Below are 57,197 nucleotides of genomic sequence, written 5' to 3' on the forward strand. Positions count from 1 at the left end.
CTCAACATCAATACATGTGGTTACAAATAGGAATATTTACAGATATATGTAATACATGGGTTAGTATACATGCATATATTTTGTACAGAGAGGGTGAGAGGAAATATTTGTATGTATAGATGTAGGTGAGGGAGCCTAGAAGCAACACCACCACAGTAACAATGAACACACCTAGCATGCAGGTGTTTACGTCAAATACCATGCTCTAACAAAAGGAACCAAGAACTTCAGTTCTAGGACTAGGACAAGAAATAGACAAAATAAGCCTGCAGCATCATATATAGTGCCAGAAGGTAGGGAAACTGTACACACACAATGATGGGGGCAGGTGTTAGAGAGACACAGGAACCAACAGAAAGACTCACAATGGCCAAAGCCAAAAAAACTTGAGCAAGAAAATAATTAAAGTACTATTGGATTATACACCAAAGTATAAAATAGGTATCCATGAGTCCATACAGATTTAAACAAATAATTAAATAGATAAATAGGAGAGAAGAGACAAATCTCCTGTGCAGACGAATTCCAAATAATTTATGAAGATTCTCCATCCTCAACAAGGTGGAGCTTAACTCCCCACTCTCCACCTGTGGGCTGTATGCAGTAACCTCCTTCCAAAGAGGACAGTGTGGAAAGGAATGTGAGGAAATGGCTTCGTAGGGGACACACACAACCTCAGCCAGGCGATCATGCTCAGCGTCAACAGTAGTAAGTCATGTTGACAGTATGCACCTTTGACATGACGTAATAAGAATGGTGCTTTACCTCTGTGGTCTTCCTCCCCCAAATCCGTAACTCTAATCTAATCACTGGAAAAAATTCAGACAGATCCCAGTGAGAAAACATCCTCCAAAATATCTGACCAGTCTTCCTCAAAACCGTCAAGACCATCAAAAACAAGGAAAGCCTGAGAAATGGCCACACCTTGAGGAGTCTAACTAGCATGATGACTAAATCAGTGTGACATCCTGTGGGGCCCTGGAACAGATGGACATTACATTAAAACTAAGGAAATCTGCATAAAGTATAGACTTTAATTAATAATAATGTGCCAACAGTGGTTCATGAATTGTAACAGATATACCCTACTAATAAAAGATGTTAACAGAAACTGGGCATGGGATATATTTGAACTATTTACTATCTTTGCAATTTTTCTACAAATATAAGCTTTTCTTAAATAATAAATTTTATTTAAAAATAGGTAGCCCTGCCCTGGCTGATGTGGCTTAGTGGATGGAGTGCCAGCCTGTGAATGGAAAGGTTGCTGGTTCGATTCCCAGGCAGGGCACATCCTTGGGTTGCAAGCCAGGTCCCCCGTTGGGGGCATGAGAGAGGCAACTGGTAGATTCTCTCACACACTGATGTTTCTCTCCCTCTCTTTCTCACTCCCCTCTCTCTCTAAAAATAAATAAATAAAATATTTTTTAAAAAAGATATGTAGTCCTTATAGGCAGACAACTACAAAACTTTACCAAGAGATACAAAGGAAAAATTTAGATAAGTAGAAAGAGTTATCATGTTCTTCAATGTAAATAATAGTTTTTTGTAAAGATAACTCTCCCTAAATATTTATTCCAAAATTTAGCTTAATTTCAATCAAAATAGCAAAGAATTTGGGGGAAAATTGAAAAAATATTCTTAAAGTTCATCTTAAGAATTATTACTTAGGAAGAGCGGGATTTTTTAAATCTAAATCAAAATTGGTAGTCAGATAGTAAATCAAAAATTAAATTAGTACACATTAAAACAGTCTAATATTGTTGCAAGAAGAGATAGCTCATTAGACCAGAATAGAACATTGAGAAGTAAATATACTGGTACCAGTATATAAATTTTGAATATAAAGAGAAGATCTCAAAGCAGAGAAGAATTGAAAAATAATTTAATTAATGGTGTTGGAACTTGCTAAGACATATATAGATATGGAAAGTGCCCTATATGTACATGTACCAAATTAAATTTCAGATGGATTAAAAGTTCATTTTAAAAACTGAAACCCCAGAAAAACCTAAAGACAATACAGGTTATGATGAATCTGGTAACTAGCAGAAAGAGGCTTTTTAGGCACAAAAAGACAAAAACAATAAGCCAAAATCTTGGCAAATTTGCATAAATAATAAAACTTTTCTGTGTTAAAAAAAAATCCCTCCCCCCCAAAAACAAGGCAGTGATGAACTGGGAACAAAACTTCGCAACATCTGAGAGAACAGATTCATATAGTTAATATATAACACATTTCTAGATATCTGTAAGGGGAAGAAATACTTCAGTGGAAAAAGAGGTCCAAGAATATAGGAAGACAATTCACAAAGTAAGCATTGAATATTTACAGAGAGGGAGAGGGAGGGAGAAAGAGAGGGAAAGAAACATTTGATCAGTTACCTCAGTTGCCTCCCATATGCCGCCTGGCCAGGGACCAAATCCAGAACCCAGGCATGTGCCCTGCACACATGCACCCTGAGCAGAATCGAGCCTGTGACCCTTAGCTTTGGGGAACGAAGCCCAACCAACTGAGCCACACCAGTCAGGGCAGCAAAGTTTTGGTTTTTGGTTTTCTGGTTTTTGGTGTTTTACAAAGCTAATAGTTAGGAGTGGGAAAAAATAGACTCTCCCACATACTTTTAGGGGGAGTGTAAATGGGTACAGTATTTTTGGAAGGCAACCTAACAGTAAGTATTAATTGCCATAAGGAATGTATAGTTTCTGACTCAGCAATTTCACCTCTAGGGATATATGATCAGAAAATACTGTGCACCATGACATAAGTACTTCATGCTAGGAGAACTCATAAAAGCAAAAATTAGAAAGAATGCCAACTCAAAAAGAGGAGCTGATACACTGAATTTTATGTAGTACATCCACAGGACAGAATGTTTGATAAGCAAAACATGGAAATTCTGGAAAAGGCAAATGTGTAGGTAGGGAAGGAAAACCTTTCAGTGGTCCCCAGAGTCTGGGGAGCCTCAGGAAGGGGTTCGCTGCAAAGAAGCATAAGAGGAGAATTGGTTGCTGGGGGAATGGGTGATGAAAATGTTCTGTATCTGAGCTGATTGTTTCACAACTGTAAGTTTGTCCAAACTCATAGAAGTGCACACTGAAAGGCTGAGTTTTACTTCATGTAAATTACACCTCAATAAAATCAACTTTAAAAAGAAATCCTGTCAAAGAATATTAAACAACCTGGAGAAATCTAAATCACCAATGAAATAAAATCAGGACTTTGCAAAGGAGCATGACTGGAGTGATGGGAACTTGGGGAGGGCTGGGTTACACATTCAGAGGGTGACAGGGGTGGGGTGGCCTTGGCGAGGTGCGCTAAAAGGAAACACGCTCAAATGAAATCAAGGGAAATCAAGTACTGTTTTTCTCCTCAGGTTGTTGGGGGGGGGTTGTTTTTTGTTTTAAATGGGGGCAGGTCGGGGTGGGGAAGTGGATACAACCGCTTGGAACCGCAGCCGCACTGGCTTTGATGTTTCCGTAGAGACATGGAGCAGGAGAGAAAGCCACCAAAGGGAAACCAAGCGGCGGCGGGGCGGCGGGGGGGGGGGGGGGAGAGGGGGGCAGGAGGGCAAAGTGGGTAGACAGGAAGTGGGGTGTGGCTTAGGGCAGGCGAGCTAAGGCCCCAGGCAGGAGGAAGGCGCATTCCTTCCTGCCTTTTGCAGGGGTGAGAAGCTGCGGGGGGCCAGCAGTGTCCCCACTGGTTCGCTGGGAAAGTAACAGTCCAAAGAGCAGTCATTTCCTGAGTGGACACCGGATTCTGGACCAGGAAGGCCTCATCATGATATGTGAGTCTTGCTTTCCCCTGGCAGGGTCGGGGGTTGGGGGGTGGCTTGGGCAGGGGGCTGGCCTCCTCGGCTCCAATCCAACCCCCGACGGGCCAGAGGACTGGCTACCTTCCTTCACAGTCTCAATGACCCGTCGTCCCCCCCACCACCACCCCACTTTGTCTCCCTAGGGACAGTGGCAGCTGCTGCAGTCGGAGGAGGTGAGTTACTTGGGGCCCTCACCCTGGGAAGGGTGGGGGACTTTATAGACAGGGTGCTGCAGGGCTTAGCTGGTGGGGGCTGGCTCCACCCCCCCAACCCTTCCTCTCTGGAGCTGCCTGGGAGAGTTTTAGGGGAGAGAGCAGTACTCCTGCAGAAGTGGCACCTGGACCCCCAACATAGCTGCTCCTCTAGTGCTTACATATAATGAGTGCGCAGACGAGAGTTCATTTGAAAGGGCGGTTGCTGTTAAAAACTGCAATGGTTTAGTTCACCCTCCACATTCACATACTTGCACAAACTTGAGCCCAGGGAGGGGTAGTGACTTCCTCAGCGTCACACAGCACGTTAGAGACCCGTCCAGGGCTCTGCCTGGACCTCCTCTGCCGTCTCTGCCCTCCCCCCGCCCGCCCCTCTGCACCCCCCACCTTCTTTACCTTGGCACCCGGCTCCAAGCCGCCACTTCCGGTATGCTCAGGCCGACCCAGCCCCTCTTCCCCGCAGTGGTGGCCGTGGTCGCTGTGCCCGTGGCTCTGGGGGCCATGGGCTTCACCGGGTCAGGAATTGCAGCCTCCTCCGTAGGGGCCCAGATGATGTCATCGGCCGCCATCGCCAATGGGGGCGGGGTTGCCGCCGGTAGCCTGGTGGCCACTCTGCAGTCCGTGGGTAAGTGTCCTGAGCAGGAGGAGGAGGCAGAGGATTGGGATCGGGAAGGACCTGTCCTCTCCCTCCGGTTCCGAGGTCGTCGGTGCCCCTGGCCCTTTGTCTCTCCCTCCCTGTCCTCTTTCCAGCACCTTCTGAGTGAGGTTTGGGGCTGAGTGGAGCAGTGAGGGCGTCCTGGGAGGGAGCGGAAGGGAGGGGGAGCCCAGGGTGAGTGATATCTGGGCTGTGGGTCCAGATCTACCCAAACCTGACACCTGGAGGGCCTCAGTGGGTCCCCGCACTCTAGTGACCTGCTGAGTAAAGTGAGGGGACCTGAAGCAGAGCCTGTGGCCGAATCTCCTGTCTTACACTTCCCTTGAGTTCACTCCGTCTCTTCTCTCTCCGCCACCTTCTGCACCCTTTACCCAGAGCAGAGCCCTGTAGGTTTCAGGACCTAGAGGAGGGAACTGGCTGGGACCTCTGGGCCTCAGGCCTCCTGAGGGTCCCTGGCCACTGGCCACTGCATGTTCCCCATGCTCACCCTCTCTTCTCCGCAGGGGCAGCTGGGCTCTCCATGACATCCAACATCCTCCTGGCCTCCATTGGATCAGTTTCTGGGGCCTTGCTGGGACGTTCAAAATAGGCACCCCCTTCCTCTCCCCCAGTTGACCCAACTGAAGGGGACAAGCCAGGAGAAAACATATTCCAAGTCAAACCTCTGAAACTCCTGCTCAAGTCAGAGAAGCATGAGAAATAAAGAGCACCTGCAAGCTCACCTGCCCGTCTCTGCTCCTTGCAGCGCAGGCCGGGATGCTGCGAGCTAGAGGGCTCGGTTCTCCCCTTCCTCCCAGCCTGCGTTGTGACAGAGGGACAGCGGGGTGACAGGCTGACCGAGCACAGGATCGGTTCACAGCAGGCTTTGGCTGGTCCTAATCTTAGAAGGGATGGACTGTATAACCCAGGGCCATTCATGGGCCTTCTGTGGGCCTCGGTTTACCCCTCATTCAATGGTGGGGTTGATAAACCTTCCCGGTGGGAGGCTGGGCTGAGGAGTAGCCAGGATGCATACTGACCCACTGACCAGGGAGCCCTTGGCCCTTCCTCCTGAATGGCCACTAGACATCCAGAGATGAGGGACACCAACCTTCCCTGGGTGACCTCACAATTCCTAGGGGGAAGCTGGCAAGCAAACCCCCAGGACAGGGCAGTGTGCCAGAGGTTACGTGGGCTCCAGCACGTCACGGGGAAAAGACCGAATCACATGTCACTACACTGTGTCTGCAAAATCAAACAGGAACCGACATTCACCAGCTCCTACCCTGGTGATGGAGGCTTTTGAATGTCCCTAAGTCTCTATTCACCTCCAGAATGAGTTCTTTTTTCCTGCCAGAGAGGTGTCATTCTCTGGAAGGTATTTGTTTTGTTTTGTTTTGTTTTGTTTTAAGGATAGATGCAAAATAAATAAAAATTATTCTAAGACTTCTGCTTACACCCCCGTAGATGGTTTTGAGGAGGCCTCAGGTGCACAGCCTGCATTTTGCAGACCACTTCATGGCCATGTCAAGAAAAGGACCGCTTAGAGTGTAGAAAGCTGCAACAAGAAAAGGCCAGGCAACCCACACAATCCTAGCTTTTCTTGAACCCCTAAGAGAACGGAAGTCGCAGGGCCACCAGATGGCCTGAACTCTCAGGAAAGTGGAACACCTCCAAGGGGAGCACTGGGCCACTTGGGGCAGCACACGGCGGGGAGGGGCACCGCAGTGCAAGCAGGTGAGAATTCAGCTAAACCCTTAACTGATTGCTCAAGGCCAGGAAGGAGCTGGTGTGCCGCTGTGGGACTCCGAGCAGCTGCAGGCACAAGGCTGGTTCCCACCAACCTGCGGGCTCTCCTCAGAGGACTTGCTGGGTGCTCCCAAGAAAGATTAAGGGCAGGCAGAAACCCAGAGGAGACTTCCCTCACTGGGGCAAGATTGGGGACGAGGCACTGTGCCCCCCATCTCTCTTCTCCCTGGGGAACAAGAGCCTTTTGCTGCTGAGGGAAGTGAAGGAAACCTTGTAACCCATGCCACACCCCACGAAGCACAGAAGAAGATCACGGCAGACGGGAAAGAAAAGGAGGAAACATCACCCCTGAGACTGGGGTGCAGAACCTTCTTGGACAGGACAGTTAGAACGTGCCCACTGCGGGGAGAGCAGCTGTGGGGCTGTGGAGAAAGCCCAAGGCCCACTGTGCCTGCCCAGACTGATGGGCGCACAGAGAGCCCCAGCGCCCCACGGGTGTGCAGAGAGGCCCCGTCCAAGATGCATACACAGAACGGAAGCCTAAAGTTCAGGCTGGAGCTGACACAGAAGGAGCAGGCTCTGCAGGAAGCCCGAGGTGACTCTAATCTGAAGCAGGCGGTGCAGGACGGTAACCACAGCAACAATATCCGAACCCAGCTCAGTGGAGCTGCTGAGAGTGGCCCAGCCTCCCCCTGCAGACCTAGCCGGAGGGGCATGCCTATTTCCAGGCATAAATACCACTCACCTCTGTCTCTGACTTGTGCAGCAGACATGGGGGGAGGTTCCCCCCACGTACCCCCTGACATGTCCAGTGCCTGCCTGCTGCCCTCCCTGCCCCCACCTGTGACTCCCTCCCAGAGCGCTGCGTGTGAGGCCCACAGGGCTGGCGGGAAGGATCGGGTGTTGGTCCTCACAGGAGAGCCCTCAGCGAACCATGGGTTTTAGGGTGGAGGTAAATGTCCTCAGGCCAGTTCCACGCTGCCTCCCAGGGGTCAGGGAGGTGTTGCCTCAGTTGCCCACAGGGCACTCTCGCTCACTTACGGGCCCTTTCTTGGCTGCCCATCTGTCCCCCTCTCATCCCTCATTCCCTCATTTGGGCTCCCTGGTCCCCCCAGTAAACCATTGCACTCAGATCCTTGTTTCAGGGTCTCAGCCCAAGACGGCTTCTAGCCCCACTCAGCAGCCTACGGGGCTGAGCCGGAGACAGCCACAGGGCTCTATCAGGTCATCCCTGAAACCTGGCTGGGTTCAGGCCTTATCCATCTCCTTCTTTCAGGATGAGGCTCAGACAGGGACAGTCTGTCCTGTAGCGACCCACCTGGCCAGGACCCCAGGCAGGCCCAGGTCTGCCAGAATCCTGGCAGAGAACACAGCTCAGCTTGCGGTCTGGCCCCCAAGCCAGGCGACCCTGGACAACTGCCACATGCCAAAGGCCACGGTGTAAATCGCTCACACCAGTGGACCATCCCCAAGTCTTTGCAATTTGTCAGGGAAAACATTGCACAATTCCAGTTGGAAAAATGTCCCTTCTCGGCTACCATTTCCCCTATTACCCAAGATAGTCAAGAGAGTCTGTCTGGCCGGGGCTGGCACGCAGATGGTTGACCCCAGTGAACCACTTTACCACCCTACTCTGATTATCTTCCTCAATGTGAAATTGATTCATGATGAAAATAATTGTATCTCCCTGAACACGGGCCGGTTGCTCGAGGCAGCTGGGAGGGGCTGGTGGGAACATAGCCGGTTTCAGTCTCCGTGTTTGGAGAGAACCCTTGAAGCAGACCGTGTTCTCCACCTGCAGAAAGAGGGCCGTCTTCAGTAGCCATGGGGGTTGGGGACTTCGGGTCACTTCTTACAGGTTTGTTGGTTTGTTGGTTTGTTTAACAACACCTGTCAAACGGGCGGCATGCCCTCTCCCGGGATGGTGTGCAGATTTTCTGTGAGGAGCCAGGGGCCAAGCCTTAACTGCAGTAGATGGCTCTTTAATGTCGTTTTCATCCTCTTGTTTCAGGGCCTTTAGGGTTACTCTCAAAGTCACCATCTAGGGTGTCCCAGGAGATGCCCTGGGACCCAGGAGGACAGGGAGCGGGGCTCCTAGGGAACAGAAGCCCTTTCCTCCCTCCCCCTGTCCAGTGCCAGGAAGTCATGACAGGTCCGCTCACCTCGGGACCCCTTTCTGTACCCACTGTTTTCCACAATCACAGGGCAGCTCTGTGGCTCCCACCTTGGGTCCCTCTCAGAGGGTGAATGCCCAGGACTGGTTAATGGTGATGCTGGCGGCTCCTGCAGGCAGGCAGGGGCCCTGGAATCCCACAGGGGCAAGACTGAGTCCCAGGGGTCCACTGAAGCCAGGAATCTCCGGAATCCTGGGGCTGCCAGAGTATGTTTAGCCAGCTCCCAAGTGACCACCCCTCAGCCTGATAAAAAGAGAAGGGGGTATCAAGGCTGTTTTCTGTTTCTGCCTAAACAAATCATTACAAATATAGGAGCTTAAAATAATGCCCATTTCTTGCCTTATAGGTCAGCAGTGCAAGAGGGCTTGATTGACTGAGTCCTCTGTTTAGGGTCAAACGTCAAGGTGTCAACCAGACTGAGCTCTCATTTGGAGGCTGTGGTAAGAATCTTCAAATCCTCCTCTTGCTTCAAGCTCTGATACCCTCTTCTGTGATTGCAGGGGGCCAGGGGAAAGGTGTGTGGTGGGGGGGGGGGGTCTGACCAGACGGCTTGGGAGCAGGGGATCCCTGGTCCAGCACAGGAGGCTGCACTCCCCAGAGATGCTCAAGGTCAGAGGAAACACCAAGGTGGTAATTGCAATTGCACCTGAAACTGTGTGAGAGGCTTCCGGACCCCAGGGAAGGGTAAACAGCTAACACGAGCCAAGCCGGCTTGGCTTGCACAGAGGCTGCACGGGCTGGAGTTCACAACACCTGTGTGTGGTGACTGTGAGCGTGGCAGTGCTCCTCTCGGGGCAGAGACACTGTGTGTGGTGCACACCAGCCAAGACTGGCTGGGAATTTGGATACTTCCACCTCATGTGGGAGTTTGGGGCAAAAGATTTCAAACAGGGTGTGTGGACACTTGGCCCTTTTTGTGTGCCCCTTGCCCTGCCCGATTGGGGGAAGCCGGGGCATTTGCGGCCCTGGAGTGCTCCAGGATCCTCTTGGGGCTCTCGCCTTGCTCTGCTCGCAGGGTCCGGAGCAAGTCTCCCCAACAGCAGCCTGCAGCGCGGCGCACAGCTTGGACCGGTCCCATTCGCTGGCTCTGTGAACAGCGCACAGACGCGGGCCGGGCCCCACAGACAACCCGTCCCTGCCCCCGCACAGCCCGCGGCAGTGATCTGGCAGTGTGCTCCAGCCCTTGGAGAGGGAGGGAGCTGCAAGGGGGCCAGGTGCCACAGAGACAGCGCGGGAGCCTGGAGCTGGGGACCCGGAGACCCATTTGTGAAACAGCCTTGGACTCCGAAAAGGCAGGTGAGAATGGAGGCCTGGATTTGGATTTGGATTTCAGTCTTTTTGGGAACAAGGGGATCTGTGTGTTTTGAAGAAGAGAATGGTTTTGTCACAGGTGAGCACAGGTAACCAAGTTCTTGGTGATAGCGGACAAAAAATTGAACCGAACACACAGAGTTTATAGCAGAAAGCCAGAGAAAGCAGATTTATTAAGCCACACCGAACATGGGAGCAGGCCAACTCTGGGCAGAGCAGAGCAGAGCCTAACAGCCTAACAGCCTTGACCTCCAGGGCTAGAGGGCTTTTATTCCTTTAAGGTGGGTCTCTTCTGGCTAGTTTTTGGAGGGCTTTTATTGCGCATGTACAAGTAGTTATGTTATTTTAAAGTTACTGCACAGGTAGTCTCCCATGATTTCCTTGATTGGCTACCGGGAAGGGGGCCCCACAATGCTAATTTATTATAATGCTATTATAATGAAGCAGGGGTCAGGTAGTATCTTCTGCGCAGGTGCATTCCTGATTCTCTAGGATTCAATGCTTTTCCAGATGCAGGAACTACCAGTCTTAAAACAGGGTCTCGGCCCTTTATCCCTGTTCTTTATCCTAGCCTTGGGGCACCTCTGGAGTTTCCTCCTTCCTGACTATCTCCCGCCTTAGTTTGGAGTAGGGGATCCCCCACTTCCCCCAATAGGGCACCATGTAAATAAAAACATTTTTCTTTCCCCACCGATTTTTGTGTTATGTTTGTGTGTGGCAGCGGGCAGCCAAATGCCACTTTCTCTGATAACAGGACGAACAGAGAACCCTCTCTGCTTTTAAAGGGCTTGTGTGATTACATTAGACCTGTTGGCGGACAGGGGCCTGGCCCTGAGTGGGTCTGCCCAGGGCCAGCTGCAGCGTGTGGGGTTTTGACTTCATGTAGGAACGATTTCACAACACGAGTCCAGGTGACTAAGACGATACCGGTATTAAAGCTGGGGACAGTGAGACAAGGGCTTAGCATGGAAGAAGCAACAGGTGCTGAGGCTGGGCTGCCGTAGCTCACTGGAAAGTCAGAGAAAGGTGGGGCTTTGGGGACAGGTTCAGGGGATCAGCCTGGGACGAGCTGCCAGCTGCCCATTGCCTTAGGCATTTAGGAGACGTATGCCTGTGAAGAAAGAAGTGGGGCGGGGTGTGGGGGGGAGAAAGGAAAGGGAACGGCTCTGGCTGCTCCCCCGAGGGAGAGCTCACCTGCCCAGGGTCCTTTGCCTTGCGGCTTTTGTCTCTTTCTTGCAGGTGAGAATCTCAGGGGAGGTCCCAGGGGAGGGTTTCAGTAGAATATTCATCAGCTCTCCAGGTGTGTGCTTGCAGGGTCGTGGTCTCCTCTGCGTGGTCAGCGCCAGGCAGGGGGTCATTGCAGTCATTGCAGTCGGTTCTGGCGCCGCCCACCTGGTTTTGCTGCTTTTCTGGGTCGGGAGCTGAAATGCAGCTGAGGCCTAGAGGTTACCTCCAGGGGGTGAGGAGGTCAGCCTGCGGGGGATGTCCTTGTTTGCCCAGTTTTGCCCCCTGCCAGGCCTTCTTCTGGTGACCGTCTGCACCTGGCTGTGAAGTGCTTGGCCATTGTGTTCCGCTCTCTGTCTCAGTTCTCCTATTCCACTTGCCAAGGGGTTTTCTCAGCTTCTTCCTATCCTGCCTCAGACCCACCTGTGAAATCTCCCTTTCCTCATATAACTTAGCATAATGACAGGAGGGAAGTGCCATTCTATTCACAGGACCCACCCACACCCAAAGGGTGGGAAGTCACAAGGGAAAGAGCCACTAACAGCCATGCTTAGGACTCTGCCTAGCACAGAGGCCAAACCTGGGGCCCAGGGACGGGGAACCAGGTCACAGCCAGAGAACGCAGAGCAGGGCAGGGAAGGAAGTCAGGACGCAGCGTCCAGAACGACAGGTGCTCTTGGGAGAGGGGGGCTTGCAGAGCTGCCTGCTGGGCCTCGGCAGGGAGGGAGGCCCACCTGTCCATCCTCCTGGGTCCAGGTCAGACCCAAGGACCCTTCTTGTGGGGAACTTGGACTTCTAGTTGAGGCGGGGCGGCGGGGGGTGGGTCTTAACTTCAGCTCCAAGGAGGGCCTTCGGGAGCTCTCAAGAACACTTTGAAGTTGGAGGCATTATTTTGAGAATGTGTGCCTTTTGGGGGTGTGAAGGCGGGGAGGTTCAGATTCTTTTATCAGATTCTGCAAGGCATCAAAGAAAGGGGAGAAAGAAAAAGAATCAAGTAGTGAATTCATCAGTACCCCAAGGGGTTTATTCTTATGGCTGGGTAGCAACCAGGTTTCACTGACCCAGCGAGGAGCCACTTGAGGACGCAGACGAGTTGTTTAACTTTTTTACATTGTCCACTAGACTCACAGTTTTACTTCTTGTTGGAAACTGAGACCCCGTTAGGCTGCTGACAGCGCCTAGGACAGTGTGTATGGGGCATAAGGTCAGCAGTTGGGGGCCTGTCATGTTGAAAAGCCTCCAGTATCTCTCCAACACCCTCAGGATAAAGCCCAGGCTCCCCTTCCCCAACACACCTGCTCTGGTCTGAATGTTTGTGTTCAGCCCAAAATTCATGTTTACACCCGAACCCCCAAGGTGATGGTGGTGGGGGTTGCAAAAAGCAGGGATGCCACCTAGACTGAAATCACAACCCAAACTGCGCGACAGCCTCGCCACATCCAAGGGCTACCGTGAATAAAGGCAGCGCGGCTGTGCGAGCTGTGGGGGCTGCGCACCCCGCCCTGGGCCGAGACCCCTGCGCCCTGGGTGTGGCCAGGAGACTTCTGCCCCCATCTGCAAACCGGGAAAGGTCACCAGGGAGCTGACAAACGCAGTGGGCATTAGTGCACAAAGGTGCAGAAGTCCAATGCTTTGTCATGCATGGGTTTCTGGGCCAAGTCTTTACAACAGAACATGCTGGGAAGCCTGTGTTCTCTTCTGCTCTCTTTCTTGCCCCTCGCCCCCAGTTAGGGCGGGAGCAGGGGTGCTTGTGGGACCCGGGGCGCACACCCCGAGCCCCTTCTCACCACACGGATCGCGGACTGTTGGCCTCTCTCTTGCCTGGAGAGAGGCGCGGGCTGGGGAAGTTCCTCAGCCCCCTGGATAGAGCTTCCCCTGCACAGCCATATGGAGTGACCCGGTTGCGCACCACTGATCCGAAGAGACACAGAAGCCACTGCTAGGCAACGGCGACTCTGGAACTTACAAGGGCACCCCACCGAGAGAGGGAGAGACCGAGGATGGAGACCCCTTCGTGTAGTTGCCTCGAGCTCCAAAACGGCTTCTGGGCATGGGTGCGGATTTTAGTCTTTTTGAAAATAAGGGAATTTCTGTGCTTTGCAGAGAGGTTGGCTTGGAGCAAGGATGTTCCCAGCCCACTCAAATTGGGTATCCTGTTAGTAAAAACCTTCTACCTTCCCCACAAATCTTTATATTATGTTTGGACACAAGGGCGGGCAGCAGGACCCCGGGCTACCGGGTTACAAGCGCGCAAATGAGACTCAGGCTCCCTGGTGAGTGGCTGCAAACAGAATGCCCTCCGACCCCGCTTTCCTGACTCTGCACAGGAACTGAGTCAACACCTGCCCTGGCTGGGATCTTTGAGGTCCTTTAGATCAACTCCCCCTTTAGAGAAAAGCAAACGCGGCCCAGAGAAGCGCTGACCTGTCCAGGGTCGTATTCAGAGTCAGAAGCTGGCCAGGAGCAGCTTCCAGTCTTCTTGTTTACATTCCTTCCTGCTCACTGTACCCCAACACCATGGGGCTCTGTGACCACATGGTTGGGAGAGAGAAGTGAGCCTCCCCCGCCGCCACCCCCCCTCCCCGGCCCCGACTGCAAATGAGAGGAAGGGAATCCTGGAGGGGTTGCAACACCTCATTTTTATTCCTTAGTTTCCTCTGGGGGTGCAGCATGGGGCACATTGTCACCCTGTGTCTGGCCCCCACTGTGTCAGGCTGGTGGGCAGGGCCCCACCTGGTCCTTCTCTCAGCCTTGGGGGTTACAGGAAGCTATACCAGGAAGTAGGTCAGGGCAGACCCAGCGGAGCCCAGGATGATTTTGGACGATATAGACAGTCCAGCTGCTCCTGGAGAAGAAACTGAGGGTGAGTGGAGAGGGACCAGCACGCAGGGACAGCTCTGTGGGACAGGACCATGGGGTCGGAGAGTACAGCACCTCTGAGGAGGGCCCAACACCCAGATACCCCACCCAGTACCCCCTTGGTGCCCCCAAAGCCCCAGATCTCTGCTTTGAGACAGCTGCTGCAGGCAGCCACCCAGCAACATGAATTCCAGGGGCTAATCCCAGGGCTGGAACCTGCCTTGCTCTCCAGGGAAGGAGACTGAGCCCCAGGGGGGTGAAGATGCTCCAGGGAACCCAGCGACCCATGTTGGGCAGAGTCTGCCTGAATCTACATGTACCCCAGGCTAGGGCTCCTTCCCACCCTCCCACATCCCCTTGAGAGAAACCCAGGGAGACAGCAAGGAGGGTGAGACACAGGCACAGAGAGACGAAAGATCGCTGCGGCGAGGAGCTGGGCTGGCCCCTCCGAGGCTCCTGCCCTCCTCATCCCCCCCGCCCCAAGGACACTTACCCACGGACTGCAGAGTGGCCACCAGGCTACCGGCAGCAACCCCGCCGCCATTGGCAATGGCAGCCGATGACATCATCTGGGCCGCTAAGGAGGAGGCTGCAATTCCTGCCCCGGTGAAGCCTATGGTGCCCAGTGCCACAGGCACAGCGCCCACAGCCACGGCTGCTCAGGGAAAGGAGCTAGGTCAAGGCGACGCTCAAGGGAACAGACACCCTTCCTGCCCCGCCCCCCCCGCCCACCATTGCTCATGCTTGGGTGACCTCAAGAGGGTGGACAAGGGGGTGAACTCTGAACTTGGGAGAGACTATCGGCCTGGCCAGCTGTCACAGGAAGAAGGGGGGAAAGCAGAGAAGGCTGCAGGATCACTGGGGACAGGGCCCTGGGCCCGGCTCTGGCGTGGAGCAGGACCATCCTTGGCAAAGTCATTTGCTCTCTGGGTCCCGGTTTCTGCCCTAGTAAGATGTAGGCACTTTGTCTTTGCTAAGGAAATCTTTAATGCAGTTGATCATACTCTCCCAGGGGCCTAGTATAAGCATGGGACATAGTCTGAGCTCTGCGTGCATTGCAGTGAATCCCAGCTCAGGGGCTCCATGGCGTCACCACAGGGCTATAGGAAGTCACTAGACACAAGGTCACCAAGCTGATCGCCTCTCTTTAATGCCCTGCCCACGTTCTGACTCTGTGCTAGCCTCACGATAATCCTGAGTGCCCGTATTGGCCCGTATGCCGGCGGAGAAAATGGGAGCTCAGAGGAGGTCAAAGACATGTCCAAGGTCACACAGCAGATGCACAGCAAAGAGGAAATTGAGCTCCTGCCAAGGCTGCCTCCACACCAGAGTTTCCATGAGACTCCTTGGTTCAAGATCTCTTTCTTGTTTCCAGTCCCTTGCTCCCTGCTCACCCCCACCCTTCCTTCTCCTTTCCTACCACCTACGTGAGGCCTGGCGCAGACGTGGGCAAGCACAAGGCTGACATCAGTCCCTTCCCTAAAGAGACTTACCTCCTCCAATCACCACTGCAACAGTCTTGGCTGGAAACCGAAAGAACACTGTGTGAGTAGAGCCACACTGGCCTCCCTTCCACTCCCTGAGCTCATGACCCTCTACGGGGAGGAGACTGTCCCCATGCTCCCCCCACCCACCTTCACCCGGAGACCTTGGATTTCCAAGAAAGGGGGCTTCCCAGCCCTGAGCTTGGTGAGGGTTGCTGGGGAGTCTGATTGCTGAGGTGGAAGACCTGTCCCCCGTGAATGCGCAGCCTTGGCCTAACGTTATCTGGAGACAGGGTTTCAGGTCCTGGTGTCCAAACACTCAGTCATTAGTTACAGTTTTGGTTTGGTTTGGTTTGATCTCTCTGCTGTTTGATTGGGCATTAAAACCACATTCCTTCCCCACGAAGGAGGTTAAAACCACAAAGAGGACGAAAGCAAACAAAACCCTAGCAAGCCACTGCCACATTCCTTCCCCATGAAGGAGGACTTGTTGGCCGAGGAATGCAGGGCACGGTCGCTGAAAGGGTCTGGGAGAGGCAAAGAGGCTGCGGGTCATGCTCTCTGAGCCAGGATGTCAGTTCATCTAAAGTTTGCTTAGTGGGGAATTATAAAAGCTCTTCAGGCAGCGATCCATCCGCACGCGGGGAGAACATGCTTCGTTTGCGCTGCGTGGCGGCAGCCAGGCAGGTCTGTGGCGCGCTCGAGTGCTACCTGAGAGCGAGGCTCAAATGAGTCAAATGAATGCTCCTGATTCTTCAGGGCCTCACTTGTTGCCCCGTCCTCCTGGAAGCCACCCAGCTCCTCCCAATCAGAATCCGTCCTTGCTCCCCTGTGGCTGGAGCCACTCACAGCACTGAGTCATGCTGAGGTGTACGTGGGCCTGGCTCTCCCACGCTGTGTGTCCCTGGGGAGCAGGGAGGGGTTGGGGTCTGCCGCAGCCACAGTCGCCAGGGCTGCAGTCTCCGGGGCTTGGGGGGCCAAGAGTTCTAGAGACAGCAAGACGTGCAGCCGTGAGCTCAGCCAGCTGCCCAGGGAGACGGCCTTGAGGTGACAGTGGAGGACGTAAAGAGAGGGGTGTGTACACCAAAACTGAATGGGCAGGGGGCCACCTGTGTGGGCTGTGGACCACAGACTCGAGCCATTTAGAATGTCCTTGCTCCTGGGCGTTATTGCTTGGCAAGCAAGAAATACCAGGCTGGCCCGCAGCTTGGCATATGGAGGTTCCCGCACTAGAAGGCCAAGGAGAAATGCGTGATGTCTGACAACCTGCCTGCTGGGTGGCTCCTGCGGTCACCCTTGGGGAGGATGGCCAGGCCCTTCTGGGCTGTCCCGGCCCTGCCCTGCCCCCTGCATCTCCTTCCCACTCCAGGGCCGGGCCGCCAGAGCCTCCCTCCGCGCCCAGGCTTCCCGCACAACGGCGCCTGCAAGTGTGAATAAGGGACAACATTCTCTTCGTCTGGGGCTGTTATGAGATGAAAACCAATGGATAAACATCAACTGCTAAGGCTAGTGACCAGGACCTCATAGCATTCTGAGAAAATCTAGCTGTTCTTACTGTTTTCTTACCATCTGCTGAGAGGGGTTCTGTATTTCCCACCAACAGGAAGGACTGTTGGCTGTGACCTAGGCCCTAACTCCCTGGTCACACTTCCACACATTCAGTGGGGGCCCAAGGAGGGCCTCTGTTACCCAAGGCCGGTTACCTCCAAGTGGGCAGTCAGTCAGGGCCACATCTGGGGATCCCAGTGTCTCTAGCAAGGATCCCACAGATGATGCGGCCGAGCTTAGGGCATCAATGGATGGCAGGGTGAGCCCTGAGGAGGAACACAGGCCGGGAGTCACGCAGTGGTCAGAGGAAGGGGGTGTTCCCTTCCCCCAATCCATGCTACGCTAGTTGTGCTGGAGGGGCTAGAGGACCCCTGGGTGTCCACCCCGGGGAAAGAAAGAGGTAAATGGTGGATATGCACGCGATCACTTTGCAGCGGTGGAAGGAAGGATTGGAGGCTCACCCGGTGACACAGACAGATGTCAAAAACATAGTTTTGCATGCAAAGAAAAGCAATAGAATGAGATAGGCAACCCACTATTCTGTAAGTAAATAAAAACATCCAAACAGAAAATAACCATTTTGCAAGAATATATATGAAAAACAGGTACACACTAAACATATTAGGCTGATTTTGGGGGGTGGGGGCAAAAGAGAAGATAAACAGCAAAATAAAGAAATAAAACCCAGGAGGGTGCCCCCATGAACTAACAAAGAAAATAGGAGCAAACTGAAGAATTTTGTTAAAATCCACGTGCTGGACCTGAGACCCAACATTATAAACTGCTGCAAAATGGCTGGCTGGGCGCACAGGTGAAAACGAAAGGCAGTGAACTCTGGTGGTGAATCAGGGGAAAGGAGGGCCAGGGAACAGGAGCCAGCAAGGTCCCTGCCGTCTGGGCTGGGAGGACGGGGTCCAGGCCACCTGAGCATCCTCTCCTGCCACCACGCCCCACCCTGTCCCTGCCAGGTCCTGCCTCTCTGCGGCCCTCCTCTGAGAGAGAACCAGGACAGACACCCAGGGCAGGATAGACGCCCAGGGCAGGACAGGGCAGGGGAGAGAGGTTGCAGGTGAGGAAGCCACCCTCTCTTTCCCCACAGGTCCCTGAGCAGGACTCTCCCTGTGCCCTCTCTCTCCGGCCGCCTCCTCAACCCCCCACCGGTGCCCCCAGGAGCACTCACCCGCTGGGATCAGTCCGGACAGGACACCGCTCGAGGCTGCCGCCGCGCCAGCTTTGGCCAGGCTCACTGAGGACATTACCTTGGTGAGGGTAGAGGCTAGGACCGCTTCCATGGCGCACAGAACAACAGACACCCAGTGGAACTAAACCTGCAGGGAGGGTGGAGCTCTGATGGAGGATGGGGATGCTGTCCCTGGGTTCCCCCTGTTCCTCCCCCCGCCCCTCCCCCATCTCACAAGGCGTCCCAGTTGGGGAGAGAGAAGCTTCCTGGAGCTTGCAGGGCAGCTGGCCTGGAAAGGGTCCAGGTGTGGGTGTTGGAGTTATGAAAGGACCTGAATGTGGGAGGTGGGGTGGAGGTGGGTTTATTTCCCCAGGGAGGCTGTTCCTTCCTCCTGAAAAAATGCCAGCATCAGCTCCTTAGGCGTTTTTGGAAGTCCCTCAGATCTCTGCACAGCAACTTAAAAAGTACCAGAATGAGAAACACTTCCCTTTCCCAGATTCCTTGGGGCTCCTGCTCTGATGCAACCTCCTCACTAACACAATGATGAAGAAGAGATCATCATCTCCCTTGTAGAAATGAGAAAACACTGTCTGGCACAGAGAGGGTGAGCCGTTCACCCAAGGTCACAAGACTTTGTCAATAAGCCACCTGCCCCAGGTCCAGCTGCTTCCAAAGCCCTGGCCTGAAACGGCTGTGCTCTGGTCGCCCTAACCCTAATTGGTCTCTTCCCCGAGCCTACCTCACCCCCACCAGGAATGGACCAGGCTCTTTGTCCCGAGTCCCAGAGCCCAGGGGCTGGTAGGGGCTCCAGTCCCTTCCCTCCGGAGACCACTTTCTCTGACAGCAGATGCCCTGACAGGAAACAGAACATTCTGTGAGCAGGTCCACATGGGTCTGCCCTCTACTCCCAGAGCGCACTGCCGCCCCCGGCTGGGGCCCCGGGAGAGGAGAAGCCCCTGCCGCCCGCCTGCCCCTTGGGTGTTACCTGGAGAGGAGGGTTTTCTGAACCGTGAAACTGAGCCTGGGGACTGTTTTATGGGCAACACTTGGGAGGTGTGGCTTTGGGTGCTTTGGAGCAGTCCCACCCCTCAGAGTTGCAAGCAGCAATCACAGTAGGTTTCATTTTACAGGAAACTGAAACTACAGCCATATTGTCCTCCTTTTCCAGTCAACGGAAAATTCTAATTATAGAGACAGAACCTGGCCACTGTATCTACCACTGTCAGTTAATGGAAGACACTTTGTCATTTAAATTGGGGATGGAGTGTCCTCTCTCTGCATGATAAGGATCATAAGAAATCTGATCAAAGTTATATTATAAAAGGATAAATATTAATTTCTAATAGAGACAAAAAGGAGGTTTTCAGAATAGCCTTAGTCCAGGGGTGTCCAACATTTTGGCATCTCTGGGCCACATTGGAAGAAGAGTTGTCTTGGGCCACACATTAAATACACAAACACTAATGAAAACTGATGAGCAAAACAAAGGTTTCGAGTAAATTTATGATTTTGTGTTGGGCCGTATTCATAGCCATCCTGGGCCACATGCGGCCCGTGGGCTGTGGGTTGGACACCTCGGCTTGTAATGGACACATTGCTCAGTTATTCCAAAAATCTATACTGAAGGCCCACCATCCTAGACATGGATCTAGGCACTGAGGTTGAGCAAGGACGAAACTAGTCCAAAATATGTGTCCTCGTGGAGTTTACACACGGTAAGGGGACATAAGATAAATAACTGAATATACAGTGTATGGTTTGGAGACGTATTAAATCAAAAGGAGGCAGAGGAGGAAAGTCGTTCCAGGTAGAAGGAACAAGATGGCAAGGAGTGCGGGTGTGAGAGGAGGCGGGGACAGGAAGTAGGGTCAGAGGTTAAAAGGGAGCCAGGCTATGTGAGGCCTCACCAGCCACTGCAAGGACTCGATCCTGCTCTCTGAGTGAGATGGGAAACTAGCGCAGGGCCTGACACAGAGAGATGACGGCATCGGGTTCGCTGTGGCTACTACGTTGAGAATAGACTGAAAAGAAATGTCTGTGATTTAAATTCAAGTATTGAGTGTGAGTAGGTGATACAAACCTGTCACTTTCATTAGTTTAGCTGCACTCAGATGGTGCTCTGTAGCCCTGCTCAGGAATCCACACACCTCCCACCTGCTACTTTCAACACCAGAGAATTTGCTAATTCACGTAGTGAGTGAGTGAGTGAGTGTGTGTGTGTGGCGTCATCAGTCTTAACGTCCTAACAACATGATTCTGTGGGGGTGTTCACAAGGGAAGCCGAGGCTTTAAACACTTCTGGATGGAAGGGCAAATGACCAGCATGTGGGTGTGGTTTTTTCACCCACAAATTCTACGGAGTGTCAAGAGTAAATTCAGCTTCTAAATCTTCTACCACCATCTCCTCCCAGCTCACCCTCAGAGGATCACTTCTTATTTTATCAAGAAGTTACATGCAGTGAGAGAAGAATTCTGTTTGCAATGTCAGCTCCACCAACCCCCAGCATCTGTATCCATCGACCCTGCCTTCCGTCCATTGCTCTTTGTACACTAGCCCAGCTCCTTCAGTGTGATGCCCTGTTCCTACTCAAAGACTTAGCCCTTGCAACTATCCAGGATCGGTCCTGCATTCCTGAGAACCAGAGCTGAGCTTGGGCGTGGTCCTGGAGAGTCTGGTGCTGGTGTTCAAAGCAGCTCCACCCGGAAGGAAGCACAGCCCAGGGCAGGCAGCAGCAAATGAGGTAGAATCTGTTTTTCCAAGGAACCGAAACCACAAACATTTTTCTCCTCTTTGTCCATCAAGGGAAAAACTCTAGTTATGACAGAGATTATAGAGGTCAACTCTTTAATCACTTTCTGACCCCCAAGCTCTACCAACTGCCATGTCACTTCTCTGCTGCCATCCCAGCAAACTGTTCAAAGAGACGTGCTCTCCTCTCTCTTACCTTGCAGGTGCTCTTAAAATATGCCCTGTTTATAATAGCAAATATTTTCAGGCATCCTGTCGTGAGCAGATGTTCATGATACAGTCTTTCCTATATGTCAGCCGGGCAACGGCTCGGCTCGCTGCCTGCTGAGCAGCCCAGCACCAAGGAATAGACAAGAGTCACACAAGGTAACTATGCCAGTCACCCAGCTTTTGTTGAATGTAGGTTCACTCAAAGTAGAACATCAGCACATAAATATCCTACTCACACTCTAACAGTCTAGGAGAAATATAACACACACACAGCAATCAATGGGGGATTACAAACCTGAGTCCCTGAGTCTCAGTCTGCAGGCCCTGGAGACAGCACGGTGGGCAAGGGAGCCGTCAGCGTCTTGCAAGGAAGGCCCTCCGGAGCCAGGTGGGCAGCAGGGCAGGCAACGTCCTCAGTCCAGCAGGGCAGAGCCTCCAGCGGCTGACGCCAACATAGATGAGCGTGGTGTAGAGCGGCACTCTGGTGTCTCCGAGGTGGTCCAGAGCCTGCCTCAGTTATACCTTGAAAGTGGTGCACTCCACCCTTCTGGGTCCCTTGGCACGTCTGATGGCACATACAGACTTTCCCCTGGAGCCTATCTATGGGTGGTCCCGCTCTGCAGACATGGCTGTTCTGACCACATGTGCAGATATCTTAGGTGTGTCTCCTTGCCAGATGTGTCTGCTCTGTCAAGAGTTTCCCTCTTGAACCAAAGTGTCATGACTAACTGGCAGCCATCTTGGTTGACATGAGTGACTCCCCTTTGTTTTATATATTTTATCCTGTCTTGACTGGACCAATGCCGATTTATTGATCCTGCTCTCCATACATCCAAAAAGCTATAGATAGTAATACAACAAACACTTATTTGCCTGCCACTCAGCTCAAGAACTCAAAGGATACAGATACAATGAACATGACCTGAGAATCCCTTCCAATCTCCTCTCCCTGCCTCCCGCCCAACAGGTAACCCCTCTCCAGAATATATGCTTAATCATTCCCATGTATGGCCTTATACTTTTACCATGGATAAATGCTAAATGCAGAACTTCCCTGGCAACCATGAAATGTCCATCAGTGTTTCAGCTCAGGTTCAAAGGCAGGGAGCAGTATAATCATGTGCCAAGAACATTTACTTCCTAACCTTTGTTGAGAGGTTATGCTAAGAAACTGTACTAGTTTAAAAAAAAAAAGTAAAGAAATTATGCCCTGGCTGGTGTGGTTCAATGGATTGAGCACTGGCTTGTAAAACAAAAGGTCACCTGTTCGACTCCCGGTCAGCACACATACTTGGGTTGCAGGTTGGGGATGTGCGAGAGGCAACAAGCCCATCGATGTTTCTCTTGCACATCACTGTTTCTCTCCCTCTTTTTCTCCCTCCCTTCCCCTCTCTCTAAAAATAAATAAATAAAATCTCTAAAATGATTTTTAGAAAATAGAGGATTTAATTAGAGAATGTAGAGGAAGGGAAGAGAAAGGGAGACAGAACGAGACAGAAAACAGAGAGCGAAAGAGAATTGGTGGACTGTTCTTTCCCAAACCCCCCGAGGGAGAGGAGGGAAAGTGGTCTGCCCAGCTGGACCTCAGCAGGACCCCCTTGGGAGGCTTGACATGAATCCCTTGGAGTTTGAGGGAAGCAAGGCAGGTGTCTGAGCTGGGCCTGAAGTCTAAAGGCAGAAGACTGTGCCTTACAGAAGATCAAGGGAACCCAGGAGGGGTGGATTGTCAGAGAGCAGCAGCCAGGACAGAACTGGAGGTGTTCAGTCAGGGAAGGCTCCCCTTTGTCAAGGACCTTGCAGTGAGTGACCCCTGCTGCAAGGAGGACACAATAGCCTGCAAAGGAAGTGTGCAATACGAACCTTCCCCAACCGAGACGTCAGCAAACTCTCTGGTCCGAGCACTTGCTCTGGAGTTGCATACATTAAGTATTTTAATCCTCACAACCACCACATGAAGAGGTACTATTAGCCCCATTTTACAGATGCACTAATGAGTCACACAGAGGGTTCTCTGGACCCTTCCTCTTTCCCTGATACCCCCACCTTCCACCCCTGCATCCACCAGCTCCTTCTTCATGGGGTCTCCACACCTAGGCCAGCCCGATTGCCTTTCCCAGCTACCATGCCACCCTCGAAGTGTCGCTTCCTCAGGCCGCCCGGCTCCAGTAGTCCCTCCTCTGCCCACTCATTGCAGACCTGCAGCCCCAGACAGACTGCACCAGGCAACAACACCCCTCCCCGCTGGGGCGTCAAGAGAAGAACCAAGAAGCACCTAGAGTTCTCTGTACTTTTAACAGTAACAGAGGTCTCTGTACTATTAACCCGTGCGTCACAGCCCTCAGAGCTGGAATGGCCACTCAACAAATATTTGCTGAACGAATTCCATTTACGGCATGTCTCCCAGTGAACCCCAAGCCCTCCCTTACAAAGGCTGGATACGGGTACTAGGTGCTGGTAGTCACAGGGCGTAAGAGCTGCAGTCTTACAGCAATCCCCGAAGGGGCATGGCCAGCAGCTCTCTTTGGAAGTGGGGTCCTTGTCCCCCACTGTTCTCAGCTTTGACGTCTAAGCTGTGATTTCTCCAAAACACAGAACTTTTAAAAACATCTAGTTATGCCAGCATTAGTAAAATAGGGAAAAGGTTAAATAAAATGGGGTGTATTATGACCATGGAATATTAAGCAGTAATTAAAATAATGAAAAAGATTTAGACTAGAAAAAAGCCAGCTGCAGAACAGTATGTAGGAGGTACATCAATGAAATTCTATCAATAAAAAGGCATAAAACAGCACTATATAAAATGTTTTCTGTAGAGATCTACTGTATCTTTTGTCACCGACCTACAATTCTTTCTTTCTATCTATCTATCTATCAATCATCTATCCATAGAAATCACTTTAAAAGGGCATGGAAAGTACTCATCGAACTGTAGCAGTGTTTACATCTGGCAGTGAGGGACTGCTAATTGAGAAAGACAGTTATTAGATCCAAAGACTCTTTAACCTTATCTGTAGCAATTCAGATTTTTAAGAGCAGAATGTCTTTGAATATTTCTTAGATAATTTTTTTTAAATGAACTTGATCTTTCAGAGCAGTTTTAGGTTCACAAAATTCAGGTTCGTAACAGTTTTCCCCTCTACTCCCCACCCCACCCCCCATATGTAAAGCCTCCCTCATTATCAACCTCTCCCACTTCAGGGAATTTAAATGCATTTCGATGTTGGTTTTCATTATAAAATGTTACAATCCCATTTCGTAAAGTTAAAAAATAAAAGGACAAAAACCTACTGACGGCCTGCCTCCAGAGCCACCAATCTCTCCGAATCGCTGAGACGGCAGGAGCGGCTGAAGACAGAGAGATGCAGGCTGCCTGCCCAGGGCCGCGCCTGGTTCCCAAGGGCCCTTGGAGGCCTCGCCTCACCTCAGAGGACAGCCCTCCTGCTGTCTCTGGAGGCCAGTCACTGTCCTCGTCCACGCCTGGTGCTCCTTCGAGCAGGAGCCTACTTCTCAGGTATGGGGAGTCCCTGCCTCGACCTTGGGCTGGTCCAGGCCTTGGGCTCTCCCCGCAGCCTCCGAAGGTGAGCCCAGAACGACTGAAACCAATACTCACATCTCATCTTTGGGCCGAAGTAATCAGGGTTGAGTTGCTGAATCAAACCTTGACTGAAGCCTGCTTACTTTTGTCTTTCCCCTTCAGGAAGCCAATGAAGTCCCTTGAACTCAAGCCAGCTGTAGTCAAGTTTCTATTACTTATAACTACATGATCTTAACTAAAATGGCACCTCCTCCAGGAAGCCTTCCCAAATAGCTACAATTAGAATTAATCTCTACTTTCTCTGCCCTCTACACCATATAGCTTGACCCTCTTAATGTGTTGCACATATTGTGTTATCAATTTAGCTACTGATGAGGAACAATCAGCCACAAAATTTTGTGACTTAAAAATATTTTATTCATGATTCAGTGGGCCAGCAACTTAGGCAGGTGGTTCTTCCAGTCTCTGCTGGACTACCCCATCCATGCAGTGAGCTCTGGGCTGACTTTTAGGACCTCAGCGGGACTCCCGCCTGTGTACAGGGCCTCGCCTGCAACCCAGGGGTTGATTCCAGTAAAGGAAGGACAGGGGCGGGGGCCAGAGCGGGGACCTGCGCTGGGACCTGCGCTGAGGCCCTGGAGCCTGCAGGCTGAGATCTGAGACTCAAGCCTCAGGGGGAAAAGGCCTTCCAGAAGCGGGGCGTGGGTCACCTGCGTGGCAGGCAGGTGGCTGATGCCAGGTCACTGCACACAGAACACCCGACACACGAGCCAGGGCCAGGCACACCGTGGGCCTCGGGAAGTAGGCGGTCTCTGCTGGCCCACCTCTTGGGAGCCCTCCAGGGGAGGGGGTCGTGTCTGTCCTTGCAGGTGCCGGCCAGGCCCTTCTGGGGGCTGACAGCCCCGGCCTCCAGACCAAGGACAGAGCTCCCTGCAAAAGTGTAATGTCTCCACTTACCCAGAGAGGCCCAGGGGCCACCAGGCCAGGCAGACACAATGTCCCTGAACTTTAGAGCAGCAATTTTCAACCAGTGTGTTGCAAGAATTATTTTAAAGTGAATCTATTGGGGCGACATTTGTAATTATATAGGTTTCAGGTATACAATTACATAATACATAATCTGTATATTGTATTGTGTGTTCTCTACCCCAAGTCAAGTCTCCCTTAAGAATTTTTAAAACATGTGCCCTGGCTGGTGTGGCTCAGTGGATTGAGTGCCGGCCTGTGAACCACAGGTTGTTGGTTCGATTCCCAGTCAGGGCACATGTCTGGGTTGTGGGCCAGGTCCCTGGTAGGGGGCGTGCGAAAGGCAACCACACATTGATTTTTCTCCCTCCTTTCCCATCTGTCTAAAAATAAACAGATAAAATCTTAAAAAAAAAAATAATAATAATTTTTAAAACGTGCAATGCCTGACTCCTTACTCAGGGGCCCTGACCTCTTTTCCCTCAGACTGGTAAATAAAAAAATGACAAGCCAACAAAACAATAGCCATCTGGTGTGAGTGAATCAAAATTATACCTAATTATTTTTTTTTTATTAGATTGGCAAAAAATTCTTCTTTTGGTGTGCCGCAGAATTTTAGTAATTAGTTATGTGTGCCGTGAGATGAAAAGGTTGAAACTCGCTGCTCTGGAGCCATGACGCAGCCAGACCCTGAGTCTGGGGTGGGAAATGGAGGGGTCGCTGATGCCTGAGGATAAACAGCTTAGTACCTGAGGGTCAAGGGCTCAAACAGTGACCCCAGAGCCGAGCCATCCTATCATCCTATCAGATCAATGGCCCCAGCTGAGATCTTTGAAGACACTTGGTTCAAGCCCCCATTTGAAGAGCAGTAAACTGAGGTTTAAAGGGGAGACGTGACGTTCTCAGGGTCACAAGTGAGTGGCTGGACTGGGAACACCAGTGGCTCCTAGTCATGGGGGCTATCGGTGCTTGTTCCTGCCGAGTTCCCGCTGGCTTGCCCTGCCCTGTCCATGAGAACGCAGTGCAGACGCCAGGCGAACTCATGGCATCTCGTCTTCATTTCTCGTCCTTCTCGGAACAGTTTTGGGAGGCAGGGGGCTTGTCTTTGGGGGGTTTGCCATCCTGAGAGTCACCTCCACTGGGTCCACCTGGAGGAGAGGAAGGGTCTGCCTTTTTGGAATACCCCATCCAGGCTCCAAAAAATGACCCAGTCATGCCCAGAAGGACATTGGATGACGCGGAGAGTCCAGCTGCCCCTGGGGAAGAAGAGAGGTTGACAGCACATGGGGAGAGGCAGCTCCCGCAGCTCCTGGCAAGGGTGTGGGGTCAGAGATCCCAGGGGCCCTCAAGAGGCCACAGTCCCTGACGTCACAAGCCCGCTCCCTCCCCTGCTTCCTAAAACCCCAGGACGCCTGCTTTGGGGAGAGGCTGCTCAGGGAGGACACCTGAAGTCTGGTGGCGAGTCCACCAGTGACAGAGGGGAGACCCTCTGAGAAATGGCAGGCACTTCACCTCCCACAGGACTAGGCTGGGGCTGCAAGAGGGGAGGGGGCCTACCCAGCTTTTCTAGGGTTGACTGGGGATGCAGACCTGCCAGGCTGTACCCCGACCCATCCCCCAACCCCCAGCCAAAAGAGGGAACAGAGAGGGAAAGACAAAGGGCCAGGGGCACCGAGGACCTCCGAACTGGAGGGAGAGGACAGGTCCTCCCCGATCCCGACCCTCCGCCTCCTCCTCCCGCTCAGGACACTTACCCACGGACTGCAGAGTGGCCACCAGGGTACCGGCGGCAACCCCGCCCCCGTTGGCGATGGCGGCCGATGACATCATCTTAGCCGCTATGGAGGAGGCTGCGATTCCTGCCCCAGTGAAGCCCATGGCGCCCAGCACGACGGGCACAGCGCCCACGGCCACCACTGCAGGGAAGAGGAATTTGAGGTTGGCCCCAGGGGACAGACTCCCTCAGATCTCCCCAACTTCTTCCTGGGGGATAAACTGGGGATCTGCTTTGCCCTTGAGTCACAGAGCCAGGACAAGGACCCCACACAAAGGAAGGCTGTAGATGTGGGCACAAGCAAGTGGACAGACTCCCCGGAGAACTGGATCCCAGGCCTGTCTGGACACCTGAGACCCCGGGGTTCGCGGCCCTGGGCCTCAGCTGCCCCAGTGGACAATGAATTAGGCTGAAAGGAGCAGTGGTCTTCAAGCTTCTCGCTTTGGCAGGGAAAACAGTGTCCCTCCCCCAAGCAAAAGATAACACCAGAGCTGCTCTTTTGAAGGGGTGATGGGTGGGGGCTTCTGCCTGCTGCCCCTCAGAGCCCTGCAGCAGTGTGTATGTCGGGGGCTCTTCCCTCCTCCCTTACATCTCCTGAGCATAACAGTCGCAGAACGTTCTTCAACGACAAAAATGCTGTGCACCTGCTCTGCCCAATACTGTAGCCACATGTGGCTGCTGAGCATTGAGATGTGGCTCGTGTGACAGAAACGTTTTTGTTTTCTTTAATTCTGGCCACAGTACTGGAGGATGCTGCTCTAGAGCACAGCTGGAAACCTCTGGGCTCCCGAGTGTGCTACCAGGTTTGCAGAGCAGCTGCTGGGAACCAGACATAGCTCGGCTTACATACTGCCAAAAGCAGTATGTCAGAGGACCCAGCGGCCCGCTTTCTGGGGACAGATCTCACAGCTTGCCCAGGATCAGAGGTTTATACTTGGGGCTCAAGGGAATCCTGGGCTTGGTCAAGGGAGGTTTCTCCCAGAGGCCTAGGGCCAGGGGCAGATGGGGGCTTGAGCTCCTTCCTGGAGAGACTCACCTCCTCCGGTCGCAGCCAACACAGCCATTTCTGGAGACAGAAAGAATATGCGTGAGCGCACAGCACAGGCCCCCCTCCCCAGCCCCGCCCCATTTCCCGCTGCTGCCCGCCCCACCGTGGGAAGGTGCTCTGGAGCTGAGTCGGAGGAGAGAACAGCCCCTGCTGCTCTTCTAAGAAGTCTAATTTTACTGAGCAGGCAGAGGTGGACACAGGATGTCCAGAGCTCTGAGAAGCTCTGGAGGGGGGAGGGCACCGCCTTCACAAGGCTCTACCCTGCTCTTTGAAGGCAATATCTTTTGGCATCATTTTCTTAAAAAAAAAAAAAAAGGCAAGGAAAGCATGCTGTTTTTATTTGCAGCAGGATAAATTGAACTCTGTTTCCTCCCTCTTCCACAAAATCGATGCCCGTCCCAGGCCACAGGTTGAATGAAGGCCCTCCATCCTCCAGGGCTCAGCCCGCTTGTCACCTTCTGCAGGACGCATCCCCAATTCCCCCATCCGAAGTCACCCTGCTTCCTGTGCGTGTCCTGCCTGGTGGCAGGAGCCCCTTGTGGCGCTGGGCAGAGCACACCTGCACTGCAGCAAACCGCTCAGAGTGCCTGGGCCCGGCAGGGGCCTCTGCCAGGGACCGGGACTGCAGTGTCCGGGCAGCTGAGACCAGGAGTTCTGGGGGTTTGGGGGCGTGCAGGAGTGAGCTCAGCCAGCTCCCCTCAAGGAGGAGTCCTGGTCCCAGCCATGGGAGAGAAGGTGCAGAATCAGCCTCCGAACTCCTAGGCACGTCCAATCAGTTCTTAGATCGTAGCTCCTGGCTCGTCATCGCCCGTCTCTCTACTCCTGACCTGCCCCGGTGATTTCCATTTCAGCATAGGTGATATTTCCAACAAACTCACTTCCAAAATATCTTTGTCTCTATACCCCAGAGTCATACGCTAGGCCCATGCTGCCCACTAGGGCAACCTCTAGCCATATGTGGCTATTAAACTCTTAAGCACTTAAAATAAAATTAAATGAAAAACTCAGGTCCTCAGTTGCGCTAGCTACATCTCCTATGCTCAAACGTCACACGTGGCTGACGGATGGTGCAGAGAATGTGCTCATTATTACAGAAGGTTCTGTTGGATGGTGCTGCCCTAGAACTTGTTATTAACAAGAACTGCCCCCTGCCTATTGCCAGCATCCAGCAGCCCCCAGAGACCCTCACCTCTTCCCTTTGCAGAATCTGATTCTAACGCAGGCTTGAACAATCCTTCACACTGGCATTTCCAATGTCTGTGTTAGTTTTCTGTAGCTCCTGTAACCAGTTCCCACCAACTGGGTGTTTAGTCTCTCGTGTTCCAGTCCTGGAGGCTAGACGTCTGTGTTTAAGGTGTCAGCAGGGCTGTTCTCTCTCTGAAGGCTCTAAGGGAGGTTCCTCCTCTGCTTCTCCTTTGCTTGTAGTGGCTGCCAGCAGTCCTTGGCTTGTGGCTGCATCACTCCCATCTCTGTCTCTGTCTTCACATGGCTTTCTCCCTGTGTCTCCTCCCTTCCCAGGACACATGTCATACCCTACTCCAATATGACCTCATCTCCACTTACATCAATTTAAAAATATTTTAATGCGCCCTGGCTGGTGTGGCTCAGTGGATTGACTGCCAGCCTGCGAACCAAAGGGTCGCCGGTTCAATTCCCAGTCAGGGCACATGCCTGGGTTGCAGGCCAGCTTCCCAGTGGGGGGAACAAGAGAGGCAACCACACACTGATGTTTCTCTCCCTCTCTTTCTCCTTTCCATCTCCTCTCTCTAAAAATAAATAAAGTCTTTAACAAATATTTTAATGCGGTTTCAATGCTAATTACTACTTTTTATTTATTGATAAGATAGAAAGAAGAAGGGAGAGAAAGAGGGAGGAAGGGAGATAGACATCGATTCCACATTCCACTCACTTATGTGTTCATTGGTTGTTGCTTGCATGTGCCCCGACCAGGATTCAAGCCACAACCTTGGCCTATCAGGACCACACGCTAATCAACTGAGCTACCCGTCTTGGACCTCAGTTGACATCTTTATCACACCTACAGTCACATGCACAAGTACTGAGGATTAAGATTGTATGTATTGCTTTGAGAGGACTCAGTATAACCCACAACACTGTCCCTCATTCATCCCACATCCTCCATGCCCTCTTCGCCCACGTAGAGTCCATCCATACCCTCTCATCCTAAGTGCCCCCTGCAGACCTCAATGCTCTCCCCTCCTCTTCCTCTCCTGTGCTCAACCTCACCATGTCTCCCTGTTCTCTTCATTCCCCTACTCTGTGGGAACACCCAGCATACACAGCTCCTCCCTGATCTTCAAGCCTACCGCCCCTCCGCCCTCTTGCTTCCCCCAGCTTCCTATTTCACCAAGAAAACCAAGGCAACCAGAAGACAGCTTCTGCATGCTCCCTTCCATCACCAAGTCTACTGCCCCCACCTCCACCCCCTCACTCCTCTTGCCCTCCTGCTTCTGTGTGGAGCTGCGCCTGCTCCTGGCCACCTGTGCGTTGGGCTCGCCTGCTCTCTCCGACTCGCGGACATGCACCCACAGTGCTCCTCCCTTGCTTCTGCAACATCAGTCTCCCTCTGCGCCGGGCCATTCCCAAGAGCAGCCACTCGGCTCTACCACCCCCTAGATGAAAAACAAAGGCAGCCTCTCCCTCTGTAGCACATCTTCCTTCAGGTGCCGCCTCACTTGGGTCCACTCCTTATGGCAAAGCTCCGTGACATAGTTTTCTATGTGGAGGGAGAGGCTGTATGGCACAGTGATTAGGCACCTGGCTGTGTGCAGACGAAGACAGACTGGAGTGACGCAGCCACAAACCCAGGGACATCCAGGATTTCTGACAGCCACCAGAAGCTAGGAGAGGCATGGGACAGGTTCTCCCCTTGAGGCTTCAGAGGAAGCATGACCCTGTGGACATCTTGATTTGGGATTTCCAGCCTCTAGAGCCGTGGGAGAGTACATTTCTAGTGTTTTAAGCCATTATGTTTGTTTATGGCTGCCCTAGGAAACATTTTCCTCCCCTAGTCTTCAGGCATCATCTTTTCCCTCGTCTCTTCCTCCCTCCCTTCCCCCTCCTTCTCAGTTCCCTCTCCTCCCATCCCGCTGATCTCTGACGGCGGCACGTCCAGGGCTCAGTCCTCAGAACGCTGCTCTGCTTCAGCTCCACCGCTCGGCTGTCCTCGCCCCGCCCCGCGATCTCAGGGCCCCCTGCATTCTGATATGCCCAGCCCAGACCTACTCAGCAGCTCCACATGGGCGTCTGAGAAGCACCTCAGACGTGACTCGCTGCAAGCGGGACTCACCTCCCCTTCCACAGCTGTTCCTCCAGTGGTCGTTCAGCCTCAGTGAAAGGCAGCCCCAGGCTTGTGGCAGCCCAGCACATGCAGCCAGGGGTCGATTCTCCCATTTCCCTCTCTGCACACCAGCCTACCCGCAAGTCCTCTGATTAACCTTCAGAAACATCCAGGCTGACCGTTCTTACCTCGCACATCACGAGCCAGGTCACCATCAGGGTTTCTGCAGTGGCTTCCCCACTGTCCCCGACCCGTGCGCCGGCCCCCGAGCTTCCGTTCAGCCCGGCACTGTCTCTCAGCAGCCAAAGTCGTGGAGCCATCTAGACTCCCCTCTTTTTATCTCACTCCACATCTAGTCTGTCAGCAACTCCTGCTGATTTCACCTTTAACAGGGGTCCAGAACCAGACCACCCCATCACCTCCACCACTGCGGCCCTGGACAGCATCACCTGCCGCTGTCCACGATCGGTACGTGGACATTACACAGGCTGAGACACATCTGCTCGCTGCTGGGGTACAGAGAAGAGCCCTGCTGTTGGAATCCCTCCCCGCCTCATCCGCTGCTGCCTCCCCAGTGCCAGGCACAGGGCCGTGAGCAGGGAGGTGCAGAGTGAGCATTTCGGAGAAAGCAATACGGACCAAGAGTGCACCTTTGTGCATCAAAGGACATGCTGCAGTCTGACTGTTGTATTCCCAACTCACAGGATGAAACCCAATGCTCAGTGGGATGGTGTTATGAGGTGGGACCCTTGGGAAGTGACTGGCTCATGAGGACAGAGGCCTCATGATCGGGATTAGTTCCCTTATAAAAGAGGCCCCAGAGACCCCCTTTGTTCCTTCCACCATGTGAGGTCACAGCAAACAGAAGTCTGTCTAGGAAGTGGGCTTTCACCAGACACTAATCTGCTGGTGCCTTGACCTTGGACTTCCCTCTCCAGAACTGTGAGAACTCAATTTCTGCTGTTTATAATCCACCAGGCTACGGCATTTTGTTATAGCAGCGCTAACTGACTAAGACAGGATACAATCAACAGAGTGGAAAAGCAACCTACAAATCATCTATCCGATAAGGAGCTAATATTCAGAACATATAAAAAATTCCTACAACAAAATACCCAAATAACCTAATCAAAAAATGGGCAAAGAATCTGAATAGACACCTCTCCAAAGAAAATATACAAATGGCCAACAAACATAGGAGAAGCTGCTCAGCATCCCTAATCATTAGGGAAATACAAATCAATACAAACCACAATAACATATCATTTCATACCCATTAGTATGGGTCTACTTAATAAAAACAACCATAAAATAACAAGTGTTGGCTGGGATGTGGAGAAAGTAGAACCCTATGCACTGCTGGTGAGAATGTAAAATGATGCAGCAGCTGAGGAAAACAGTGAGGCATTTCCTCAAGCGATTTAATAGAGTACCATGTGACTCAGCAATCCCGCTGCCGGGCAAATGCCCAAAGGAACCAAAAGCCGGGCCTTAAAGAGTTACCCGCACCCCACATTCCTAGCAGCACTACTCATAATAGCCAAGCAGTGTAAGCAATCCAAGTGTCCATAGGTGGATGAAAGGATAAACAAAACGTGGTGTCCGCATACAATGGAATATTGTTCGGCCTTAACGGTGGATGGAACTTCTGACACAGGGCGGAACATTCAGACGTTGTGCTCGGTGGAATACGCCAACCACAAAAAGGCAAATGCTGTGTGATTCCACTATGGAAATGAGAGGGTTCCTTGGAAAGCAACCTCACAGGGCCCTCTGACGCTAACTTCCTAACTGCGCGGGCCATGGCGGGCAGGCACGCCCAGGCCCTTAACCTCTGTGGTGAAAGGTTTCGAGCCGGTCGGGTTCTGGTGGAGCCAAGTTAACACACCTTCCAAATACCAGAATACCCCTGGAAGTGGGTATTAGCCCTCAGGAAAGCACCTAATCTGGCTAACTATCCTGAAATCCAGTCTCCACCTGGCTTTCTACAGTCTTCCTTTTGTCCCTTCCTTAACTTCAAATGCTCAAAATATGCTGAAAAAAAACTGTCATTCTCAGCAACATTTGAGAGCTTGCTTCCAGGCATATGTCATCAGTTTGGCCCATAAAATCTCGTAAAAATTCTCTACAGGTTTGGACATGTCTCATGTCAACACCACTCATATAAAACCCCTAGAGTAGTCAAATTCATAGAGACAGAGACAGAATGGCAGGGGCGAGGGGCGGTAGGGGGAGAGGGAACGGGAGTGAGTGTTGAATGTGTACAGAGTTTCGGCTTGGGGAGAGGAAGAATTCTGAAGACTGGTCACACAACAATGCAAATATACTTAACACTGTGGAATTGTGCGCTTAAAAATGGCTCAGTGGGCAAATGTTATGTTCCGTGTATTCTGCCACAATTTAAAAAAAGAGAAAGAGTGGACCTTTTGCTGCCCTGTCCCTGGACTGGCCCTATCTCAGAGGTAAGAGTGCCTTGCAAGAGTGTGTCCTGGGAGCAAGCTATGGACCACGTCCTGGTGCACCATGGGAGGAGTGCTGGAAGAAATGAAACTCACCCTGGCCCTGGGTGCTACGGGGCCAACAGGTGAGGGTGCTGGCAGTGGACTGCACCTGGCAAAGAGCCAGGCCTGCGCCTGTGCCCGCTAGCAGACCTTTGTGAAGAGCATAAGGCCACTGTACTTAGAAACAAACGGACTGAGGCTAACAGATGGCATGTGACTGGCTTGGGGTCACTCAGCAAGTCAGCCTCAGAGCCCCGACCTGAAGGGTAGTCCCTCTGTCTCGAGCACATCATTCACTTCCTCGCCCACGTACACCGTGCCCCTTTTCTGGCAATGTGGTGTCCTAGAGACTCCATCAGGGACAGGTGCCTTGCCTTAATGCTGACAACCTCGAAGGCTGAGCTGAGCAGCGAGGGAGGGGTGGGCCTGGGAGACTGGCACCCGGGGAGCACTTACTTGCATTGCGGGAGAAGTTCCCTCTCCCGCTTCCAGGCGGGTCTGTGGAGTCCGAGCCAGGTCCATCGGGCCCTGGCGGGGGCTCCTGCGGAGGCCCCCCAGGAGTAGAACCAGCGGAGGATGGCTGCAAGCTTTCTTTCTCCTCTGGAAAAGAGGCAGAGGGGGGAGCCCACAGTGGGTAGGCAGCCATGGGACCAAAGACTACTGCCCCAGGCCTCCGGGGGCGGGGGGGCGGTGCATGAGGGCCAGAGGCCGCACATGGCACCCTCTGCCATTTTTGGAAGCTCTCAAGAACTCTGATGTGGGGAGGGGACCTCAGCAGCAGCTGCACTGAGCAGCAATGGGAACGCTCAGCGATGAGCCCAAGGAAAAGGCAGAGAGAGGAGACCTGGCCACTGAGAGCTGGCAGTTCCTCCACTTCACAGAGGGGCGGGCTGAGGCCCAGGAGGGAAGAGACTTACTATTACAATGCACCTTACTGGTTAACTCCTGGCTGGAACCCAGACCCCTTGTGCCATGGGCCATGCACCCCAAGCCCTGGGCCACCTGGCCCCCTCAGGTCCTCCCAAGGGCACTCACCATCCAACTGAGGATCCTGCAGGAGGGCGTCCGCGGCAAATCCTTCCCCGTTCTCTATGGCTTTCGCTGACATCTTGGTGGACGTGTGGGAACACTAGGTGCACGGCCAACGGTCACCACTATCTTTCTCAGAAACAGAGTCTGAAAACCAAAGTGCCGTGCCTGGTTTGCAAGGGGCTAGGGGAGAACGTGGGCACCCCTCTGTTGCCCGGAGTCCTGCCCTCTGTTCTGCAGCAGTCTGCAGGCCGCTTCCAGCACATCCCCCAGATCGGCACAGACCCCTGCTTTTTAAGTTAATGACTTTGCCTGGCTCCCTGAAGTCCAGGGTTCTAGTCATCTCTGTCCCCAAACCACTGCCCCCTCCCCGGCCTAAGTCTTAGGGCTTGAGAGTAGCCTAGGCTGGAACAGACCAGTTGCTCCCAAAGTCTCAGGGTGAGTGTGGGCTCAAAGCCCTCCCCAGCACACTCGTCTCTGACCACAGCAACAGCAGCCCTGGATGGCAGCGAAGAGGGGTGAGGGCAGGGGAGTCTCTCCCCTGCCCACTTCCCAGGCCTCTGCCTACCTTGGCAAAGAATTGCCCGAGAAGGCAGAGCAGCGGGAAAAGTCCTGGGTGCAGTGAGGCTGCTGGGGTTTCCCGCAGGCTAAGTAGTCTCACCCTGGATGACGTGGAACCCTGAGGGTCAAATGGACCTGGTGAGTCATTCTCATTCGAGGCTTAGAGCTAAGTAGACCTCGCCTTTGTTTTGCAAATGCAAAGGTTGGGTAAGCGTGGGCAGGTCTTCAACACATTCCAACACACCCCAATATCTCATATGTAACACTCAACGTCTCCAATCCCCTTAAATGGTGGCTACCCAGACTGCACAGGCACAGGGTAAGGCTTGGGTTAAGTCACACACAATGTCCAAACAAACCAAGGCATAGATAGAATGCTCACTCACAGTGAGGGAGCCAGTATGATAAACTTGCCCATCTTTCACTAGTTGGGAGCACTGGTGCATGGCCCCAGACTCCTTCGGTGGTTACCTTCGGTGTTGTTCAGAGCACACAGGACAGGCTGCTACTGCATTAACCAAGTCACTGTATTTCAAGGGCAATTTGCCATCCCACTCAGGTAAGGCAGTGGCCGCTCTTTTACACATCCAATCAGCTGTATCTACTCAAGAGTCAGTTCCTAGGGCAGGTACTGGAACTAGGGCATCAGCTTCTTGATTGCAAGGGGTGTCGGTGACTTAGGAGCCGGGACATGGGAAACAGGACTGCCTCGGGTTCTTGCAGGTGGACCCAAATGTCTTTCCACATATTCTGATGCCACAAGGGCTTGCTCATGGCCAAGGACCCCTTCGCTTCCTGTTTTCCAAGCCACCGGGTTAAATCCCTTTAGAACAGCCCAGCACTCAAGGTAAGAGGCTAACAGCCACAGCGCACCCTCCAAGGCATGCAACTGGCCCAGAGGAGATGGGAATCTTCGTACTGCTGCGGAGGGACATGCAGCCCTTCCTCCTCACTCTGCCACTGGGGACAGCTCCAGTCTTGTCATCCAACTTCTTCAGGCACCATTAGGACACAGGCTCTGTGCCACCCAGACTCTTGGGGACACACTGGCAAAGTCCCGCAAGAAATGAGTTAAGTTCTGTCCCATGGTGGCTGCAAGGGGATAGGAAGGCTCACTTGACCTAAACTTGGTGATTTCCCCCATTTAAGGCAGGGGTCCCCAAACTCCAGGCCATGGACTGACACCAGTCTGTCGCCTGTTAGGAATGGGGCTGCACAGCAGGAGGTGAGTGGCAGGCAAGCGAGCAAAGCTTCCTCTGTATTTACAGCTGCTCCCCATCGCTGGCCTCACCGCCTGAGCTCCACCACCTGTCAGATCAGTGGAGGCATTAGATTGTCATAGGTGCGCGAACCCCACTGTGAACTGCGCATGCGAGGGATCTAGGCTGCGCGCTCCTCAGGAGGATCTAATGCCTGATGAGCTGACGTGGGGCTGAGGCGGTGATGCTAGTGCTGGGGGCGGCTGCAAATGCAGATTATCATTAGCAGAGGTTTGACTGCACAGAGACCATAATAAATCAGTTGCTTGCAGACTCATATCAAAACCCTGTCGGTGACTGGCAAGTTACAATTAAGCTGCATCTGGTGGCAGGCTTTAAGTCAGAAACCAACACCTGTTTTAGTCTGTGCGTGGCCCGCCCATTATTTTATTTACCACTTCTGTCCACACCTCTTTCCTACACTGCGCAATTGTCTCAGTCACAGTTTTGATAAGCCCACAAGCTAATCCTAACCAAAATGAGTAAAAAACAAACATTGCCGGAAAGCTTCTTTGAAAAGAGGGAAAGACCCAATAATGAGACAGCAGAAGACTTTAAGACTGCCAACAAAAAGAAAGCTGCATTTAAAGGAAATACCAAGAGAACTATTTAAAATATGGGTTCATTGCGACAGGTGATTCATTCTCCAAACCTGCGTTGTATGATGTGTGGCGACCAGCAAGCCAACAAAGTCATGAAACCTTCAAAACTGCTTCACCACATGGACACCAAACACCCTGCATTAAAAGACAAACATTTGGAGTTTTTCAAAAGAAAAAAACATGAACACAAACAGAAGCAATTACTGAAGGCTGTCACTTCATCAAATGTGTCTGCACTGAGAGCATCATTCTTAGTGGCTGACCGCATTGCTAAAGCTAAGAAGCCCTTTACCATTGGTGAAGAGTTGATTCTACCTGCTGCTAAGGACATTTGTCGTGAACCCTTAGGAAAGTCTACAGCTCCAAAGGTGGTATGTGTTCCTCTTTTGGCTAGCATCGTAAGTCAATGAATTGATGAAATGACAGAGGGTACTGAGGCACAATTGTTAGAGAGGGTTAATGAGTCCAGATTGTGTAAGATGCAATCTGGATGGACGAGTCTTGTTGTTGTGCAATTAATTTTTCAGGAGGGTATGTTATGTGCACTTTTGTTGCCAACCAACACCACAGCTGCAGAGCTATTCAAGTCTTCAAATGATTCCATATCAGGAAAACTGAGTCGGTCATTTTGTGTCAGTATATGTGCAAATGGAGCGGCTACCATGACTGGGTGGCTTTCTCGTTTTATTGCTCAGGTCAAACTCACTTCTGAGTGTGAGTTGATGCACTGTGTCATCCACAGAGAAATGCTGGCTAGCCGAAAAATGTCACCTGAACTTAATGTTTTGCAGGATGTAATTAGATGATCAACCACATGCCCTTAACTCACGTCTGTTCACGTGGCTCTGGGAGGAGATGAGCGCAGAGCACACAAGTCTTCTTTTACACACAGAAGTGAGATGGCTTTCCAAAGGCAGGTCTCTGGCCAGGGTTTTTGAGTTATGAGAGCCTCTCCAGAGATTTCTTTTAGAAAATCAGTCACCACTGGCAGCACATTTCAGTGGCACAGAATGGGTCACAAAACTTGCTTACTTGTGTGGCATATTCAACCTGCTCAACGAACTCAATCTGTCATTTCAGGGGAGAATGACAACTGTTCAAGTCAGCAGATAAAGTGGCTGCATTCAAAGACAAACTGGAATCATGGCAGCAATAAGTAAACACTGGGATTTTTGACATGTTCCAAACATTAGCAGAGATTCTGAAAGAGACTGATCCAGGGCCTCCTTTCTCCCAGCTGGTGCATGATCACCTATCTCAGCTTTCAAAAGAGTTTGAGCATTCCTTCCCAACCACAAAAGGCCCCCGAACTGCAAAGGAATGAATTCACAACCCATTTGTGAATAAGCCAGGTGGATCAACTTTACAGGTGCCTTTCAACATAGGCCACACCACTAAGACAGGGAGCAAAAGCAGCCCTACCTAATACACAGAGACAAACACAGGGAGGTCGCTAAATTGAGGAGACAAAGAAATGTTGCCCAAAGGAAAGAACAGAACAAAACCCAGAAAAAGAACTAAGCAAAATGGAGATAGCTGACCTATCAGATGCAGAGTTCAAAACACTGGTGATCAGGATGCTCAGAGAACTCCTTGAGTGTGGCAAAAAAATAAAGGAAGAAATGAAGGATATATTATGTGAAATAAAGAATAATCCACAGGAAACCAACAGAGAAGGGAAGGAAGCTGGGATTCAAATCAAATATTTGGAACATAAAGATGGATAAAAGTTCAACCAAAACTAAAAGAAGAAACAAATCTTAAAAAAATAAGGAGAGGCTTAGGAACCTCTGCGATATCTCCAAACATGCCAAATTCCAAATCATAGGGGTGCCAGAAGGAGAAAAGGAAGAACAAGAAATTGAAAACTTATTTGAAAAAATAATGAAAGAAAACTTCCCTAATTTGGTGAAAGAAATAGACATACAAGTCCAGGAAGCACAGAGAGTCCCAAACAAGTTGGACCCAAAGAGGACCACATAATTAAAATGCCAAAGGTTAAACATAAAGAGAGACTCTCAAATGCAGCAAGAAAAAGCAGAGTTACCTACAAAGGAGTTCCCTTAAGACTATCAGCTGATTTCTCAAAAGAAACTGCAGGCAAGAAGGGCCTGGCACTAAGTATTCAAAGCAATGAAAAGCTAGGGCCTAAACCTAGATTACTCTACCCAGCAATGCTATCATTTAGAATGAGAGGGTAGATAAAGCGCTTCCCAGACAAGGTAAAGCAAAAGGAGTTCATCATCACCAAGTCCTAATTACAGGAAATGTTAAAGAGACATAATTAAAACCATACACATTAAAAAGGCAACAAATTCACAGCTATCAATCATTATATATTACAATGTAATAATAATAGAAATAAAGTGCACAATAAATGAAGTGCACTTGAACCATCCAGAAACCATCCCTGTCCCCCCGCCCCTGGAAAAGCTGTCTTCCACAAAACCAGTCCCTGGTGCCAAAAAGATTGGGGACCGCTGCTTTAGGGCTTTCCAAGTTTCCCGGAATGTGAAGCTGATTTTTCTGCCTTTATGAAAGGAGCCAGTTCAGCTTGGTGGTTCAAGCCTGGGCCCAGACCTACTCTGAACCGTCGCCGAACAACAGGCGAGGCCTGAAAAACCTGCGGAAAACAGCACCTTCAATGCAGGCTGGTCGGATTGCTAATTAATTGCTAAAACATTTGCAAGACTACAGGCACATTCACACGTAAGCGTCCCCTGCACTAAAAGCAGAAATCAACTAAACTTATCGTCCAGCGCAGGAGTTTACCGATGGATCACAGCCGCTTCCGAGGGCACCCGGATCGTCGGAAGAGCACCCAAATCGTCGGAAGAGCACCCAACTAGAAGCCTAGCTCACTCCGCCCTCTCCACTCCCCCAGGGCACAAATGTCCGGCACGGCAGCGAATCAAACGACCGCGTCTAGAATGGGGGCGGGACTTCCTGCCACAGAGAGCTCGCGTGCGCCAGAGGAAGCTCCGCCCCGGAACTGCGGTCTGCGCTGCAGCTGGGAGAAAGTCGTGGCGTCTTCAGAGAAGGTTCCCCCCTGACAACGGAGGGAGCTGCGGCCGAGTCTCCACACGGTGCGTGCGGGAGCTGGAGAGGAGCTCGGGCAGGCTCCCAGGCGCCCATCGCGGGGCTCCTCCGGCCACGGGATTCTCGGATGCCGAGAGTGCGGCCTGCGGCCCCGCCAAGCAGTCTGCGGACCCCGCGCGGGGGCCACTTCTGAAACGTCAAGGCCCGCGCGGCCCCTTCTTCTCCGCTTCGTGCGGCGGCCCGTGCGTAAGACGAGGCGCGGGCGCCGGTCAGGGGCCGGGTGCCGCTAGGAGGGACCCGGCTTGCTCTGAGGGCCGCTGTCAGCGCCCCCACGTGTAAGCATCGCCCACGTCTCTCGTGGAACTCGGGCCGTTTGGGCTCCTGGCGAGCCGGTTCCGTGGGCGAGTCTTCCTGCGTGCAGGTGTGCTCATCTCCGCGAGGCGCCATCCCGACCGGGCTTGGGCGTGCGTCACGTTTTGTAGACGCGCGAGGACCCAGTGAAACCGATGGCCTCATCACCGCCGTTTTAGAGACGGGGAAGCTGAGGCTCAGCGATCCTCAGCAGGTCTCGTGCAGGCTCAGCTGGCGAGTGGTGCCTGCTCTGAACCGGGCCGCTCCTTTGCCTTCTCTGCACGACGCTATTTTTCTTAAGCACTTAACATGTAATGAAAACCTGGATGTTTTTAAGAAGCCATTTGGCAAAGTCCAGGATGGTGGAACAGGCATTTATTTGCCCTCTTGAGGCAAGACTTGGGAAGGAAAGAAAGCTCCGTTCACGTTTAGTAAAGTAGTCTCCCCTCAGCGCCTCTCCCCCCGCAAGAAACACCCAGATTTTTATTCTGCCTTCAAAATGGCTTGAGTGTGGTGGAATTTATCCTCAATGCTTTGCATCATTTTGTGACTTTGTTATTATTATTTAAAAGGAGAGAGGCCATTTCTCCTTTTAAAAAGAGGAGAACACTGAGATTCTGGGGGCACTCATCAGGGCTTTCCAAAGCACACAAGCAATATTGGATCTGGAGTCCAACCCTGTCCGTCTCACAGGTTCCACCTTCTCGGTGGTCCATCCCCCCTGCCCCCACCGCCCCTTCCAGGCCCAGCTGGCTGCTTTGAGGGTGTATTTCTTTCCTTCTTTGATCTCTAGGTGGGAGCATCAGTGGTAGAGCCATCTTTGCGTCCTCATTTCTTGGCAGGGCTTGATAGTCCCTAGGCTGCTTAGGGAATATTTGTTGCTTCACAATCCCATGCTCCTCAGCTGGCAACCTAATGGAATGTTTCTCCTTTTCAGCAACCATGAAGCTGAAGGAGGCGAACTCGAGGCCAAAGTCCCGAAGCTATGGCAGGTTGCAGACGAAGGGAATCAGAGTTGTGGGAAAATGGAAGCAGGTGAAGATTGACCCAAATGTATTTGCCGATGGACAGATGGACGACCTGGTGTGCTTTGAGGAACTGACCGACTACCGGCTGGTCTCCCCTGCCAAGGTTTCCTCCAGTCTCTTCTCGAAGGACAAGCCCAAGAAGAGAAAGGCCCAAGCTGCTTCAGAAGGACAGGAAGAAGGAGAGTGTAGCTCCTCAAAGAAAAAAATGAAGTTGAAGAAGAGGAAAGATGGAGAAACTGAAGGAACCAATGCCCAGAAAGAGGCTGAAGTCAGAGAGGTGGAGCCAGAGCCCCAGGGAGGTGGCACAGCATGCCCAGGTCCGGAGGCAGGGGAGCTGGCGTCAGGAAGCCTGGCCCTGACGGTTCCAAAAAAGAAGAAAAAGAAAGGGAAAAAAACCCCAGAGCCTTCCCAGGGTTCTACCCCGAAGGTGCCCAAAAAAGCAAAGACATGGATGCCTGAAGTGCGCGACCAGAAGGCAGATGTGTCAGCTTGGAAGGATCTGTTTGTACCCAAGCCAGTTCTCCGTGCGCTCAGCTTTCTAGGCTTCTCTGCACCCACACCGATCCAAGCTCTGACCTTGGCACCTGCCATCCGTGACAAGCTAGACATCCTCGGAGCTGCTGAGACAGGTACAGGCACCCTTCTCTGGCCAGGGCAAGACTGCTTCTGGGTTTAGCTGTGGCTGCTCACAGGCTGGATGCTGGGGGGCGGGGGCTGCTGGGAACATAACCACAAAAACAGTGTTCAGTGGAGGTGTGTAGAAGTCAGCCAGCTCTGGGTTGAAACCTGCCAGTTCTGATTGGTACCTGAGGCAGGTCACTTTATTTCTCTGAGCAGTACAGGCCCCCTTATAAAATGGAAATAACAGCAATACGCATTTCTGTTGCTCTGTGGGTTAAATGTAAATGCTACAGTAAACTAAAATTTACACAGTCATTGTAAGTGATCTGCAAATGGTAGTTTTTTCCTGTTCTTGAGCCTTTTCTGAATGGCGCAGGTTAAAGGAGGGCTAAGATCAGTCCTCTGGAGAGGTAGACCTTCATTAGTATAAGGAAGAAGTGTCTGATTCTTGAGTTGTCCAAAGATGAAAAGGACCGCTTTGGGAGTTGGTGAGTTTATTGTCATTGGAAGGATTTGAGTCTGTGCTAAATAACCACGTGGGCAGATCCGGGCACAGGGTGACTGTTAGGACCAGGCATTGAAGAAATGCGTTTCCTCGTTTTCCAGGCTACCTCAGACTTTGTGACGAATGACAGGTGGACTCCCTGGGAGGACTGAACTGGGGACTTGGAGAGGAGCTTGTACTGCCTGGAACTGTAGTCCAACTAGACCAGCTGTGTGTGTGTATATATATGTACACATACACACACACACACATACGTACACATATATATAGAAATGTGGGCCACATACATAATTTTAAATTTCCTAGGAGCCTTGTTAAAAAGGTACAAAAGAAGAGGTGAAATTAATTTTAATGATATATTTAACCAATTATATTTAAAAATTTTCCATATGTAATTTACGTAGAATTATTGAGCTCTATTACATTTCTTTTTATTTATTTATTTATTTTTATAAGAGTTTATTATTTAAGAGCACATGCAGAACTAAGATCTCAAATGCTCCAGAAAATAACCTACATTCCTTTTCATACTAAGTTTTCAAAATCTGGTGTGTGTTTTGAACTAGCAGGACACGTCATTTTAGAGTAACCACATTTTTGGTGCTCAATAGCCATACGTGGTCAATGACCACTGTACCGTGTGGCATAGGACTAGACCATCTAAACACTTAGTGCCTCCTGGAACAGGGGTCAGGAAGTTGGCGTGAGGCCTTATGTAGGAGTCACGCAGATGGAAGAGCAAGCAAACACCAGTTAAGGGGAATGGAGGCAATAATGGCTTAGAGCATTTACTCAGCATTTACAATGCATCATGCCCTGTGTTAAGTTTGTACAACCACTCTGGAGTAAATTCCACTGGCATTCCCATCTTACTGATATGGAAACTTGGTATCACAGAGGGTAGACATCATCTCCAAAGCTGCATAACTGGAAGTGGTAGTGCCTGGGTGCTAGTCTGAGTCTTTGTGCCATTAGACATTTGGCTGTGCTGCTTTGGTACGTGCAGAGGCCTGGAAGTGGGTTTCTGAAGGCAGAGGGGCGAGGCCATTGGGAGCCATGGTGGCTAAAGCCTGATGTTGGATTTGTACCACAACGCTTACCAGGCCATCCGCGAGGAATGTTGTGGATCTGCAGGCCCAAGATGCAGAAAGATTGGGGCTGTGGACTGCTGCCTGTGCAGGTGATGAATACGCCCGTCGTCCGCACAAGATGCTCTGGCCCCCTTTGTAATTCCTCCTTTCCTGGCCTCCCCTCTTTTATCCCCAAGCAACCTCTGATATTTCCGTGTTTCTTGTTTGTGCTTTTTGTTTTATCCTTTATATGTGTAAGAAATCCCAAAATACATTTTCATTATTTTTGCTTCAACTGGTCAACTAATTTCAAGAGAAGTTTAAATAAGAAAATGACATCTTTTATATTTATTCATGTTACCATTTCTGGTGCTCTTCTTTTTTTTTTTTGGATCCAGATTTTCCTCTGTATGAAAGACTTCCTTTAATATTTTTTATAGTTCAGGTCTACTGATGATAAATTATTTTAGCTTTTATATGCCTAAAAAAGTCTTTATTTTTACATTTGTTTTGAAAGAGACTTGCTGAGTGTCGAGTGCCAGATTGTTAGTTATTTTTTCAGGTCTTCAAGTACCAATATTGTTACACTCTCTTCTAGCTTTCATTGTGTCTGATAAAAAGTCCTGTTTTTCTTATCTGAAGTTTTATGGGTCTGTTTTTGTTCTGTTTTTCTTCTAGTTCTTGCTTATAGGACCTCATTTCTTCGTGAGTTTTTTAATACTGAGAGATGCTCATTGTCCTCTGAAAATTATTTGTGAGAATTTTTTGAGGCCTATGATAAAGGTTTCTTTTTCCAAAACTCATTTATTTGCTTCTGCTTAGGCTCGATAACTTTGAAACTATGGGACTTTAAATTCTCAGCTTGAGGTGTTTTATTTTGTTTGTTTTTGAAATATTTTTCAAAGATTTTATTTATTTTTTGAGGGAGGGGAAGAGAGGGAGAGAGACGTCAGTGTGTGCGAGCTACATCGATAGGCTCACTCCCACACATCCCTGGCTGGGGGCCTGGCCTGCGACCCGGGCATGTCCACTGAGCCATACCAGCCAGGGCAGAATTTTTATTTTTTTATTCCTTGTTCCACACCAAAGAAAGATCTTGGGAAAGTACTGTATAGATTTCCATTCCTTAACCCTCCACACCATGTTGTTCCTTAGCAACAACAACAAAACACACATGTATACAACTTGCCCATCTCTTGGGGGTTTCATTGCTTGGACATTTGTCTGTCATTCATCATTGGTGACCTCAGGTTTCAAGGCCAGTTTGCCAGGTTTTCTTCAGGCTCCTAAATTATAGGAGCAATGCTGTAAGGAAACTTATGTAGGATGGAGGGGCTTTGGGTTGGTCAGGGTGGCACTCTGTCATTTCAAGGGTCCTTTATTCTATGAAAAAGAAAGAACCCCGGACAAAAGTATGTGCATCTGTTGATTCACACTGTTTTTGTTGACTTGTTTTACTTCTAAGGAAGCGGGAAAACTCTCGCCTTTGCCATCCCAATGCTTAATTCCGTGCTGCAGTGGCAGGTGAAGAAGCCTACCCCCCCTCTAAGGAACACGGCAGCAGCGCCTGGCGACACTGGAGCTGAGGCAGGGCCACTGGGCGAGGCTGGAACTGAGTCTGCAGCGTCGTCTGGTGAGATTGGGACTGAAGGTGAAGCACAGCCCAGCGAGGCTGGAGCGAAGGCTAGAGCACCACCCAGCAAGGCAAGTGCCAAGGCTGGCACTGCCACCTCAGAGCAGGCGCTGCCCTTCTGTGACGACGATGCTGGTGAAGGACCTTCTTCCCTGATCAGGGAGAAGCCTGTCCCCAAACTGGATGAGGATGAACAGAAGTTTGATGAAGAGCAGACTGGAAAGTTAGAACAAGAGTTGGGTGGCAAAACTGTCACCTGTGAAACACATCCAAAGCGTCCCCTACTTGGACTGGTTCTGACTCCCACTCGAGAACTGGCCGTCCAGGTCAAACAGCACATTGATGCTGTGGCCAGGTTTACAGGTGAGATTTAGTTCTATGTAATAAGTATTTCCTGAGAGCATCCTAGGTAGCAGAGGTGAATGAGCTGTGGCCTCTGTCCCCTAGGGAAACCTTTGTCATCTGTCAGAGGATTAAGCCCTGCAGGAATTGAGTGACACTTTCTCAGTTTTCCTAAGAATGACACATAGCTAATGCTATTGTAGATGCACAGGAAATTAATTTATTGGATACAGTATATGCTCAGGGCAGGGTTTTGCGAACTACCTGTTTTTGTAAATAACGTGCAGCCACACCCATTCGTTTACAAATGTGGTGGCTTTTGTACTACCAAGGCGGAGTGGAGTAGAGAGTAGTTGTTACTGAGCCATTTCGACCACAAAGCCAAAAATGCTGACAGTTGACCCTTCAGGAGAAACTTTGCTGACCTCTGCTTTAAAGCATTAGAACTTCAATTCTCTCATGGGACTCCTTTAGGGAAGAACAGCACAGTGGGAATTTGAAGTTTATAATAAAAGCAGCAGTTATTTACCAAGCTCTTACTGTGTGCCCGGTACTCTGCTAAGCGCCTTGCCTGCGTGACTGTGTGTCTTTCACGCTGGGTACCTGGAGTCAGTCCTCCACAGGGGAGGAGAGAAGAACGCTGGGCCGAAGAGGAGATTCGGGTTAATTCTAACTGAGGGGGATGGGCAGGGCTTCCTAGGGGAGGCGTGTCACAGCTACAAGCAGCTTGACTCCCAGCGTCGCGGCGGGACGCAGCTCAGCTTCTCCAGGGCCTTAGATGTACGCATGCCTGGGTTCGGATGCACCCCTTCCGCTGTAGCTGGGGAGGAGGGAGTAGAAAGAAGCAAGGTGGGGGGCGTAGGCAAGGCCCAGCTCACAGAAAAGACCCAGTAGGTCCTCTAGGAGTGGCACCGACAGTCACCCCCTGGAGAGGGGAGCTGTGCCGGTGACCGCCTGGGTGGGGGTGCCCGGGTCCGCTGTGGAGGAAAAGCGGCGAGACTGAGCGACAGTGTCCCTTGTGTTTTGTCTTCCGTAGGAATTAAAACTGCTATTTTGGTGGGTGGAATGTCCACGCAGAAGCAGCAGAGGATGCTGAACCGCCAGCCCGAGATTGTGATCGCCACTCCAGGCCGCCTGTGGGAGCTCGTGAAGGAAAAGCACCCTCATCTGAGCGACCTCCGGCAGCTCAGGTGAGAGGCAGTGGCTGCCCTCCCCCGGCCCTCGGTTCTGGAGTGGGCCTGAGGCGACGTGGTAGTGTGTGCAGTGCCTTCTCCCTGTCACAAAATGCCATGGTGTGGTACCGGACGGCCAGACCGTGGCCTTTGGAAAACTAAGTGTGCACGAGGGAGATTAGTTGAGGCCCTCACATGGTGGTCGCGCGCGCGCGTGCGTGCATGTGTAGGGTGGGGATGGTAGTAAAGTGCTCTAGGTCAGTGGCCCCCAACCTTTTTGGCACCAGGGACCAGTTTTGTAGAAGACAGTTGTTCCGTGGTTGCGGGGTGGGGAGGACAGGAGGTGGAGCTCAGCCGGGACGGTGAGTAAAGCTCTGGGTGCTCACCCCCACCCACCGGCCGCTGTGCCGCCCAGGTCCAGCAGGGCTGGCTCAGGTCTGTGGCCTCGGGGTTGTGGGCTCCTGCTCTAGATGGTCCCTCTTAGCCACTATTAACCAGCTCAGGTGTCTGGATCTACAGGTGCCTGGTGATTGATGAGGCTGACCGCATGGTCGAGAAAGGCCACTTTGCTGAGCTCTCACAGCTGCTAGAGATGCTCAATGACACCCAGTACAACCCAAAGCGGCAGACACTTGTTTTTTCTGCTACACTGACCCTGGTACATCAAGCTCCTGCTCGAATCCTTCATAAGAAGCACACCAAGAAAATTGACAAAACTGCCAAACTTGACCTTCTCATGCAGAAGATTGGCATGCGGGGCAAGCCCAAGGTCATTGACCTCACAAGAAATGAAGCCACAGTGGAGACACTGACAGAGACCAAGATCCATTGTGAGAATGATGAGAAAGACTTATATCTGTACTACTTCCTGATGCAGTATCCAGGCCGCACCCTGGTGTTCGCCAACAGTATTTCCTGCATCAAGCGCCTCTCCGGGCTCCTCAAAGTCTTAGACATCATGCCGCTGACCCTGCATGCTTGCATGCACCAGAAGCAGAGGCTCAGAAACCTCGAGCAGTTTGCCCGTCTGGAAGAGTAAGTCGGGCCTGTCCCTGGAGCCCAGCCTGTAGCCGTTGGGTCAGGGTTGCCAGGGCGATGGGGAGATGGTGGGAAGCCCCCTTCTGTCACGGGGGCCTTGCCAGTGGAAGGCACACTTTGCTTGCACAGCGTGAGGCAGGCTCGCCCTCATCTAGTGCAGGGGGTTGCAGGTAATGCCCAACGGGAACTTTCTTAATAACAAGCAATGATGACAATAGTACCTAACATATTGCACACTTACCAATAGATTAAAATGCCATGCTGGCATTTTAGATACATTGCAACATTCACTTCTGACATTCTTGAGAAGCAGCAGAACAGATTGGCGGTAAAGAGCACAGACTGGAACCAGACTGCCTGAGATCAAATCCTGGCTGTGCCACTTTTAGCTGGTCAAGTTACTTCTCTGTTTCAGTTTTCTCATAATTAGTGTAATGATAGAAGCCGCCTCAGAGGGCTTTTATGAAGATCAGGTGAATTTACGCATATAAAGTATTTCAAATTGCCTGGCACATAGTATGTACTTGCTAAATGTTAGCTTTAATATCATTATTATTCTCATAGGTGAAAAAAGTGAGCTCTGGGTAAGCTAATCAGCTTGCCTGGGGTTTCTTAAGCCCGGCAGAGCGGGGCCTCAGACAAGCCTGTGAGACCCAGAGCTCACGCTGTGCCCCGCATACTGTCATTGTCCCGTCTGCTTCAGAGGCAGACCGGTGCTCAGGCAGCAGGGTGCACCTGGGCAGATGAGGGCCTGGGAAGTTGTGGCTGACTCCGAACTGGCATTTGCCCACAACGGTTTTTCAGGTGACAGGGTGAGTAGTTTAGAACAAGTGTCTGGTTTACCTCCCTTTGAATGTTGGTGGGTAAAGTTAGTGGTTTATGGGATCAGGGCGTGGCCAACTGGCCCAGGGGCCACATGTGGCTCACCGCCTGTTTTTGTGCTAAAGCTGTATTGGAACAGAGCAAGGCCCATCAGTGTATTGTCTGTGCCAGCCTCTGCGCTGTATCAGCAGAGCCGGGTAGTTTCCACAGAGACTGGCATCCACAAAGCCAAAAATAATTTACTGTCTAGCCCTTTGCAGAAAAAGTGTGCTGGCCTTGACTTAGAGCAATTGTTTAGTGTTTTTACAGACTTCAGTTTGCATCGTATTCTCCATTCCTGCTTCACAGATACAAGGAGTTTGGACCTTGAAGGGTCCAGAATCTTAAGTTTTTCAAACAGACCTCAGGTGCTTTCAGCTTTTCTTGAACTATACAGACATTAAGAAATGTCACCCCACACATACTATCAAGTGCTTGCTCTGCAACGGGCACTGTTCCAGGGACTGGTACTAGCGCAGTGAATGATGCTAAGTCCCATAGAGTCCACACTCCAGCAGAGGGAAGTAATAAATTGAAAAGTAAGCTTATAGTTTGTCAGGTGATACTGAGAGCTAAATAGTAAAGTAGGGGGAGCTGTGCAGCCTGTGTGTGTGGCCAGGGAGGCTTCTCTGATAAGGGGGATTTGAGCAGAAAATGGACTATCTGAGGAAGACCTTTTGAGACCTAAGGTATAGGAAGCCTATGAACTTTAAGCAGGTTCAAAGGCTTAAAGGCAAGGGCGTGTTTGGCATGTTTGAGGAAGAGCAAGGACAACTCTGCCTGGAGGGGAGTAAGTGGGAGGGTGATGGAAGGTAAGGTCGCCAACCTGGAGTATGTGTGGCTTCACTTAATTCACTGGAGGTGGTCTTCAGTTTTGCAGAGGGCGGCTTGTTGATTATAGCCACGTATGTACCTTGGGAAGGTAATCTCTTTGAGCCTAAGTTTCTAAATCTATAAAAGGGAGATAAATAGTATTATTTCATAGAGGTTTATAAGGATGACAGTGTTTAGAGGACTCAGCAGGTGGCAAGAATTTGATTAGTGGCAGCTCTTGGGTACCGTTAATGAGCTTTCTGTCTGTACCACAGTTGTGTTCTCCTGGCAACAGATGTGGCGGCTCGGGGCCTGGATATTCCTAAAGTCCAGCACGTCATCCATTACCAGGTGAGGCACCAGGGAACTTGTGGGCATCTCCCATCAGCAAATGGGGAGTTTTTATTTTTTATTTTTAGAGAGGGGAGGGGAAGGTGAAAGGGAGAGAAACAAAGATGCTTGATATTTACGGGTGGAGAGATGGGCGTGTAGAGGCAGGAAAGGAAGGGGCAAGGACATGGGAAGTGGACGGTCAGTTGAGAGAGAAGAGGGGGTTGTGCTGGGAGAGGGAAGTGAAGGGGGGCAGATAGATCTCCTTTCCAGCCCTGCACTGGGGAGGGCGCTGAGCGTTACCTGGGCTCCGTGGAGAAGGCGGATGTTGAGCAGCGGCGTGCGCTGTGGGAGCAGGGGAGGGAGGGCTTGTCAGCGCCCGGGCCACATTACCTGTGGAAAACACATAGAGGCCGCTGGGCCCCGGGCTTAGCATGGCCTTTGCAGCCAGACTGCTTCAGTTCGAGTCCTGGCATCACCATGTGGTTGGATAACCTAGGAGGGATTGCTTAGCACCCATCTGTGAGGAATAAGTGGGATAATACATGCAGAGTGCTTAGAATTGCCTGGCACATTGCAAATGTTGCCACTCAGTAAATGTTGGTTGTGATTATAGTCAGCCAGTCATGCGGAATTAATGAAGAACCAGTGGATTTTTTAGGGGGTTATAAAGGTCAGAGTTTTGACTCAGGAAGATGACACTGGCAGCTTTGGGCTGCATCAGGGAGAGTGGGGAAGACTAGAGACCAAATAAGGAGGGACCGCCGTTTTCCACCTGAGGAGCCCTGAGGGCCTGCACGGTGCACTGGCACCGCACCAGGGGCGGTCTGACTCGGGCCGGGAGAGGGCTGGGTCGGCCCGTGGTGCGGGGGCGGCTGCCAGCCGGGGGCGCTGCTGGCCCCGAGGGGAGGAGCAGTGTGGGGCGATCGCCACGTGGTCACCTCCCAGTTCTCCTTGGGCAGGTCCCCCGCACCTCGGAGATCTATGTCCACCGAAGTGGCCGAACGGCTCGTGCCACCAATGAAGGTCTCAGCCTGATGCTGATTGGGCCTGAGGACATGATCAACTTCAAGAAGATTTACAAAACCCTCAAGAAAGATGAGGACATCCCATTCTTCCCTGTGCAGACAAAGTACATGGACACAGTCAAGGTAAAGAGAGTGAAAAGCCCCGTCGCTGATGAGGGGAGGGGCCATGCTGCCCCCTCGCCTTGGAAGTGCAACCCTGAGAAACTGGGGGTGGGTCTGCCACGAGTGGGACAGGGAGGCTCATAAAAATACGGAATGGGGCGCTGTTCTGATGTGAGGAAGGAATGGCAAGTGGCCGAAAGGGGAATTGTCTTCCCGAACCATCTTCCCCCGGAGCCTCCACCATCCCCCTCCTCCTCTGGACAAGGGCAGCGGGCACTGCTGCCTGTCCGTCCCATGGGACGGTTGTAGGGAAGCGAGGTCAGTGTGTCTTGCCGAGGCAGAGACGCAAGTTCTGTCATGGTCTTGGAGCAGGTGCCAATGGTTCCTACCTCTGGTGTTTCGTTTTAACTTACCGGGCGCTCACTGAGTGGGTGCTGCCTGCTGTGGGCCAGAGTGCATCAGATAGCAAGCCGGGCGCATTCTCCACGGAGGTCCACTGGCGTGAGAGGCAGGCCAAGCCCACGCCAGCATTGAGGCACAGGTGGCGTGCGGAGGGACTAAGCAGGCACATGGTCGAACTGGTAGAAGACGAGGTTTCCTCCGGGCCGCCTGCAGGCAGAGACGTGGAATTGCGAAGAGGAGATGAAATTCCAGGAGTCGAGGGAGTAGAAGCATGGGACAGTTCAAGGACTTTGGGGAGACCTAGGGGAGAGGAAGATGGAAAGGTGGGTACAGAGGGTTCCCGTTAGTAAAGAGATAAGGAGCCACTCTGGCTTTTCATGACTCCTTTCCCTTACATCGCAAGATCGCTTCCTTTTCTTGGTGTATCCTGTGACTGCTGCCTGACCCATGAGAGGGAAGGTTGAAATGTTTGTGGAGAACGACGGCGTGAAAGAGTTGGTTGTCCCTGTGGTTGAGGGCTGGGCCCTAACTCGGGGCTGTGGCGCCTGGGAAGGAGTTTCCTTTGGACACCTGTAGGTCGGCAGTGCGCCCAAGTGGGCTTCCACGGGAGGCTGTTCAGGTTTGCTGGGAAAGCCGGCTCTTGTGATTTCCCGTGTACGCGCACATGCAATGATTGCCTTCTGCTTTTTCATCAGGGACCGCTGATCTCAAGGGCGTTTTTAAAAAAATAATACACAACCTGAATGGACTTTGGTTCCCAGAGGCCTGAACCCTTTGTCAGATGAACACTTTCTGTTCCTTTCCCCAGGAGCGAATCCAGTTGGCTCGGCAGATTGAGAAAGCAGAGTACCACAACTTCCAGGCTTGTCTGCACAACTCGTGGATTGAACAGGCGGCAGCTGCCCTTGAGATTGAGCTGGATGAAGAAATGTATAAGGGTGAGTGAGCTGGGTGGAGCTTGAGAAGGGGGGCATTCGCTTGTGCACTTGTGTTTTCCTTCCAGCCTTTGTCTGGTTGGAACCGCCCCACTACCATGGAGCCTGTCAAAATTGGCAAGATGCCTTTTCCTTCTCCGTGACAGGCCCTCGTCCAGATGAATGTAAAGCCCTCAGTCTTTGTTCCCTCTGTCTTGTTTGTCTGGAGCCTTCAGCTGCCATGCACACGTGGAGGAGAGACAGCGACCTTGGGAGCAGGCTCTGGCCAGACTGCCCATGTTTGAGTGCTGGCCTGTCCCCTTAACTGCTGTTACCGGGCCAGGTCTCTTGATCTCTGGTGCCTAGGCTGTCCCCATTTATAAAATGCAGGTTATAAAGTGCCTGTCTCCTGCGGTCATTGCAAAAAGGACCTAACTTTAATGGTCTTAAAGTGCTTGTAACAACGACTGGCAAGTAGAAAGTATTTGATACATTTTAAGGTATTTATTGTCATCATTACTACTACACCTGGTTTCCAAGCTAACAAACCACTTTGTGTATCGTCTCACCTGATGTCCACACTCTCATGACAGACAGTAGGAATAGTTACCCTTTTCCACAGGGGAACCAGGGGCTCACAGAAGAGAAGCGACTTGTGTAGGGAAATGGCTCCATGGCTAGGCATTTCCGGGGCCCAAGGCCAAGGATTCAGGGGTGAATCTGTGTGGTCCCTGCTCTAGGAAAGCTCCAAGTCTAAGGCGGTAGAACCACACTTGGAACTGACACCACCAGTTAGATCCAGTGCCCTTTCCAGCCCCCAAGTGAGCAGCTCAGCTGGGATGTTGGCATCTCGGTGCCAAAATGAACAGATTCAAATTCCGAATCAACAGACAGACTACTCTCTGCTCAGCATGGAAGCCGGAGACCATACCACTGGGCGTGACGACAGGGACCTAGTCCTCTGGTAGCCTGGGCTCGGGGCTGGGCCTGTAGATGCACGAGGCTCTGGCCTCCCTGAGGACAGGCCAGCGTGGAGCCCTTTGGCTGTGCCCGCCTTTGCAGGGGCAGTCACAGGGCTGTGGGGAGGTACCAGAGAGCCAGGCGGCAGAGACGGCATTTCCTGTCTTCTGGGGGGTTTGCAGCTGTTGAGTTGTCAGAGCCCAGGCTGCAGGTAGGTGGATCATAGGAAGAAAACTGATACTCAAGTCCGGAGACTTGGGTTCTAGTCCGTTTCACAGCTAGCCCTGTGACCTTCGGCAAGCGACCTCTGAGTTTCCTGAACTGTAAGATGAAGATAATTCCTGCCTTAGAGGGGTTTTGTGAGAAGTAAAGGACCAAGGGCCCTGAGTGTCTATCCCTCCTAAATTATGTTAGGAGTTGGTCAACACCGGATTCTGCTGAGAACTTTTGAGCCCTGGTTGTCCAAAAGAGTTCCAAAACGTTTTTCATCACGAGTATTATCCATCAAGGGAAACAGTCTTCTAGTAAATATGATCTTTTTCATATTGTGTTTAAGGAGGAAAAGCTGACCAACAAGAAGAACGTCGGAGACAAAAGCAAATGAAGGTCCTGAAGAAGGAGTTACGCCATTTGCTCTCCCAACCATTGTTCAAAGATGAGGTGAAAACCAAGTATCCAACTCAGTCTGGCAAGCCCCCTGCACTCAGGCCTGCCCCAAGAAATGGTGAGTCCGCTTTGAGCTGCCTCACTAAACAGAAGAAGAAGAAGCCAAAGCCAAAAATGAAAGAGCAGCAAGAAGAACCACAGGCGAGCACAAGTGCAAGTTAACTGCCCCCGAGTCAGAGTCTGCTAGTGGCCACACGTTGTGTCTGTGCCCTGTAGTTATATGGGAAATTGTCCCTATTTCGTTTCATTCCACTGTTAACCCTACTACAAAAGTCTCCCTCTTTCCATGCCATCCCCGTAGTGGGAGGGACCTCGTATGGATTTGTGTTGTTTTTGGAGTACGAATTATTTGTAGCAGCTTATGTATTTCCGTATTTCAGTGTTTATAGGCTTGTTTGTTCAACTCGATTTCATTAATTAAAAACAGTTGAACTAGCGTGTCAGCCTGTGTTTTTAGCCAGAATGTGGGGGATACTGTCATAGTCCTCTGGCTGCAGGATGTACATGGGGGTGTCTCACCTCCCTGGACAGTGCAAATGGAGCAGGAAGCCAGAGAGCTTTGCACGTCACTGTAAAAATCATTTCTGCCAGGTTCTCAGCGTGTGTTCCTGCTTTTCCCCTGCAGCAGAACCCGTAGCTCCTGGGCCCTCTACCATGCGCTCACAGCCATTGTTTTGTCTGAGCCACTCTGGGAGGTGGGCAGGGAAGGGGTCGCCATCCTCAGGTTCCGAGAGAACACAGGCCTCCTTAACGTCAGAGGCACTGTGTGCAAGGCAGTCAGGAATGGTCCTGGCCCATTTCTCTGGCCTTGTCTCTCCGCCCCGCCCCTCTGTGACAGAACTGCTTGCTTCCCACGCTCCCGTATGCCCCTTCTTTTGTCCTGAGCCTTGCGTAAGCTTCCTTTGGCCTGATTGCCGTTCCCATCCTTGAGCACGGCTTTGCGTTCTCTGGTCCCTCAGCTCCCCTAGAGGGTGTCCCTGCTGTGGGCTCCCAGAGTAACCACGCTTGCCCTCTTCACAGTACCTACACGCTCAGCGTCTTTGCGGAGCTCCTTGAGAGCAGAGGCTGTGTTATCACCCCTCGCAGCCCGCCGCTTGGGCCAGAGCACGGTGGAAGTGTGTGCTGAGGGAGCCGGTGGCCTCCCAGCGCCCCCCCGGCTGTCCCTGCGTCAGCCGGGATGAGCAGCCACAATTGCTGCAATTCCAGGAGAAGCGCCGATTTCTCTGTGGCTGAGTCTGGGCTTCTGAAGGGCATCCCCTCGGCCCCTTGGTCGGCAAGGGTGGCAGGACGACAGCAGCCTTCCCTCCGCCCCTCGGGCGGCGACCACAGGGTATTGGTCTACGCTCAGTTCAGGTATCGTGTGTGTGGCCCAAGTACCAGGCACTGTTAGGCACTGTTAGCTCTGTTAACTATCATTTCAGGTGTCCCCACCGGGCCCTGAGACACAAGTCTTAGTATCTCTTTTTGTAGCTGAGAAAGCTGACGCTGGTTAAGACTTCTCAGGATCACACAGCAGCCGGTGGCAGAGCTGGGTTTGGAACCCTGGGTAAGTCCTTGTGGGACCAAGTTCAGAAAACCGCTTTGGTCTTCAGAGACAGTAGCGTTGCCGAGGAATGTCTCCCCGGTATCACAAGTGGCCTGGAGGGAGGGGTGCAGCCGGAGACAGCCCTAGTCTGTGAGGTCAGCTCCTACGGTGACAGCGCTCAGAGGATGGCAGGGGGCTCCCCATTTTCCAAATAATGCATGGAGGTTTCAGGAGGCTCAAGTTGCTTAGCAGCCCCTGAGCCGTGAGCGGTCCAGACCACGTGTGATAGGCCAAAGATCCACTAATGGCCATTGACATCCTGCCCTTACCTGTCACTGCAAATCTTGTTTTAGTGGGGTACCGTGTTGAGGGGGTGGGTTTTAAAAAGGTGAGGCCAGCCTCCCAGGCACTTCTGCTCTCTGACCTGATGGGGTGAGGCCTTGGTGAGGCCTCTGGTTCCTTTGGTGCTTCCAGTCCAAGGCCAGGGCTTCCTGAATGTCTGGATCTTCCACTAAACAAGGAGCGGAGACTACCCCCAGTCTACTCACACACATAAGCCCCATGGGTACCAAATAATAAGCCAGGACAAAGTTGTTAGGGAAACCATTTGAATGCTAGGAAATGTTTTCGCCTACTGCCCTGGAAGCTGTCGGGCCTGGCCCATATCCTGTCGGACCAAAGGCCCCAGGGACAGCCCCTTGGAGCCACAACCCCAGGCCCTATTTCTGCTCAGTGAGGGAGTATGTTCGGTTCTTAGACTGCTGTTGGGGAAGCCATAGTGCCAAGGGCAAGGTGACTTGTTCCCTTACCCTGCAGTACCCGCGGCCGCCCTTGGGAAGGGCGGGTTGGGCGCATCCCGTTTGCGGAACCCCCACTATGTGTCAGGTCTTGTAGTAGTTTTCACACGCACAGTCTCGTTCCACTTCAGCTAGTAGTCCTGTGATGTGTAGGTATTTCCCTCCTGTGGGAACTGGGGCTCAGAGAGGCGAAGTCTTGTCCAGGTTAGGTAGCTAGTAAGTTACAAAGTTGAGATTCAAACCCAGGCTGCCTCAAGAGCCCCTTTGTGCTTAAA

General features: G+C 51.8%; 4 protein-coding genes across 13 annotated transcripts; 2 read left to right on the top strand and 2 right to left on the bottom strand.

Moving 5' to 3' along the window:
• The first annotated feature begins 3,607 nt into the window (after positions 1-3,607).
• Positions 3,608-6,074, top strand: LOC129065702 (interferon alpha-inducible protein 27-like protein 2). Its single transcript, XM_054566961.1, is given in 4 exon segments — positions 3,608-3,788; positions 3,959-3,988; positions 4,491-4,652; positions 5,186-6,074. Coding segments are annotated over 4 exon segments (399 nt in total). The 5' UTR covers positions 3,608-3,781; the 3' UTR covers positions 5,386-6,074.
• Positions 6,075-13,741: 7,667 nt separating this feature from the next.
• LOC129065703 (interferon alpha-inducible protein 27-like protein 2A) lies at positions 13,742-19,246 on the bottom strand. Of its 5 annotated transcripts, XM_054566966.1 has the most exons (7): positions 19,176-19,191; positions 18,930-19,042; positions 18,191-18,338; positions 17,166-17,276; positions 15,472-15,501; positions 14,472-14,633; positions 13,742-13,964 (listed from the first exon to the last, which is right to left on the bottom strand). In XM_054566966.1, exons 3-7 carry the CDS (start codon positions 18,300-18,302, stop codon positions 13,888-13,890), a joined length of 492 nt encoding a protein of 163 aa, XP_054422941.1. In that variant the 5' UTR covers positions 18,303-18,338; positions 18,930-19,042; positions 19,176-19,191; the 3' UTR covers positions 13,742-13,887. The 5 variants fall into 5 exon arrangements, with proteins under 5 accessions (XP_054422941.1, XP_054422939.1, XP_054422940.1 ...); XM_054566964.1 differs by lacking the exon at positions 18,930-19,042 and having other exon boundaries at positions 18,191-18,357; positions 19,176-19,246; XM_054566965.1 differs by lacking the exon at positions 18,930-19,042 and having other exon boundaries at positions 19,176-19,241.
• A 6,046-nt stretch (positions 19,247-25,292) lies between these two features.
• LOC129065806 (interferon alpha-inducible protein 27-like protein 2) lies at positions 25,293-40,563 on the bottom strand. 4 transcript variants are annotated; one of them, XM_054567094.1, is made up of 8 exons: positions 38,555-39,760; positions 37,776-37,860; positions 35,872-35,982; positions 35,310-35,450; positions 34,731-34,874; positions 28,461-28,490; positions 27,405-27,566; positions 25,293-26,906 (listed from the first exon to the last, which is right to left on the bottom strand). In XM_054567094.1, exons 4-8 carry the CDS (start codon positions 35,380-35,382, stop codon positions 26,707-26,709), a joined length of 609 nt encoding a protein of 202 aa, XP_054423069.1. In that variant the 5' UTR covers positions 35,383-35,450; positions 35,872-35,982; positions 37,776-37,860; positions 38,555-39,760; the 3' UTR covers positions 25,293-26,706. The 4 variants fall into 4 exon arrangements, with proteins under 4 accessions (XP_054423069.1, XP_054423067.1, XP_054423068.1 ...); XM_054567092.1 differs by lacking the exons at positions 35,872-35,982; positions 38,555-39,760 and adding an exon at positions 40,498-40,563; XM_054567093.1 differs by lacking the exon at positions 35,872-35,982 and having other exon boundaries at positions 38,555-39,758.
• Positions 40,564-40,714: 151 nt separating this feature from the next.
• On the top strand, positions 40,715-55,003 carry DDX24 (DEAD-box helicase 24). 3 transcript variants are annotated; one of them, XM_054567096.1, is made up of 9 exons: positions 40,715-40,811; positions 42,053-42,772; positions 45,805-46,335; positions 47,351-47,504; positions 48,006-48,521; positions 50,474-50,549; positions 51,491-51,679; positions 52,869-52,998; positions 54,491-55,003. In XM_054567096.1, exons 2-9 carry the CDS (start codon positions 42,058-42,060, stop codon positions 54,760-54,762), a joined length of 2,583 nt encoding a protein of 860 aa, XP_054423071.1. In that variant the 5' UTR covers positions 40,715-40,811; positions 42,053-42,057; the 3' UTR covers positions 54,763-55,003. The 3 variants fall into 3 exon arrangements, with proteins under 3 accessions (XP_054423071.1, XP_054423072.1, XP_054423073.1); XM_054567097.1 differs by lacking the exon at positions 40,715-40,811 and adding an exon at positions 40,819-41,099; XM_054567098.1 differs by lacking the exon at positions 40,715-40,811 and adding an exon at positions 41,094-41,185.
• Positions 55,004-57,197: the final 2,194 nt, after the last annotated feature.

The sequence above is a fragment of the Pteronotus mesoamericanus genome, unplaced genomic scaffold, assembly GCF_021234165.1.
Source record: "Pteronotus mesoamericanus isolate MK-2021 breed Mesoamerican mustached bat unplaced genomic scaffold, CSHL_Meso_final contig_182, whole genome shotgun sequence".
Taxonomy (NCBI): domain Eukaryota; kingdom Metazoa; phylum Chordata; class Mammalia; order Chiroptera; family Mormoopidae; genus Pteronotus; species Pteronotus mesoamericanus.

Bases quoted from the DNA above. Each gene is read 5' to 3' on its own strand.
- LOC129065703 (XM_054566964.1), bottom strand. From the start codon at position 18,302: ATGGAAGCGGTCCTAGCCTCTACCCTCACCAAGGTAATGTCCTCAGTG. The intron at 17,277-18,190 runs GTGAGTGCTCCT...GTTCCTCCTCAG, and splicing joins GTCCGGACTGATCCCAGCGG to GGCTCACCCTGCCATCCATT. The intron at 14,634-15,471 runs GTAAGTCTCTTT...TTCCCTGAGCAG, and splicing joins TGCAGTGGTGATTGGAGGAG to CCGTGGCTGTGGGCGCTGTG.
- LOC129065806 (XM_054567092.1), bottom strand. From the start codon at position 35,382: ATGTCAGCGAAAGCCATAGAGAACGGGGAAGGATTTGCCGCGGACGCC. The intron at 34,875-35,309 runs GTGAGTGCCCTT...CCTCTTTTCCAG, and splicing joins GCAGGATCCTCAGTTGGATG to AGGAGAAAGAAAGCTTGCAG. The intron at 28,491-34,730 runs GTAAGTGCTCCC...TTCTGTCTCCAG, and splicing joins GAACTTCTCCCGCAATGCAA to AAATGGCTGTGTTGGCTGCG.
- DDX24 (XM_054567096.1), top strand. From the start codon at position 42,058: ATGAAGCTGAAGGAGGCGAACTCGAGGCCAAAGTCCCGAAGCTATGGC. The intron at 42,773-45,804 runs GTACAGGCACCC...TTTACTTCTAAG, and splicing joins CCTCGGAGCTGCTGAGACAG to GAAGCGGGAAAACTCTCGCC. The intron at 48,522-50,473 runs GTAAGTCGGGCC...TCTGTACCACAG, and splicing joins CAGTTTGCCCGTCTGGAAGA to TTGTGTTCTCCTGGCAACAG.